Here is a 72,089-nt window from a genome sequence, read left to right on the forward strand (position 1 = left end):
CAACAAATTTAGGAATCATCAATTATAGTTACAATAATTAATTACATAGGTGATCTAACACACTCAAATTCCTTTAAAACTAAACAAACCACATGATTGTATATGGTTCTCATAGGTACACAAACCATTTAGTATGGTGAAGACTAGATAATGTACTAGGCTTAAAACCCATCTGACATCGAAAAGACTGGATAATTGAGTGCAATTTTGGAATATCATTTATAGTTGCAAACATCTATCCCTCGAATGATTTAGTTATAGTTACACCATCAAATGCACATAGAACCCAATAAACCACAAGGGTTTGTATGATTCTCACAAGTGTATAAACCATCCAGTGAACGATGAAGCTCTATTTCATTAATCGTTTGAAATAAGCAGCGTACGCCTTCACGAACTCATGAGGTGAAACATCATTCACTATTCTAGTAGTTTTCATAACTACAACAACATGTAGAGTTGTAAGGCAATGATGAACTTTTAGGGTTTTTACTCTCTAGGAAGTGTAGATGGCATTTTTCATTTTTGTAGGATATTTTACCCTTAAATAATTTACAAATCTAGCGAAAATCAAGCTCATTTTCCTTCTTCAAAATAAACCAATTTCATATTCAAGGCAATCACAACTCCAAATATTTGTGGTTGACTATGCAAATCCTATCTCCCTGTTGTAAAGAGCTCAAGCCATGTTTTCTACAAAGATAGAAGCCTCTAATTTCATTTCAACATACAAAAAAACTTACAAAAGAAAATTGAGAAATAAATGAATGTCTTAATAAAGTGAAAAGAGGGAGATATAGAGAAAGAGAGATAAACATGAAAGACAAAGACAATGGAAGAACAAAAGTAAAGTTATAATGCATGATGGTGGGATTTTAAAAAGGGCAATTTGGTAAAAATAATAGGCTTTTTGTACAGTTCACTGTTTTTGCAATTTTTTTTCAAAACGTATCGGATCTTTGTCAATGGTCGTAACTTTGTTATTTTTTATGTAAAAAGTAAAAAAAAAAAAAAACCGTGAACTGCATGTATTTCGATTTCGACCTTGAGGCTCAGTTTGGTAGTTGTATGCGGTCATTTTATGGTTTAATCGATTTCCAAATCTGATCAAAATTCGATGAATAAATCCGGTTCTGTTCATCTATAAAAAACCCGATTCGAATTAAAAATTAATATAATTGGATCCACATATAGGAAAATCCGGTCCAAATCCGACGGTTTACTGCCCTACGGGGTACAGGCCTTAATTGGACCATCGTTCTGTTTTGGGCAATTGGACAGTGGATAAGAAGCCCACGTTGTCCCTTGACAAAATCTTAAAACTCACTTGCGTGACGTGGCTTAATTTCCACCGTCCAAATGACAATTCCACCCCCAACGAGTCAACAGTCAAAATGAAGTGAGCGAATATGGAATTCATTTGGATTTGGTGCTCCCTTTCGGTCGGGTTGACAATCGATCGCCTGATGTTCGGACCGCTCTTGGGTCCATTCATTACCGATTCGCCCGAGGCCCGAGGCCCGAGGCCCGAGGACCGCTCTTGTTTGACCCATATCCTCTTCGTCTTAGGTCCTGCGTCTCTTGCTTCTTCTGCTCGTGCTGTGCCACACCTCAGTGCCTGTAATTGCTTTCTTTTCTCCTCGGGTGGGAAATGCTAATCTCGGAAAGTCATTTGCCTCTCTTCCGGTCAGATCGATCTTATTCTCTGCAGAAAATCTGAGAAAGGAGAAAGCAAAAAAAAAAGAATGCTAATCGGCTCTCGCATAGGTGCGGTCGTTTCGTCAATTGTTTCAGTGTATCCTCACGAGATCTCCGCATTACTCCACTCTTCCTCGTGTTTTTTCTTTGTAAGCAATCCATCTACCCTGATCAACAATACATGTTTATGGACTCTGAATTTTGCCATAAATTCGATCTCTTCACGCGATTTCTACTTGAGCAACTCGAGATTTTTATTTATTTATTTATTTTTTTAAATTTGCGTTCTTGCTTGATTGCTAAAATTAGATTTGGTTGTATGATTTAACAGTTTGTTTTTCCAACTATTAGTTTTCGTTTTATGGTTCATTAGTTTATCTTCTCACGAGGCAGTTGGGAGAATTTACATGTCTTGTTCTCATTTCTGAAATCGGCGTCCCTTCATTTTTTTGGATCTTCTCTTACAGATATAAGCATCTATAGACAGAAAATAGATGTTCTATTGGTCTTTGCACTACTTATGCTCCGATTTTTTGTTTCTTATATAGTTATAGCTTTATCTTTCACGTCATTTTTTTTGATTGCCTAAATCAATAGTTTAAAGTGTATGAGCTCTTTGTTCTTCCTTATTCTGCTTTTTTTGTATATTTATTTATTTATTCTCTTTTTCTTTTTTTGCAGATTTTGAGTGCATATTTTGTTGTTCTTCCATTACGTGATGAAGGTGCAATATCTTTAGGTCTAACAAAGCTCCCCGAGCTCTTTGTTGGATCATTAGCTCTTACATTGGTGGCTGCCCCTGTTTCTACAATTATCTTCTCATTGCAAAACCTTTCCAAAGGGAAAGTATGAAACATTTTCATTGCCTTTTTTTTTTCTTCTGTTTTTTAGAGTGTTGTGGGTTGGCTTGTTTTAGTCGAGTGATACCAAATTTGAACCATGACATTGACATTCGTATGGTTAATTACCTTTTCTGTTTGGGCATGATTTGCTGCAGGCGAACCAGTAATGTTAAAAAGAGTGAACTTTGTTTTGAAAAGGAAGACTGGATTTGATAGGACCTTCTTGAAGGTAATCATAATTGATTACATACAAATATTAGCTTACCCACTAACTATAAACTTTCAAAGATGGTGAGAGTCCATAGGGAAGAATATTTTTATGCTAAACATTTTGTTGGAAAATATTGAATACAATTGATGATCAGAATGTTGGAAAATGTTAAAAGTGGATTTGGAAAAAGCCTATGATCATGTAAATTGGGGCTTTTTGGACTACATGTTGGAGAGATTTAATTTTGGCAGAAAATGGAGGAACTGGATGAAAGTTTGCGTAACAACAGTGAGCTTTTCTTTTCTGCTAAGTGGGAAATCAATGGGGAGAATGTTCAGCTCGAGAGGTCCGAGACAGGGGGACCCCCTTTCCCCCCTGTTGTTCATTTTTGTAGTGGAGGCTTTGAGCAGGTTGGTGCAGAGGGCAGTTGATGGAGGTTTTATGGAGGGTTTCAGGGTGGGTGAGGAGGAAGGAGTGGCAGTATTACAATATGCAGATGCCACTCTATTCCTTGTTGATGCAGCTAAGGAGCAGATGGAAGCCATCTGTATGATACTCATTTGGTTTGAAGTTGTTTCAGGCCTCAAGATTAATCTTCATAAGAGTGAGCTCATGCCAGTTGGAAGGAGCAAATGTGGAGCAGTTGGCAGAGAGTGTGGGTTGCAATATGGGAAAGCTGCCCACTAGGTACTTGGGGATGCCTTTAGGAGAGAAATGTAATGCTAAGAAAATTTGGGAGCCTATAGTGGAAAGAGTGGAGAGGAGGTTGGCATCTTGGAAATTTAGATACTTGTCAAAGGGAGGAAAGGTGGTGCTGATTAAAAGTGTTCTCTCCTCTCTTCCTACCTACTTACTTTCTTTGTTCCTCATTCCAGCTTGCATGGCTAAGGTAACTGAAAAGAAAATGTGTGATTTTCCATGGGAAGGATGGAAGCAGAAATGTAAGCTGCACCTGGTAAAGTGGAACAAAGTGTGTAGCCCAAAGAAAGCGGGGGGATTGGGGGTAAGGAAGCTAAAAAGTTTAATATAGCCTGTCTTGCCAAGTGGCTGTGGAGGTGGAATGAACAGCCTGATGCATTATGGAGAAGGATTATTCTAGCTAAGTACGGAGCAGATGTGTCATCTTGGGAGCCAGCGGAGACTAGAATGTCTTATGGGTGTGCTGTATGGAGAGGAATTCAAAAAGCGTTGGAGGAATTCAGAAAAGGAATAGGATACAAGGTGGGAGACGACACAAGAATCAAATTCTGGACTGATATTTGGTGTGGGGATCACCCTCTTTATCAGAGCTTTCCCAATCTTTATGAGACTGCTCAAAACAAAGGCTGCATGGTTGCAGAGGCTTTTGCTTGTGTAGGAGATACTGCAGTTTGGTGTCCAGTGTTCAGATGGAACTTAAATGATTGGGAAGTTGTGAAGTGGATGGAGTTGATGCAACAGCTATCTGGTATAACTCCTGGCTCCACAGGCAGAGATAGGAGAATTTGGAAGTGGGATAAAGAAGGATTTTTCACAGTGAGATCCTTCTATAACAAACTCACAGAGGTGGAGGTGGTGGATTTCCCAGAAGCTGTTGTATGGAAATCTGCAGCCCCTCCAAAAGCTGCTTTTTTATTATGGGTGGCAGTGTCGGGTAAATGTTTGACAACTGAGGTTTGACCAGAAGAGGGATGAATGTGTTGCCTAGCAAGTGCATTATGTGTGGGGAAGCATCTGAGGACTTAGAACATTTACTAATCCATTGCAGAGTTGCTCGCCTCCTCTGGACAAGGTTTTTGGGGCTGTTTGAAGCTCAGTTTTGTTTCCCAGAAAATGTGCTAGCAGTTCTTCAGAGTTGGCATCTGAAGGGGCTTTCGAAAGAAGGAAGGTAATTTGGAGAGCAGGTCCAGCTTTAGTGATCTGGACATTATGGACAGAAAGAAACAAAAGAATGTTAGAAAATGTGTATGTTTCAGAGGATACTTTTTGTAATGGTTTTTGGGGTAGGATGTTTTCATGGGTAGGTCTCATAATCTGTTCAGGAATAGATCTTATAGGTCCTTTTGTAATCCTGAAGCCCTTTTTGTATCTATGCATACTGAGTAATCTTTTAGTCGGTGTACAGCGTTTGATTGCGCACTGCACAGCTCCTTTTTGTGCAGATTTGGTTCTTGTTTTTTGTCTAATATATTACTTTACCTTTTTCTCAAAAAAAAAAAAATCATGAGAACATCCTCAGGATTTTCTCTCCCTAGTCTCTACTCTCTCTTTTTTTAGCCTGTGATGCCTAGACATGGATACCAACATGAACATCGATGTGGGAAATGGGGATATGCTTATCCATTCCTAAAATCCCAGACATGGAATAAGGTATTGGTATCCCACATAATATGCTAATGCCATGTTTCTTTACCTAGAATTTTAATCTAAATGTCATTTCTGAAGAGTTTTGTCTTGCCAAAATTTATTAGATTTATAAAGCACAGTTTTTATAGTTTGGTTGTGCAAAAATGCCAAAGGTTAGGAGTGTATCTAGTCTCCCCCTCCTAAGACCCTAGATAGCTGCAAATGTTGGGTAATGGCCTTTTTATTCGTCAAAAATATATCATTTACGTATTTTAAAAGTGTTAATGCCATGAAATAACTTGTCTAGTAGAGACTGTGATCAGTCCAACTCTAGATGAGAATTCAACAAGGAAAACAGAGTATAGAAGAGGAAGAAGAGAGAGAGAGAGAGAGAGAGAGAGGAAGAAAGAAGAAAGAAGTCGAAGAGAAAAAAATTCAGAAAAGAGTGTGGGTTGACTTACACATTGCTGCCCCACTCAGCTATTTATATTAAAGATTTAAAAAATAGCTAACTTACAATATTGCCCTTACTAACATAACTTATCAGCAACTAAAGAAAAAAAACTGAAATAACTAACTTGCTGACACTACTAACATGCTAACAGCTAATAAATAGTATGCTAACAGCAACATAAATAACGACAATTGCCCTACAACTCTGCAAAATATTATCTAGAAGTGTCCACGTAGTGTTTGGTGTTGCCTTGGATATGTATTTTGTCGAACATTGACATGCTAGCCATGTAAAGGTATCTAGGCATCAAAACTTCTGCTTTAATAGAATGAAAATTTTGAAGGTAAAAGACAGGAGAATAAATGGAAAAGAAAATGGAGACAGTTCATTCATGAAGAAAGATAACAATCAAAGAATAATTACTTTTGGTCAAGATCCCAACAAATGATAAAACCACTAGGGGCCTTCCGCCAGAGTCCGGATCTGATCTCAATGCAAGGTCCCAACAGCCATTACAGCCATACATTGAGAACATCTTGCCATGAAGGACAAGGGAGACGTTCCCGATGTATGGTTGCAATGGATATCGGGACCATGTGTTGGGAGTTGGGATCAGATCTGAACTCCTTCCTCCAGCAAAGGCGGTTAAAGGCAAAGGTGTACCTAAGGTAGCAGGGCCTTCTTGTCTGAGGTGTGAAGTTCCAAAAAAGACACTCACCTCAGTTAAGCAAATAGAGTAGTTAATCTGGTTGTGAAAAAAGTAGCCTCTAATAGATGATTGGGACCCCCCCCCCAAAAAAAAAAAAAAAAAAAAAAAACTATTTTATGGATTTTTGTACACAGAAATCATAAAACAATGTAAAAGAAAATATTACTGCAGTAAGCCAAGTGTAGTCAGTGAATAGATGACAAAGGCACTAACCTCACTGAAGGTCCATAAGGTGAAGTGAGGTGCTATGGTAGTACTTTGGGTGCCTTTCACAATACAACTACTGGCTGATGCATTAAGTCTTGGTGGATTTTGGAACCTCAGGTCTTCAACCTAGAAGTTGAAGCCTCATTATTCGATAAAAACAAAAGATAAATCTCCTTGAACTCCACCTAGAAGATCTAAGCAGACAAATGATAATTCAATTCCCCTTCCATCTCCCCTCTCCCGGTCAATAGAGTGAAGATCCTTATGTTTTTTCCACCAGGATAGAGTGTTGGTTATAATTGAATCTTCCTCCCTTTGCAGACCTGAAAGGCATCAGAAAAAGGTACTGGTTCCACAATTCTCCTATTGTGTCAATACTAGGGAAAGAATTAATAACATGCGGTCAATCCCTCAGAATGTATCCAACAAAGTTCTTCTAGAAAACTTGTCTATGGATACCTAATAACAGTTCTGATTGAGTGGGTATCATCATGGGCATGGTAAGATTGGACCTAATCCTTTTACCTTCCTCCCAGATGTCCCTTAGAGTTGCTAAAGAGTGTTCTGATTTGTGCTAGCTTCACTTTGCTTATGTATGGTTATAGTTACCTTATTTTTGCTTGTACATTTTACGGCATAAGTGCTCTCTCTTCCTATCTCTCTCTAACGTATATTGTTGATGTAATTCATTATAAACCAAATGCCTGTGTTTGTAGACTGTTCTTTAGGTGACCAAAGCCAGTTAGAAATGCTAAATTTTGCTTGATTGCACTATAGGAGCATCCCATCTTGATCTCCTTAAGGTTATTCATTTGTATTTCTTTTTTTATGCTTAGCATATTAATTATTTTTTGTTAGAATGATAAGCAGTTAGAGTAATGAGATTATCATTCCAGCATAAAAAAGAAAGCATAGATCAAATTCTTATTTTCTTCACAAGGTGCCAACCGGCTGGTGGGTAAGGTCTCCTGCTGGTTGTAGTGGAGATTTGGGATCGAATCCCGCCTGCACCTGGAATGGGGGGTTTATGGGTTTGGGGGATGGGCTACCTCCATTGTGTAGCCCCTGGGAGCAAAAAAAAAAAAAAGAAACTTATTTTCTTTTCTTTTTTTTTTTGATCAATAAGAAACTTATTTTCTTCATGGTTTGATTTTCAAAGTCAATCTAGGCTTTGGGCTGTTTATATTTCATTTCAAGAGTGTTCTGGATATTGCTGGTCTTTCCTCTGTTTTCAATCACTGATATCAGTTGGTTTTAACAATATATATTTGATAATTGTTTTAAGGTGTTTATTTTCTGACTATATGCAAAATAGAAGGGATAACACTGATTTTCCAACCCAAATCTAAGGGAGAATGGGGCCTCTCTGCCGTTTGAGGAATAAGCCAAAAAGGTTCATCATTTGCTGCTCTTTTTTTTTTTGAGAAAAGTTAACCAAGATTCATTAATAAAAAAGAGGTACATGGGGAGATGTACAAATCAGGGGAAGAACCCCTGTAAATTACAAAGGAGGAATAAGCCAAAAAGGTTGATAATTTTCTGCTCTTAAGAGTAGAAACATGTAACGTTTTATGGATGGGGTCAAGAACCTTCTCTATATAAACGCCAATGGACCATATATATGTTGAGTTCTTTTTATGTTTTAGAGTTCTTTTTTGATAAGTGAAAATTCATTGGTTTCGAAAAGATAAACAACGTTACAAGCATCGCAAGGAGAGTTGCGAGGTGCAGCCTCACCCTAATAAAAAATTACACCAAACTATTACAATCGAGCCCAGTACAACTGATCCCTTTGTACCCCTGCTTAGCTAGAAAATCAGCCAATGCATTGGCTTCTCTCCCCACCCATTGTATAAACAGAATCATATTTCTTGGTAATCACTTGAATTTATTTATCTCAGCACTATAACACCATATTGTTGAATCCAGTTCCTTCAGCCAGTCCACTACTACCTTTGAATTCCCTTCAATCACCAAATTCCCCAGATTCAACTCTTTTGCAATCTGAGCTCCTTGTAAAACAGCATATAGTTCAGCCCTTATAGAGCCTCCAATTCCCACCGGTCCTGAGTATAGTGCCACTACATTTTCTACCTTATCTTTTATGACCCCTCAATTCCAGAATGGCTTGGGTTAGCTTGGCTACTTCCATCAAAGTTTTTGGGAGACCCATGGGTCTATGTAAATGGTCATAGCTTAGAGGGCTGGGTGGCTGAGCCTGTGACACAGTTCTGGACATATGGGCCCATGACAGGATTTAACCATTCTGTGTCATATGTAGTCGTTGGAGGTTTGGACATACTTGTGGAGGTACCATACATAAGTGCGGTGCTGGTGCACACTGCAGAAAAAGATATACCATATTTGTTTTAGTGATCAGTATTGGTCCATTTCCAGATGAATATGATTGATACCTTAAAAAGAAATGAGCTTATTTAGTTGCATTTAATATGAATAGATCAACTACTAGTTCATCCACTAAGTTATACAGAGCAAATCTCCACCACAAATGAGTAAACATTAGAACCATTTTTAAAATTTCCTTTGTTTTAATCGTGGAATTGTGGGTAGCCATTTTGGCTTCTGATGTAGAAGTTTTGGACAACATTTGGTTTCACCGTTTCAGCTGTGGCTCTACTACATTTTGCATGACCATGATTGTCATTTTAAATAATGTAAACCAATATCATCAGACCTTGATCGGATGTAAAACGGAAATCTTATTGGATCACTAGTTTACCATTTAAGTGGTGATTTAATCATTCAGTTAATGAAAATTGGTAAAAAACTGGGATCTTTTTTCAAGAGAACCTTTTTGCTCCAAGTTGGGTAGATTCTTGTTTTCAGTGGATCAGGAAGAATATTGGGGAGGTTTTTCTGGTTGCATGTTCTCCAGATTAATTTCTTATCATTGCCCTATCATTTTTTGTCTATAACAGGTAGGTGGTCTCTCCCCTGTTAGATTGAGAATATGTGGTTTAAGACACCCTTCTTTTCTTTGGAACATGAGAGTTTGGTAGGAAGAGGAGGTGGGTATGAAGTGGCAAGATTATAAATTGAGATAGAAATTGCAGGAGATAAATAGAAAATTTGAGCTTCTTTTTTCACAAATTAATAGAGTTTGTGGTTACCAATAACAAAAGAAAAAAAATGCATCTCTTTGTATAATTCTTTATTTGTCTTACTAAGTTATCTTGGTGCTTCACATTTGATTTCCCTTTTTATTTCAGTGTGTGATATTTCTTTTTTCAGGCTTTGTTTTTGATACACAGGTTTTTTAGTGTCTCTCTTGTTGTGTTCTTCATTCTCTGGCATTCTTCCTCTGCTGCTGCTTCACCTTTTGGTATTAAGGTATAACAGAGATGCAGGATATTTATATGAGCTGAGTTTGAATTCTTATTCATGATCCTTTGATTCCTTTATCATGTAGTGAACTGGTGTCTCCTTTTAGGTTTCTGCTTCTCAGCCCTCCAATTTTAAGGATGATCCAAAGCTCGATGTTAATCAAGAACGTCCTACAGATTCTGGAGGTTGGAGTAACCATGGATGGTTTTACAGTTCAGTCAGAATTGGCTTGTTCCTATGGGTATGATTATAGCAGTTTTTGTGTTGCCAGGGATTAAGTATTTTTTTCACTCTCAAGATGTTGTTGAGAAATCTTCATTGTATTTAATTTTCTTCTTGGAATTTTGTCTGTTTTTCTGTAGGTTGCACTGCTTAATCTTATTACTATTTCTTCAACTTGGGCTAGAATAATTGATGTTATGGACAGTGAGGTTTGTTTGCTACCAGATATCATGGATGTGACTTTTTTTTTTTATGCAAGTCTAATTTTTCCATGTATGCAGTCAGGTTCAAGATTGTTTGGGTTCATTGGTGCTGGTGCTACACTTGGACAGCTTTTTGGTTCATTGTTTGCTGCAGCAATGGCTTGGTTGGGACCTTGTATGTATCCCTCATTTTCTTCCTCAACAAGAAGTTGTGGTTTTGAAATGACATTTACCAACTGCTTCTATTTAACCATTGTCCAATGACTGCTTTCTAATGAGTGATTCCTCTCAGTTTTACTCCTCTTTGCTGCTCTTCTGATGGAGCTTGCAGCACAGGCATCGAAAGGCATCAACCAGGATCTACCCCATGACTCTGAAGAACTATGTTCCATGAGGTTTACTTTAGTTCTTATATTTAAGTCCAATTCATTTTATTTATATGATAGAAGTTCTTGGGGGAAGGTTGAGAAAACATATATCTCAGAAGCAAGAAACCATTGATTGAGAAATTTGTTCTCCACAAGGAAATGACATCAATCTAGTTCTTGAACAGTTTGCAATTATTGCTTATCTTGTGATCTTTAACCATCTAAAATGCGATACACCTTGCTATTTGGGTGATGTTCTTGTTTTAATGCTTCACAGGTGCAAATACTTTTCAGTCTGTAACCACCTTCTTGCTACTGCTTGGGGGTCCTATTTGTAATAATCATGATTAGAATTTGGTAATAGGATTAGTTTTTTTACCCTTTGCCAATTGAAAGAGATTTGTTTATTCAACCCTACATTATTGAATTCAATAGGAACTTCAAACCTTATCAGGTTATTGTTTATTGCAACTAAAATACTAATTGAAATGCCTCAGGAGGCAGGCAGGATTATATCTTCACAAATGAGAAGGTTCTATTGTAAGTTAAGCATTTATAAGGGCAATTACAACAATAAGAATGTAGAGATCAGAAAAAACTATTATGACCACCATCAATACTAGAATGGTTGAAATGCTTCAGGCAAGATTATAATCTCATATAAGCATGGAAGATAAAGATAAATGCACGGTGAGAGCATTCATCCTTAATGTAAAATCTACATGGATGATTAAAGCAAAATCCTTATAAACCAAAAAGAATGGTATATAGAAAAGTACTTTGGTTGCCATCATAGTGTATGTTTCTTTGAGGGTTGAGGATTTGTAATGGAAGAGTCTCTTAATTTTTATTTTTTTCTTTGTTTTCCCCCTTGTTAGGAGGCAAAGCAGAAAACTATGTGAATGTATGTAGATGACTGAATGGCCAATGATCTTCCACAAAGAAAGTAGGTTTGCAGACATATTCCTCCCATCAATCTCTATTAGTGGGTCAACTTTGAGCCTAGGTCCTTACCATGCCTTAAAAATAACCCATTCTTTTTACATTAAAATATTGAAACTTTTAATGATCAATGGTACTGGAGGAAAACACTAAGACAAGGTGTGGTATATGATTGATGTGGACAGCAGGATTGAACAGGTGGCCAATCCAGAGGATCCCCCGCCAGATGGTTCAGATTGGCTACATCATCCGTCCATGTGGCAGATATAGGGTATATTGTGTGGAAAGCTCCCTAGCTTACCTGATTAGAAAAAACTTTTTCCTCTCTCTCTCTCTCTCTCTCTCTAGGCATGTCTCTTATAAAAGGAATATAGATTTTTATTCTTAGGTAAAAAATCCAAAGAAAACAGAAAGGCCCTTAGGAATATAGAGGAGCATACTATTTTGTTTTATTTAATAAAACAAATAAAACACTTTAGATAGAGGGTGCAACTCAGGTGGGTTGGGTTGGTTTGAAGCAAAGTTTATTAACCTAGGCCCTACCTGAGCTTAACCCAGTAAACTCTGGTTGGGCTTGAGCTGGGTTGGTCCAGTTTGAAAGAATTTATGTATATATTTTTATATAGCCATCTTTTATTGAGCTTTCTAGCCCAGTTTAAGAGTAGTATTAATTGAAAAAAATTACAAATTTCGTTTGCAAATGTACATATATAGGGACATTGCATACTTTTTGCTAATTAATATATTTCTTGATACTTCAATTATCAAAAAAAAAAACATTTCTTGATACTTTATCTTTTTCAAAAAAATATAGGGTCCAATATGAGTCCATTATAGATGAACCAGGTCCAATCCAAATCTGATAAATACTTTGGACCATTAAGTCTGGACTGGTCCAATTCAATATGTCTAATTGGACCGTCCAACCAGTTCAAATTGGTTTTAATTCAGATTGGGTCCAAGCCATACCTGGTCCATTGACATCCCTACTCTTATCTTCTGTCAGTGGACCGGATATTGGTTCAACCTGACTAGGTCCAATCCAATCCAATCCAATAAATACTTTGGACCATTAAATCTGGACTGATCCAATTCAATATGTCTCAGATTGTCCAGCTTGTTCAAATTGATTTTGATTTGGATGGGGTCCAACACAAACCCGGTCTGTTGACACCCCTATACATATACATATTTTTATACATGTAAATATAGTTAGAAAAAAAAGATATTTTTATATAAATATAATACACATGTATGTATTTGTTAGGGCGAGCTTGGGTTGGGTTGGACCTGAATTGGATTTTGCTGGGTTCATGCTACCCGAGGCCTCAACCCAAGCCCAACCCAAGTTTAGGTCCGGCCCAGGCCCAGCCCACAGCCCTAAAACTGATGCCCAATCTGTGCAAAAACTTGGGCTCGGTCAGCTCAGGCTTGGGTTGGGCCCACCCAAGTTGCGCCCCTAACTTTAGAAATCAAAATGTTCTGAGTTCTTCCTCATCTATATTATATAGCATTCTGTCAATTTATTTCCTAATAATGTCATGCACCTCACCCCAAAATAGCATCAGTGTTCATGATCTGAGACCTAATTTGCTGGCTATCATGTTCACTAACTTGCCTCATCCAAGATAGCTGAGAGCAAACAGATGTGATGACAGAGGAGGTTAGGCTGCAGGTTAGTCGGTTACAACAATTCTTTTGGTAATCCTGACCTTTCTGGGATTGGAGTCATCTCTTAGATAGAGAAGGTAATATTTTCTGGCCTGATAATTTATCCAATTGGAGAAGATAACCTATGGATTACAATAGTTTTATTTATTATGAGAAAAAAAGATTTCCTTGTATAGCTTTATGGCTAGACAAAGATTTCCAGTATGCTTTAACTTTCAATTGATAGTTAGCATGGTGTCATGTCATCAAGGTGGGATTGTATACTGAGTCACATGATCTTTGTAAAGCTTGTATAATTTTATAGCTTCTACAACTTGGACATTTGTCTGATGCATTCGTTGTGTAGATCATTTTATCTTCTGTCTGATATCTTACTTTAGAACAGTATTTCCATTGTTGCTTAAAGAGAAAAAGAAAGAAAATTTTTAGTATCCGAATGCATTTACTTGAAAATTTGAATGCCTCTCTCTATGGCATTCTCATTTCCTTGCGTGAACATACAAGTGTAGATACTGACGTGCATCTAAATTTTCTGGAACTTTTAGATATACTGTTTGATATCTTTGACCCAAACTGCATTAAATACTTGTAGTCATGGTGTGTAATATTGATATCAATGAACATCTCGCCATGTAGAGTTAGAGAAAATTCGTAGATATTTCACATATTTGTTAAGATATTTGGAAAATCTAAAAGATCAGGAAAGTTTTCTAGAAACATTAAAGTAGTTAATAAACCTTCAAGACATCAGTAGGAGAAATATAATTGCATATTTAAAGCTCAGAAAACCATAAAAAGAACTATATAAATCAAATAGGAAAAAATTAAGCAATTGTAATAGGTATGTTTCTCTTTGTTTCCCTTTTGGTCTTTAGCCATCCTCACTAATTCCTTGTTGTTTCTTTTAGGGGAATATTTTTAACAAATTACGATAAATTTAATGAAATACCGCTGATATATATAGCTGATCAAAACAAAAAAAAATTGCCGATATATAGGCAACATATCAGAGATGTTTGGAAAAAAGGTTCCCGGAAGATTTCATATCACCACTTAGAAAATGGGGATGTTTCGCCAACTATAATTGATATTGCGAACCATGCTGGTAGTAAGTTGGTTTTGCAACTCTTTTTTGTTTCTTGACATGGGTAGTTTTTGGTTGTAGAGAAACTGATTCTAATCAATATAGTGTGACTGATGAAAAAACAAAACCTGCTTTGGAAAGATCTTCCCCCAAGTCATCTACTTCTGCCATCAAGCCTAAGTTTTGGGTCATGCTAGATGGACTACAGCTGATAATGTCATCAAGCTACCTCCTCCATGTTTCTTTATTCCTATGGCTGGGTGCGGTCGTCTCTTCCTTCTTCTATTTTCAAGTATATTTCATCTCTTTGTTCCATGTACTGATGATATTTCTCTTTTGTTTTTGTTTCTTCCCATCAACCACTCAAAAAATACTGCACTTATGCATACAATAGACCCCACATTCATATACAGTCTAGAAGGCCAATAATCATATACTATCACATTATTGCTGTTCCTGATTTATTTGTTTTTTTTTTTTCTTCTCAAAATGCTATGGTGTTAACTGATTCTTTAAGAAACCACAGAGATTATATCTTTTCTTTTTTCTTTTTTACCTCATATAATCTTTAGACATGGACATGACTGTTACAGTTAACATTGCTTAGGTTATTACACATGGAAATGTTGTACACTTCACGAGAAATATATTAAAATAAAACAGAGACATCAAGATGTGTCCAACTTCATACCTGACATGGGACAAGATTTTTGTGTTGATCTTCCTGACACACGAGAAATCTAAAGAAGTGTTCCATGTTTCATAAGTTTTTTATATATGTAGATATGTTTTCCTTTTGCAACTGGTACCCCTGATAGCAGGGGTCATCTTTGGGTAATGATCTGCTTGCCTTTTGCAACTGGTGGAAAGAAAAAGTAGGTCCTGAGTTTCTTTGTGAGAAATTGTTACTCCTATTTTTCAGTAGCTTCTTTTGCATAGGGTTTGTGACGTTTGTCTCTTCTTGGATTTCTTATTTATTAATGCAAATTATTATGACCTATCTAAAGAAAACATTTTTTACTAGTTTAGCTTTGATCTCACAATGGAATGCCGACGCAAATGTATAGCTATTGGTTCCAAAACATTCGAACTGGTCACAAATCGATATCTTGGGGATAGTGAGTTGGTGATCACAGAGCGAGGAAATGGGGCTTGGACTAGAATTTCTCTGAAAAAGGAAGAGGCTCTTTGGACAGTGGGTGGGTTGGAGAAAATCCTAGAAAATCGTTTCAGAACCTCTGAACCATTAAGGCGAGCGGACAGGGGAAGAATAACCACTATCCTAGTTGCAGAAAATAGATGGGGAAGATTCGTCAGACTGAGCCATTGGGAGGGAGCAAGTAGAATGCGAAGTATCTGCATTCCTGAAGAAGCCAATTCATTCGGATGGGAGACAATGACAAGTACTTTAAAATCTGTTCTCACCAGTAAGGGAAGGACAAACTTGGGCATCCCGTCAATAGAGGAGTTCCCGAATTTAGAGCAAGGCAGATGGTCCACCAATCTGGTCCGTTTGGGAGTTGGAAGACTGCTTTCATCTGCACCAAACCAGAGGAGTTATCTTGGAGAGATGTGGAGTTAGGTCTCTCAGAAAATCTGCATTCCTCAAAGTTGTTAACTCTGAAACCCTTTGAGTTGAACAAGGCAGTGGGGTTTGCCCCATCAGAGGAATTAGTTAGCAGGTGGGCAAGACTGGGATCGGTATTTGTCTATGGAAAGAAGGTGTTGGTGGAGCGGTGGTGGTCGAAAGTGAATACAAACCCTGTATCTCTAAGCTTTGATGGCTGGTTAGTGATACACGGACTGCCCTTTCATCTTTGGACAGCGGAGGTTTTCAATCTCTTAGGAAGCCTTTGCGGCGGCCTAGAAACGATCGATGAAAAAACAAGTGGCTTCCTGGAACTTCGATTTGCCAGGATCAGGGTGAGAGGTAGAGGAGTTTACAAAGTGCCTCGTGTAGTTCCCATCCTCGATAGAGATGTATGGCTCTATTGCTCACTCGAGGTGGAGAAGATGAACGAGTCAGTACAGAGCTTAGCCGAGTTAACTCACTAGACTGGTGTCAGTACACGTGGCGCGGAAAGGGAAATTGATGCGCCATCTGCCTCTAAGGTGAGGTTGAGTGTGATTCGAGACCAACAAGCTACAGAAGAGATTTCTTCATACAGAAGCAAAGAAAAGAGCAGGAACCATAAAAGGAAATCTAGCGGGACTGGGGAGGGAGCTCGGGAAAGAAAAGGAAACTTTACTCAAATTTTAAATTTTAAGAAGAAAGAAACCCAGGGGGAGAAGGACAGTAGATGTTGGGCAGGCGTCCCTTCCAAAGCCCGACCCAACCTAGAGACCTGAACCCCTTCCTTAATCCATGTCTGGCCTGAGCTAGTGGGCTGAATAAAGACAAAAGCCCAGACTGAATGTTCTCACGAGGAAAATGTTTATGACAGCCCTGTCGTTACTCCTCTGTTCTTTGGCAAAGACCTTCCAGATACCCCACTTTCAGTTGGAGGGGAAGCAAGAGATGCTAATTGCCCTCCAATGCCATTGCATACAGGGAGTTTGAGTTCGGATAGAGAAGATGTGGAAGAGGAGTTTGATTCAGAGTTGAGTTTGTATGAATCTGAGGAAGACATTGATGGCCGGGAGGTGGCTCTCAAAAGAGCACAATCATTATTTGAGAATAGGGAACACTGGGGCAGTGTGGAAATTCTGGAGCCGATGCAGCTTGTGAACCCAAATTATGGTTTCTCTGATCCTAGACACCTTGAGAAAGGAGGAAAGACTGAATTTGCAACAAACTCCAAACCAGGCCTTTCGTCTAACCTCTTTACTTGCTCTCCCTGTATTACTTATTCTTCCTTCTCCTTTGTACCTGAGCCTCACTGTGTTTCTTTTGTTTCTCTTGATTCAGGTGATGGTGGGCTTCTATCCCAACCCTCGACAAGTCCCCACGAACAAGCTCTGACATTGAAGACTCGCTTGAATATTGCCGATCAAGAGAACAATGGGGAAGGCACTAAGCAGCGGATAGGAACAAAAGGAAGCAGCAAGGGGAAGAAGTTGGTACTTGGGGTAAAGAATGGGAAAAATAGAGAGCTCAAGAGACTTCAATGGGGCTTTGTTGACCAAGGAATTGGGCCTGTAAACAGCACCGATAGAAGGTTGGTTAAAGGAAAGGAAGGTGTAGGCAAATCATGAAGATTTTAAGTTGGAATGTAAGGGGGCTTGGAGGGAATTTGAAGAGAAGTTTGGTGAAAGATACTCTAAGGAGAGAAGACCCAGACGTAGTGATCTTACAAGAAACAAAGAAAGAAGTAATAAACAGAAATTTGATTAAAGCAATTTGAGGAATCAGAGGAAGGAAATGGGTAGATCTCCCTATGACGGGAACAACGGGAGGAATCCTAATTATGTGGAAAGAGGAGGTGGTTACTGGAATAGAAGTGGACACAGGAGAGTTTACCTGTCTCAGTCCTTTTCACAAATACTTCTGATGGATTCAACTGGATCATGACTAGAGTGTACGGGCCAACTTCTCCTTCTCAGAGAGGGAGGTTATGGGAGGAATTGGATTCCCTGCATGAGTTCGATGACTTTTCCTGGTGTGTTGATGGTGATTTCAATGTCACAAGATTCTGCAGTGAGAGCTCAAATAGTAGGAGAGTAACAAGAAGTATGAAGGACTTCTCTGAGTTCATTGCTAGACACAACCTTAGAGATCCCCCCTCAACAATAGGTCCTTTACTTGGTCAAACATGAGGGAATGCGCGATAAGTAGCAGACTGGATAGATTCCTCATGACCAATGACTGGGAGGAACACTTTCCCAATTGTTTGCAATCAATTAAGCCTCGTTGCATCTCTGACCATTGGCCGGTGGTGCTCCAGAATGCAGTCTTTAGGAAGGGAAGGGTGCCTTTTAGGTTGGAGAAGGTATGGACTGCGCATAAGGACTTTCAGCAAAGAGTAGCTTCTTGGTGGGAGGAGTGCAGAGTGGAGGGTTGGGCAGGGTTCCGCTTTCAACAGAGGCTAAAACACCTGAAGGGGAAACTAAAAGCTTGGGGTAAAGAGGAGTTTAAAAGTTTTGTGGAAGATAAGAATAAGCTAATTCAAGAGATTGATGATCTGGACCAAAGAGAGCAAACAGGGAATTTGGATGCCAGAGGGTAGAAGCCAAAGAGAAGTTATTAGAAGGGAGTGAGAGAAAATTATACTAAGGAAGGAAATCTATTGGAGACAAAGGTCTCGAGTGAGATGGCTGAAGGAGGGAGATAATAACTCAAAATTCTTTCATAGTTACGCTTCAGGGAGAAGAAAGAAGAACTACATCTCAAAACTGAGGGTGGGGCAAAGAGAGGTGGAAGACAAGGGAGAAATTTCAGAAGTCATCATGCAATTTTTCAAAGGGCTCTACTCAAAGGATGGTACTAGCAAAATTCCTCTGAATAGATGGGAGGGCCCAAGTTTGTTTGAAGACAAAAGGGTGTGGCTAGAAAGAACTTTTGAAGAGCAATAGATTAAAGAAGCAATATTTAAGATGGACGGTGATAGAGCTCCTGGGCCGGATGGGTTCCCTATTCTCTTCTACCAACTTTGTTGGGACACAATCAAGTCTGATCTAGTGGAGGTGTTTGCAGAATTTTACCTATCAGCCATTGTGGACAAAGGAAACAATTCAACATTCATCACCCTAGTGCCAAAGAAAGAGGGATCCTTAGAAGTTAAGGATTTCAGACCTATCATTTTGGTGGGAAGCTTATATAAAATAGTAGCGTAAGTGTTGATGACAAGGCTAAAGGAGGTGCTGAATGACCAAATTTCAAACAACCAATTCGCTTTTGTGCAAGGAAGACAAATTAATGACAGCATTCTAGTGGCCAATGAATGTGTAGAAGAAAGAAGACAAAGTGGCAAGCCAGGGGTGGTAATCAAGTTGGACTTTGAAAAGGCCTATGACAAAGTGGATTGGGATTGCTTGTTAGAGATTCTAAGCCTGAGAGGTTTCGGTAGAAGGTGGATGAGATGGATAAAAGGGTGCATAAGCTTTGCTTGGTTTTCAGTCTTGATTAATGGTGAACCTACTGGATACTATAATGCAAACAGGGGCTTGAGACAAGGGTGCCCTCTCTCCCCATTACTCTTCACTATGGTGGCAGATGTACTCAGTTACTTGATACAAGAAGCAAGGGAGTTAAATTTGCTGAAAGTGTTGAAGTTCGGCCTGCCCTAGAAGTCTGTTTTGTTTGTTCGCTGAAAAGTAAAGTAAACAACAAGAAGGAAGAGAGGAAAGAAGAAGGAAGAAAGAGGAAGGAGAAGAGAAAAGGTCTGGTTCGAAAAATAGGAAAAAGTCAACCCTAGTTTCGGCCACCAGTCTCTATCACTCCAACACCACGAATAGATGATGTGGAGCCATTAGCAAGGATAACAAATTGTGATGTTGAGCAATGAGTGAGAGATGAAAACACACCTAGAGTTCTAGTCATGTGATCGGAGGCTCCAGAGTCAATAATCCAAGGGTTGGGTGTGGATGCCAAACAAGCCATACCTGAGTGTGCAAAGGTAGCTGTGTTTTGCTGCGACGTGGATTGAACAAACCTTTCATACTCATCACGAGGAACACTCACCATCTCCTTGCCTAGACCATCTGAAGAGGTAGAAGGCATCTGGTCAGCCGACCGATTCTCCTATCTAAAGCTGGAACTGGTGTCACTAGTCATGGCATGGTTGGCCCACGTCGAGGGTGGACCATGTAAGTCATAGCAGTAGTTAATAGTATGTCCATCCAAACCACAATGAGTACACCTCCGTGGACCCGAGCCACATCCTCTACCACGAGCTCCCCCTGAATCTCTACCTCCAGTATGACCACCACCACGGATATGTATAGATCCACCACTACCACTCCAGCCATACACTGGACCACTACTGCCACCATGGCCAGGTTGGGCTCCTCGAGCCCCACTTCTGCCACCTCGTCCTCTCGACACTGTGTTAGAATGCTCGAGTCAGGGGTATTTTGGTCATTCTGGATTATCTGCTTGAGAGTGAAAGGTCTATTGTATCTGAGTTTAAGTTATGTGTCCCATCTTCTATGAGGGACAAAATGGTCTTTCCTGTAACTCTATGTTTTTGAATAAATACAAGTGGGTCAGCTAGAGGAGAGTGATTTTGACTCTCTTCTAGTCTGGCCGAACCTTTCTTCTTCTTCTTCTTCTTCTTCTTCTTCTCTACTTCAACCTAGAACCTGCTAGGGTTTACTAACATGGTATCAGAGCTGTAAGGTCGTATCCTCATTTCTTTCTTGCTGCTGTTCTCTTTCTGGGTTCGCCGCCAACTTTCACAGTCATCTTCTTCCTTTTTGACTGACCTGAGTGGAGGTTCGATAAGGGGCTGAAAAGGAGCGGTCGTTTTGTGGGCCTGGAGGTGAGGATGCCTCCGGTCGTTGCTGTGGTGGTCGTTGGAGTGGTATACTAAACCCTCTATTCAGTATCGAAGAGGGCTGAATGTGGACAGGTATGAACACTACTGCTGTTTGTCCAAGGGACTGTCAATGTTTCTTTTTGTTTCAAAAGTTGGTTGTGGTGGTGGTGCTCAGTGTGACTGATATGCATCTCAGTCGTGTTCCTCTGCATTTCTCTTAGTATGTATGTTGAAAGAAGAGTTGTCGACTGCTGAAGTTCACAATAGCAGTAGATTGGTGGTGGTTGTGTCATGGTGATTGGTGTATCTATGTTTCAAAATATTTAAAAGTGATCTCCTATACCTTGTGTGTAATCAGTTCTGCAGTGTGCAGCCCAAGTGTTTGATGTGAGGACTGAGTGATTTCAGTCTTAGTGTGTTGATGGTGAATGGTTCTGCAGTGTGCAGCCCAGGTATTTGATGTGAAGACTGAGTGATTTCAGCCTTAGTGTGTGGTGTGTAATGTGTATTTAAAGAAGCTGGAATTGGTGGTGTTATAAGTGAGATAAGTCTTGTGAAAGAGTGTGAGGTTGTGTTGTATATTTGAAGGTGAAATAATTAAGATGGCTTCATTTGAAAATGGGAATGATAACAAAACAGGTGTCATGCTTTCCCCAGACTATCTAAGTGTTCAAATGACATCCATCAAGTTGAATGGTGAGAATTATGTACCATGGGCAAAATCTGTGGAGGTGTTCTTGAAGGCCAAGAGAAAGGTAAAACATGTAAGAGAGGAGAAACCTCCCTCTGATTCCCCTGGGTTTAGTGACTGGGACAGATAATGACATGGCTCTGGAACAGCATGGAACCAAAGATTAGTGTGAACTTTATGTTCCTAAATACAGCCAAGGAAATCTGGGATCATGCTAAGAAGTTGTACTCTGGACAAGACAATACAACTAGGGTGTATCAGTTGTACCAAGAGTATTTCAATTTGAAGCAAGGGAGTCAAAGCTTAGAAGAGTACTATGCAAGTTTGAGGAACATTCGTAATGAGCTTAATGTGTATCATCCTCTAACATTAGATGTTCAGATCCAACAACAGCAACGTGAGCAGCTTGATGTGACAAGGTTTCTTGTGGGGTTGAAGGCTGAGTATGAGCCTGTCAGAGCACAAATATTGGGAGGATCTGCTCTTCCCTCACTTGAAGAAGTTTTTGCTCGTCTTAAGAGGACATCCATTGAGTCGGTAGAACATTCTTCTCTCTCTGACAGATCTGGTTTGGTAGTGACTAAAGGGGGTGGTCGTGGAAATAGAAGTGGTGGTGTCAGGAGTGGACTCCCAAGCAACCGTGGTGGTCACATGTTAGCAGGGCTAGTGGTCGGACTGGAGGTCGAGACTCAGGGGGAGGTCGGGGAAGAGGAAGGAGTTATACTCAGAGAAAGTGTACACATTGTGGTTTAGAGGGGCATACAGTTAATTTCTGCTATGATTTGCGTGGTGCACCCAACACTTGGGCTAACCATGCTAGGACTAAGGGTAGTGACACAATTACTGAAAGTCAACAAACTGACCCAATCCCCTCCACATCTACTTGTGCTTCTGAGAAGGAAATGGTGAGTGTACCACGTGCAATATATGAGCAGTTCATTCAAACATCTCAGCAGAACACCGCTACACTTGCCCAGTCAGGTATGGCTTGCTTAGCTTCCAAAGACTCACACTGGATCATTGACTCCGGGGCCTCGGACCATATGTCTGGGACTCATGATGTATTTTCTTCCCTTTTCCACTCCTCCACACCTCAAACAATTACACTTGCTAATGGTTCTACATCTCCTATCTGTGGTGTTGGTGATGTTAATCTCTCCTCCTTGCCTTTATCATCTGTTTTATATGTTCCTAAGTTTCCTTTTAACCTTATGTCTGTCAGCAGATTAACCAAGTCTCTTAATTGTTCTGTAACCTTCTACCCTTCTTCTTGTGTGTTTCAGGATCTCAAGATGGGGAGGAAGATTGGTGGAGGGCATGAAGCAGGTGGATTATATTACCATGATGGTGGTGGTCCTCCAGTAGCTTTTCAGTCCATCTCTTACTCCTCTTCAATGGCACTGCAGACTTGGTCATCCTTCTCTCAAGGCCTTGAAGTTATTGGTTCCTTCCTTGAGTCATCTTTCATCATTAGATTGTGAGTCATGTCAATTGGGTAAACATCATAGAGTCTCATTTAGTCCAAGAGTTGACAGTCGTGTCTCAAGTCCTTTCTCTTTAGTTCATTCCGATGTATGGGGTCCAATTAAAGTGGTGTCATACAATGGGTATAAGTATTTTGTAATCTTTGTTGATGACTTTTCAAGGATGACATGGATTTATCTTATGAAAGATCGTAGTGAGTTGTTCCCTATTTTTCAAAAATTTTATGCTGAAATACGCACTCAATTTGGTGTTCATATTAAAATTCTTCGCTCTGATAATGCCAAAGAATACAACTCCTCACCATTTCAGCAATACCTAGAACATCATGGGATCATTCATCAAACTTCTTGTGCCTACTCCCTACAACAGAACGGTGTAGCTGAACGAAAAAATTGACATCTTCTTGAAACTGCTCGATCCTTGATGATTAATATGAATGTCCCAAAACATTTTTGGAGTGATGCTGTTCTTACATCCTGTTTTCTGATCAATCGGATGCCCATGTCAATCCTTGGAAGTCAATCCCCTTTCTCCGTGTTGTTTCCCACTTTATCTCCATTTCCTCTTACCCCAAGAATCTTTGGCTGTGTTTGTTTTGTTCAACACTTGGGGCCTGGGCTAGACAAGCTAGATGCTCGAGCTACTAAGTGTATCTTTCTTGGCTACTCAAGGACTCAGAAAGGGTATAAGTGTTATAACCCCAAATCCCATAAATCGTTTGTGTGCTCTGATGTCACCTTCTTTGAGTCAGATTCGTTCTTCTCAGATGCTGGGATCTCTTCTTCTCCCTCTGTGGTTCCCCTTCCTGTACCTGTTGTGGACATCCTTCCAGTAGCTCCTGTTTCTACTGCAGATGCACATCCTATGCCTGTTACTACTGAGAAGCCGCCAATCACTCAAGTGTATACCCGTAGAAGTGCATCGGGCCCTCCTCCACTTCAGCCCCTGTCGACAGATCCTGCTAGTGCTCCTTCTCCTTCAGATCCTGATCTTCCTATTGCTCTGCGAAAAGGTAAACGTACTTGTACTCACCCCATTTCATACTATGTTTCTACTGCTCACCTTTCTGCTTCTCATTGCAAATTTATATCATTACTCTCATTTGTTCCTATTCCCAAGATTGTCCAGGAAGCTCTTGCCTCCCCAGGGTGGCGGCAAGCCATGGAAGAAGAACTCTCTGCTCTACAACATAATCACACATGGGAACTCACCGCTCTTCCTTCTGGTAAGCACACAGTTGGGTGTAAATGGGTCTACACAGTGAAGTATCTTCCTGATGGCAGTGTGGAGCGATTGAAAGCGAGGTTGGTGGCTAAGGGTTATTCTCAGATGTATGGTGTGGACTATATGGAGACATTTTCTCCTGTGGCTAAGATTGGTTCAGTTCGGGTGTTGATTTCATTAGCTGCTATGTATGATTGGCCTCTTGTACAACTTGACATAAAAAATGCCTTCCTGCATGGTGATCTAGTTGAGGAGGTGTATATGGAGCAACCACCAGGGTTTGTTGCTCAGGGGGAGTCTGGCAAAGTGTGTAGGCTCAAAAAGGCAATTTATGGACTGAAACAATCTCCACGTGCTTGGTTTGGCAGGTTCAGTGAAGTGATGAAAGCCTTTGGGATGAAACAATGTCAGGTTGATCATTCTGTGTTCAGCTATAACTCAAAAGGATGGGAAAATCTTGCTAGTCGTGTACGTGGATGATATTGTCATAGCTGGGAGTGATAGCAATGGAATCAACAGGTTGAAGAAATTCTTACAGGATCACTTCAATACAAAAGATCTGGGGAAGCTGAAATATTTCCTGGGAATAGAGGTTGCGAGGTCAAAACATGGGATCAACCTATGTCAGAGAAAATATGTTCTTGATCTACTTGAAGAAACAGGGTTGTTAGGTGCTAAACCAACAGAGACTCCTATGGAACTCAATGCCAAGCTGAGTGTTGATGCGGGTGAAGAGTTTGATCCTGGAAGATACAGAAGGTTGGTGGGCAAATTGAACTACCTGACCATTACCCGACCAGATATATCATTTGCTGTGAGTGTGGTGAGCCAGTTTATGCAACATCCTCGGGTTCCTCACTGGGAAGCTGTTTTGAGAATTGTTAGGTACCTAAAAGGTGCTCCAAGTCGTGGTTTGTTATACCAAAGTGGAGGAACTCTTGAGATAGTAGGGTACACAGATGCTGACTGGGCTGGTTCTATATTAGACAGGAGATCAACTACAGGGTATTGTACCTTCCTCGGTGGCAATCTTGTAACTTGGAAGAGCAAGAAACAAACAGTGGTGGCATGAAGTAGTGCAGAAGCAGAGTACAGGGCTATGGCCCATACCACGTGTGAGCTAGTATGGCTGAAGAACTTGCTTCAAGAGATGGGATTCTCAATTGACAAACCCATGAAATTATACTATGATAACCAAGTTGTTGTTCACATCTCTTCCAATCCCGTCTTTCATGAGAGAACTAAGCATATCGAGGTTGATTGTCACTTTGTAAGAGATAAAGTAATAAGTGGGGTGATAACCACATCTCATGTGAGCTCAGGAAATCAGTGGGCAGATCTTCTCACAAAGGGATTGTCTCGGGGAAGAATAGATTACATTTGTAACAAGCTGGGACTATATGATATATACTCTCCAGCTTGAGGGGGAGTGTTAGAATGCTCGAGTCAGGGGTATTTTGGTCATTTTGGATTATCTGCTTGAGAGTGAAAGGTCTATTGTATCTGAGTTTAAGTTATGTGTCCCATCTTCTATGAGGGACAAAATGGTCTTTCCTGTAACTCTATGTTTTTGAATAAATACAAGTGGGTCAGCTAGGGGAGAGTGATTTTGACTCTCTTCTACTCTGGCCGAACCTTTCTTTCTTCTTCTTCTTCTTCTTCTTCTTTCTCTTTTCTTTTTTCTTCTCTACTTCAACCTAGAATCTGCTAGGGTTTACTAACACACTGCAAATGCTGATTTATCTGAGATATTAGAGTTTTCCATAGATCCAATGGAAGTCCTCCGAAGACGAGCAAACACCTCCTCTAAAGATGGAAGGGTAGATCCTCCTAGTATCTGGGCTCGTACTAGTTCATACTCAGACTTCAGCCCCACCAGAAACCGAGTCACATCAAGCTGCTCTCTCTGTTGCTGTTGAACCTTGACATCAGAAGTGAGAGGGTGATAGACATTTAACTCATTACGGATATTGTTATCCTCAGTGGTTGTTCCTAAGGATGTCCAAGAAGCCCTTGCCTCTCCAGAGTGGTGCCGTGCTATGGAAGAAGAGCTCTCTACCCTCCATCATAATCGTACTTGGGGCCTCACCGCTCTTCCTCCTGGGAAGCAGGCTGTCGGTTGTAAGTGGGTGTATACCGTTAAGTACTTGCCAGATGGCCGTGTTGAGCGCTTGAAGGCGCGGTTGGTTGCAAAATGGTACTCCCAAACCTATGGCATTGACTACACAGAGACATTCTCCCCGGTTGCTAAGATAGGGTCAGTTCGTGTTGTCATCTCCCTTGCAGCTATGTATGATTGGCCTCTACATCAACTAGATATCAAAAATGCCTTTTTGCATGGTGATTTGCTCGAGGAGGTCTACATGGAGCAACCACCAGGGTTTGTTGCTCAGGGGGAGGATGGTAAGGTATGCAGACTTAAGAAGGCTATATATGGACTTAAACAGTCCCCTCGAGCATGGTTTGGTAGGTTCAGTGAGGTGGTCAAGAAGTTTGGTATGAAACAGTGCCAAGTTGATCACTTTATCTTCAGTCATGTCTCTCCGGCAGGCAAAATACTACTGGTGGTGTATGTAGATGATATCGTTGTGACTGGGAATGATAAAATGGGCATTGACAGATTGAAGGCATTCCTACAGGAACACTTTCAGACAAAGGACCTTGGCAAATTGAAATACTTTTTGGGCATAGAGGTAGCAAGATCTAAGCATGGCATTAATTTGTGTCAAAGGAAATATGTGCTTGATTTACTGGAAGAAACAAGTTTGTTGGGTACTAAACCGACTGAGATACCTATGGAAACAAATACGAGGCTGAGTAGTGATATAGGTGAAGTATTTGAAGACCCTAGCAAATACCGACATCTTGTAGGCAAACTAAACTACCTAACCATTACTCGGCCAGATATCTCATTTGCAGTTAGTGTGGTGAGTCAGTTCATGCAGGAACCTTTGGTCCCACATTGGAATGCAGTGCTAAGGATTGTAAGGTACTTGAAAGGAGCTCCTGGCCTTGGTTTGCTGTACAAAAGTGGCGGAAAGCTAGAAGTAGAAGGATACACCGATGCTGATTGGGCAGGTTCTATGTTTGATAGACGGTCTACCACAGGCTATTGCACCTTTCTGGGGGGTAACCTGGTAACGTGGAAAAGTAAGAAGCAAACCGTTGTGGCAAGAAGCAGAATATAGGGCCATGGCACATACTGCTTGTGAATTAGTGTGGCTAAGGAACCTTCTACAGGAGATAGGATATGACATCAGTATTCCAATGAAGCTCTATTGTGACAATCAGGCAGCGGTTCATATTTCTTCCAATCCGGTGTTTCATGAAAGAACCAAGCACATCGAAGTTGACTGTCATTTTGTGAGAGAGAAGGTGCTGAATGGAGTGATAGAGACTGCATATGTTAATACGGGAAATCAGTGGGCAGACTTGTTTACAAAAGGTTTGAGTCGGGGGAGAGTGGACTACATATGTAACAAGCTGGGATTATATGATATATACTCACCAGCTTGAGGGGGAGTGTTAGTGAAGGGGTATTTCGGTCTTTGTACCTGTTGAGAGTGCTGATGTGTACTATTATGTTAGTTCGAGTGCCTCTTACTTAAATAAGGGAACTTATGTCTTTTCCAATTACACTAATAATATAATAACAGGTCTGATTTGTTTAATGTTGCCCTGATACTACGTTGAAGTTCGGCCTGCCCTAGAAGTCTGTTTTGTTTGTTAGCTGAAAAGTAAAGTAAACAACAAGAAGGAAGAGAGGAAAGAAGAAGGAAGAAAGAGGAAGGAGAAGAGAAAAGGTCTGGTTCGAAAAATAGGAAAAAGTCAACCCTAGTTTTGGCCAGACCTGTTATTATATTATTAATGTAATTGGAAAAGACATAAGTGCCCTTATTTAAGTAAGAGGCACTTGAACTAACATAATAGTACACATCAGCACTCTCAACAGGTACAAAGACCGAAATACCCCTTCACTAACAGAAAGGATTTGAGATAGGTAGGGAGGCAGTCCCGGTTTCTCACTTGATGTTTGCAGATGACATTATACTTTTCCTAGAGGCGGATTGGGAGAACATTTCCATCTTAAAAAGAGTGCTAAATAGTTTTGAGATGGTGACTGGACTCAGAATTAATTACTCTAAAAGCAGCATTGTGGGCCTGAATGTGGATGGCCCTCTCTTGGAGAGGTTTAGGGAGCTATTGGGGTGTAAGTTGGAGAGGCTCCCCATTACCTATTTGGGAATGCCTCTTGGTGGGAACCCGAGAAGTCAAAGTTTTTGGGACCCGATAGTGGAAAAATGTGAGAAAAGATTGGCCACGTGGAAGAAAAGCTTTCTTTCAAAAGGTGGAAGACTTACACTAATTAAGGCTTCCCTTGCCAACCTGCCAACCTACTTTTTGTCGGTTTTTCGAATCCTAGGCAAAGTAAAAAAACAAGATTGTAAAACTACAATGGGATTTCCTATGGGAAGGGGGTGGTGAAAACAAGTGCCATCTAGTAGGCTGGAATCAGGTTTTTAAGCCAAAGGAAGTTGGTGGTTTGGGACTAGGACATATCAAAGAAAGGAACTTGGCCCTTCTTGGAAAATGACTTTGGAGATATCCCTTGGAGATGGAAGCGTTGTGGACAAAAACCATCAAGAGCAAGTACGGGAGACATGCCAACGGTTGGGATAGCAAGGTCCACTTGAACCGGGTCAAAGCCTCTAACCCTTGGAAAGGTATTACTTCTACCTATGACCTCTTTTTTGATTCTGTTAGATATCAGGTGCGGAATGGAAATAGAATCAAAATTTGGACTGATTTGTGGTGGGGAGAGGACACCCTTGCTAACTCCTATCCTAGAATCTTTAACCTATCCCAATCCAAAGAAGCCACGGTAGCCTCTAGCCTCAACCCCTCACCCTTGGGAACAACTTGGAACCTAAACCTCAGAAGGCCTTTAAGAGAAATAGAAATTGCTGATATAGCTAGTTTGCTAAAATCTCTTAATGAGGTTTACATCTCTCTTGCTACCCCTGACCAAAGAATCTGGAAACCTAATCCTGCTGGCAAGTTCTCCTCTAACTCCTTTTCAAGGCTCTAGTATCAGAAGATCAGAGGCCTCCTTTTTCGGCTAATAAAATCTGGAGATCACACATCCCCCGTAGAGTCTCTTTCTTTGTGAGGGAAGCTTGTTTAAAGAGAATAAACACCTGTGAGTTGCTTCAGAAAAAGTTTAAAGGCAGATTATGCATCTCCCCTCATGTCTGTCCTCTTTGTCTTGGTGACAGGGAGACAACTGATCACATCCTTCTCCACTGCCCAGTCACTAGAAAGATTTGGCACTTCTTCCTAAACCTAGTTGGTTACAGCTGGGTGTTCCTGGAGAGGGTGGTGGACATCTTGTGGCAATGGCAAGGTAGAGGGCTAGGAAAAAGAGGAAGATTTTACTGGAACACAGTGACCTGTGCAGTTTTGTGGGGCATTTGGGAAGAAAGGAACAATAGAACCTTTGAAAATAAAGCTAGAAATGTTGAAGATCTAACTTCCTACATCACACATCTCTACAACCTTTGGGTAATCAATCCTGAAGTGTTCAAAGGTCTCTCCCTAAATGATTTCCAGAGAAACCTTCCAGAAATCCTATACTCCTCTCCAAGATCTGAGTGGACTATGAGACAGGCTCTTAGAGAAGAAGGAGAAATGACTCTAAACTTTGATGGTAGTGCCCAAGGATCCAAAGGTCAAGCAGGAATTGGGGGTGTAATCTGAGGGGAAAGGGGGAATATTTGCTGGGCTTACAGTGGTCCGATTGGGAGGGATGATGCCACAAAGGCAGAGGTTTTGGCTGCACTCACAGGAATTCGCCTTGCCAAACGGCTAGGTTTATCCTCCTTAACCATTAAAGGGGATTCTGCAAATACTATAGCTTGGTTACAGGATAAGGGAGGGGCCTGGAGACTAGCCCACTTCTTAGCTGAAGCCAGGGATATCTTAGGTTCTATGAATGTGAAGTTGGTCTGGAATCCTAGGGAGCAAAATTCTGTTGCTGATATCCTAGAAAAATCAAGGGTCTCTAGAGATTTCTTGTTTAGTGACAGTTGTTTGCCTTTGTAATCCTGCCAATCCTTTCTTGGCTTCATTACCATCCTCTCATGTACTTCTGTTTGTTTCTTCTTCAATAAAAAAGTCATCTTTGCTTCAAAAAAAAAAAAAAAAAAGATAAGTGCATGCATATGTACAATTTCAAATTCCATAAAATAACTTTGCAACCAACCATGAAGGGAGTGGTGTGGAAGGAGGATAAAAAGAGGGGGATAATGGTAAATCCCAAATTCCAATCTTTGGGTGCTTGAAAGGAGGATAAGAAAACAAATAAGTTTTGCTTTCTTATATGCTTCTTGCATGTCTGAATGCTCCTTTTCTTCTATTAGTATTAGTATTAGTATTACTATTACTCTTTTTATCTGATCCCTAATCTAAGAAGAATTGCAAACAATTTCTAGCTTGCATACTGTGCATGGTACATCTTTCTAAGAAAAATTACAGAGCAGACTAAAAAACATAGAACCATCTAAGGAATCTATCTTTCCCACCCTCAAAATCTAATTGCAGATTCAACTCCCAGATCATACTTGCAATCTTCTAGTTAAAAATTCTTCTTAAAGTAACATCTTCCTTCTTTTTATTTGGTAAAGTACATTTTCCTACCTTTGGTAGTATGTAGTTATAATTATCGAGTTTTTGTATTAAATATTCTCTTTCTATGGTTTTTAGACTGATCCTGTTTGATTCTTCTGGATTTTTAATTAGTTATTTCATTTTATGAAGGAAAAAATTGTACAATTTACTCTGATAACCCCTTTTTGACAATTTTTCATGGCAGAAAGTAACTGTCATTGCCATGACTGTTGCTAGTTCCGTTGGTCGAAGAAAGTTGTTTGCACAGATCAATAGCTTTATTGCTGTTTTTATACTTACTGGACAACTTACTCTAACAGTATGCTTTCTTCCCCTCCTCCTTTTGTTGTTATTTCTTGTGAGCAACTTGCTTTGTTGGGGTTAGTTTTTTATAGGATGGTTGTCCTGCTTATAGTTGCAAAGAGACCCCTTTATGGGATTTTTCCCCTGAAGCGTGCTTTTATTCTTTGTTTTTTGGTAGCTGAAGTGAGCTTTTATTCAAGCTAGAAGTATTATGCATATATGACCCTTGTACCATAAGAAGCTATACGGAAGGAATGCTAAAATTTCCAACAAAAGAAAATAATATATTTGATAATACCAACAGCTTTGCACAACAAACAGTGGATCTGGAGCTGATCCAGCCAGATCCAAATACCTCTACTGGGTTTAGGTCCAAGTCAAATCTAATCAAGGCAATCCATACTCAACTCATTTTATGTATTCCGACCAGATGTCAGGTACTCAGGTTGGATCCTAAGGTCAGTTTGGGGAGAGTGCAAATACAACGTTTAGAAATACCGGTTACAAAGTTTTACATTGTACATATTTCTATTTGCACTCTTCCAAAACTGAACCTAAAGGAAAATGCATGGGCAGTGGTATCATATTTATCCTTTAGTTATTGGGTCTAATTTTATACTTTTTTAATATAAAGATCCTTTATGATGATCTAAACCTGCTAAATGTGATTATGTAGAAGACATCTGATCCGATCCTCCCCATTTCATGCCCTAAATATAAGAAAACACTTTAAGGATGATTGATACATGAATAAATTGGGAAGTAATTTGTAAATGGTGTAAAAACACAGACATAAAGAGAGTTTAGTTTTTCCTGGAGGTGCCTAGTACTTTCTGTTTTAGGATAAAAAGTTGCCTAGAATTGAATTTAAGTTGATGGAAATCAGCCCCTTAAAGTTCATTTGCATGGGAATGACTGGTAACTAATTGATGCAGTGTGCAAAACTGCCAGTACTTATTTAGCATTGATGTCATTCAGTTAACTTTTATGCACATGGGGCTAAATGGTAATTCCAAGACTTGTGTCATGTGATCTGTGATATGAAATGTCGTGTCACTTGCATATGACTTTTGGGGCTTTAAAATTTTCACACTTTGGATTGAGCCTCCTGAGTAGGGGGGGAAGAGAAATAGAAAAGAAGCTTAAATAAGAGAAGAGATTTTGAGGGAATAGGGAGAATAGCCTCAATCGTGTTACTATTCCCTAATCTATCAACACTTATTTCTTTTAGGAAGTGGATGATTGGTAGATGCCAAAGGAGACATCTTGTTATCTCTTATAATAGAGATGTGATTCTCTTCTGACAATGAAGAGATAAGTTTCTAATTATAAGGTGTTGATTCCTTGCTCCAATTTTGGGATACCATTATCGACTGAGATTCTAGCCCTTGTGTACAATAATTATATTCTCTCTACATATTTTCCTTTCCCTTTATTTTTCTTTTTTCAACCTTTAATCTCCACTTTCTTCTCTATCTTCTTTTTTGATCTTAAAATCCCAAGTCACAATAACATTATTGTTTGTCCCTTCTTCCTACTTTGTCTGTGTGTTGTATTTCTTTCTTCTCGAAACTGTCTTTACATCCCTTTGGATCCCTATTTTGTACTTTTGGTGTAGGCAACCTCTCCTTGAGCATTTTCCTTTATCAGGATTAGGGACCTTATCTCGGGGCATAAACATACAATGCACTCACTGACATTGGTAGGAGGATGATGAAAAGATCTTCTACCTCCACAAAATTCTAGGACATGTTCCGCAATCCTAGTGAGCTGCCAGAGGTTACTGGTGTTACGTGAACCCTAAGACATCAGAACAGTTGCTTTGTGGCCCATTGCTCAAAGACCTAAGTCATGTCAAAAACCTTTACTCTTTCCATGACTTTATATTTTACATGTGTCTTTTCTTTTTCTATAGTGTATAGTATTTTGTTGATGTAAAGGGACAACCCTACTACTAAGTCATAGAAAGAGTACAATCATAAATGATAGATCTCTTAATTCCAGCCAAATATTATGCCGACATATCTAATCTCTTGAAATCCTTTAAAGTTGAGAACCTATTGAACATGAGGTCTTCCCTTATTATTTGGGTAAGCTTTGATGTTTAATGCTTGAAGGTGCCAACAGGCTCAGTTGGTAAGTTCTCTGGCTGGTCGCAGTGGAGACTCCAGATTGAATCCCGCCTTCACCAGGGTTGGGTGGTTATGGGTTTATGGGATAGATGATTAGATGGGTTACCCTGTTGTGTAGCCTCATGGAACCCAAAAAGAAAAAATGCTGAAATTTGAAAAAAAAAATACTTGCATTCATCTCCTTCTAGAAGCTCTACACTTTGCATAAAGAAGCAGCTATTTTAGAGTTCTATATGCTGTAAACCTTCAAAATTATGCTTTCTGAAGATCTCTTCATTGCATTTTCCATCATAAGTTATCTTTACTGATTACCTTTTGAAAAGGCATGCAAGGGATCATTCACCATCTGGTAAATGTTTATATAGTAGAACATTCTCACAAAATTAGTGATGCAGCAGCACATACATGGCTTGATCCTTATGATCCACTTTGGAATCCAAATGAAGGCCAGAAGATCTTAAAACAAAGATAAGGCCTATTCTTCCCTTTGTACCCCAAAAAATAAAAGAACAAAAAGATAAAGCCTTATACAACTTCTGGCCTCATTACCCCATCTCATGATAGGGTCCTGGGAGAAAAAAACTGGCAAGAACGAGAAGTGGGGCCTGCACCCTCTGTTGGGGCTAGCTACTGCAGCTCCCCCCTAGGGCTTTCTTAGACATGGGTGTGGTGCATTCAGATCAGAATATCTGCCACCTATCCAAGGACTATTACCCAATGACGGTCCTGGTTATCTGGGGTTTTGGGAGGGCTGGATTGCATAATGTGGATGAGTAAAATTGTTGCTTTTCCTTGGAAGAATGGTGCTCTTGATTTTTTTCCCCCAATCTAACCTTGCTCTTTTAATTCTTACATTTATATCTAGTTTTTCTTCATTTGTTCTTGAATCTTGGGTTATTCTTGATTCCTCATATTCGTATTTCTTACTTGATTCATTGCATGTTCTTGATTCATTGCATGTTTCTTGTGATCAGTCTTATTTGTATTTCTTACTTGATTCTTCTTTCTGAGTTCTTGCCGAAATCTGTTTTTCTTCCTGATTATTCCTTAATTCTGGTCTCATTTTGGCCTTCAAGATTTGCCCTAAAAGGAGGATAGAGAGATTATCCCTAGGATAAATCTCCCATATGCAAAGATAGCTACTTCTGAGCCCCATGTGTAAAAATCTCTATACATCATAGGATATTATTTCTTCATGCTTGGGTAGGAATTAACTATCAAGATTCCTTTTATGGTCCCACTTCTCTAAACTAAGTGATATTATGTTTGTCAACTCAACTTGCTACAGGGGCGTATTCTTACAATTGCTGGGGTTACTATAGCTCTTTGCTCAGCTCCATTTGTTGCTTTATCAAATATGTTAGCAATTGTCATCTGGCCAACTTGGACTGCTGTTGCTATTTCTGAGACTATGAGGAAGGTTAGTGTCACAGAATTGCTTAAGTGGAAATGCAACTGGGTTCATATTTGGGTGGATCTGTTAAGTTTGCTTTTTGTTCCTTTGCAGGTTGTTACATACGTTGTAACCAGACCTGGAAGGGAACTCTTATTCACTGTTGTATCACAGGAAGAGAAGTACAAAGCCAAGGCAAGATTCCTTAATAAAATATGCTTCCAGAAGAATAACATCTCTGCCCAGTGTAGCTATTTCTTATATAGGCACAGATGAGGATGTCTTGCTTCCCAAGTTGAAATTTTTTATGTTCGAATTCCATTATTCAATTAGAGCTTGTAAATAGCAAAATCAGGTGCAAACTCATTTAAACAAGCTTATGTTATAGCAGGTATGTATAGATGTAATCGTTCAAAGGCTTGGAGATGCTACAGCTGCAGGAGTGTACAAGCTGCTTTTTGGCACTTTTAATAGGAGCACATCAATTGTTTCTCTCTATGGTTTGCCTGTATGTGAACAGACTTCTCCTTGATTTTGTGTTCAGACAAGATGTCTTGTTGAAAACTTGTACAGGTGACCTGTACTTGTGGCTTCAACCCTGCCCAATCATGTTAGAGCTGTGGTTTTGGTGCACTATGTTTTTGATAAATAGGACTAACCTTATTTGAAACAAGAATCGAGTTAGATTCTTTCTAGAAGTTTCCCAGTTCAATTTTCCTTTTTATTGTGGTACGCTGTCTTTGCAGAAACAGGCAATGCCTAGATCACTGCTCTCAAACTAACATTGCTTAATTGTTGTATATCCATTTTTTGCTATAATGATCATGTCAAGGTAAGTTTAATAATGGCCCACCATTAACCAAAACGAAATAATACTGAAGTCTCTAATTAAGCCATCTGTATGTGATCAACAACTGCGCTTCTCTTATCATTCTACCAGTCGAACATGAACCAGTGAATCAAGTCATTAGCTTGAATGCCAGGCTTTTTTTTTTTCTTTTTGCATTGCTATTTTTAGAATTTAACTTTGCTGCCTCGTTGATATTTCAGGTCTGTTTCTTGTGGATTATTATAGCATTCCATTTGGGACGTCGCCAAGAGCAACTGTCCAGGCTCCAGATTGTATCCACAACGTAATATTTTCTAAGAGGATGAGAAAAACTGAGGCAGACTATTTTTCATGTATAGGGAGATTGCGGAGCTCTTAAAAGTATCTCATTATCGATGATATTAATTTTAGAAGGGTGCTACTTCCAGCACGATGGTCCTGTCAGTGCAGGAGCGTAAAACCATAAAACACGGGTCTTTTAATAATAATAACACCCTTATTGCGCTTTGTCATTTTGTATTTTATAGTCCATAACAGCCGGTCAGCTATAATGCAAGGGTTAGAGGTTTGTTAGTTCATAGCACCCTTATTGCGCTTTGTCATTTTTATTTGCCCATTTATGCCTTTTGTTTTTAATAAATAAACTAGCGGGCCCCTGTGCTATGCACGGAAAAATGATGTTAAGGTTTGTTAGGCTTAAAAACTTGTTGCTCCATGGAGCAATACCACCCGAGGGTAAGGATGGGAATTTTTCCTATCTCCATTTGAGTATCCGGTTTCCCCAACCAGGCGGGGATGGGATGGATACTGCCTTAGTGGGGATTAGACCTGTTCATGGGCCGGGTAGCCCGACGGCCCGGCCCGGCCAACACCCCGGCCGGGCTTGGTCATATAATTAGGCCCGCGGGCCTGACCTCGGGCTTAACACAGTAAGCCCGATTGTGTTTCGGGCCAGGCTCGGGATTTGTCAAAAAAGCCCGGCCCGAGCCCGGCCCGACTCAGTATTATATATTTTATAAAATATATAAATAATATAATATTTATAATTTAATATATATATATATATATTATTCTTTTCTTTATAATTTCAATCTCTCTCTCTCTCTATTCAGTCGCTTCAACATTAATAATAGTAATAGTATAGGCTAAATTTTGGGCTCGGGCCCGGGCCCAGGCTCGGGCTTCGGGCTTTTTATTCGGGCCGGGCTCAGGCCCAAGTTATAGGCCCGATGGTCGGGCCGGGCTCGGGCTTGGGCCTTAAAAAAATTTGTTAATACACAGTAAAAGCCCGGCCTGAGCCCGGCCCGGCCCGGCTCATGAACAGGTCTAGTGGGGATAGGGTGGAGGGATTAACAGGAATATCCGATTGGGGACTGGGATGGGGACGGAGAGTGAAGTCCACATCTCGCCTTGACCTCGATTATATATATTAAATATATAATATTATTTATAAATAATATACTATTTATATTATATATCAAAATAGATTTAAAACATTATTTGCATTTTAATTTTCCTTTCTTTTAAATAAATATCTTTCTGAAAACAAAGTTTTAATTAAAAATTTTGGGGATTTAGGTCCACGATGGGGAACCTGTCTCCATCGGGGATCAGGGGTGCATGCTAAATTTTTACCTGATGGGGATTATTTTAAAACTCGGGATTTGGACACGGAGTATGACTCGCTTAAAACCTGCCCATTGTCATTCCTACCTAGGGGGTCATCCCACGAACCCATAACACTCCCCAAACCGATATGTATATAATTCCAATAATTATGGTAATTATAAATGTAATATGGAAATTATTAACATTTTTCAATTATTTATTTGAATAATTGAAAGTTTTAGAATTTGACTTTCACTAAATTAAATTACCAAAATCAGTAATTTTTAGTAATTAAATTACCAAAATCACTAATTATTGCTCAACAATTATAGTAGATATCAAAATTACTGAAAATATAAAAATATATTTTTATTTATTGAAATTAATTTTTCACTAAAAAATAAATTACTGAATATTTTTAATTACTATCTTATAATATCATTAAATATTAATAAATTGACGAATAATATTGAAAGTATCAATAACTACTTATTGCTAAAAAGGTACTGATAATATCAAAATTACTGAGAATGTAAAAAAATTATAGTTATTGAAATAAACTTTTCAATAAAAATTACTAATAGTTTTTAATTGATAAATTTGTATTTATTAATATTTTAATTAATTATCAAATTTTCAGTAATTAAAGTACCAAAGTCGGTAAATTTTCAGCATGTAAGTTTTAGTAATTAAAATTTCCAATCTAGCGAAGTGATGAAAAATTATAGTTTAGGTGTTGATATTATTGAATAATATTCAACAGTATCAGTAATTATTGAAAATATCAAAAATAATTCACAGATTAAATTTAACTACGTTTTTTGGTTTTTTGATGGTTTATTGGGCATGTAATATAGATTAAGAGGTGTTTTAGGATTAGTTTAAGAGAAATTTTAGGATGGGTTGGCTAAGTGTTTGGGAACATATGAGAGAGAGAGAGAGAGAGACTCTAATGAAGAAGAGAAGGATGCCACGTGACTGCATACTTCGACTAGGTTTTAGGCAAGTTTCCATTCGTGTGGATTGGGAGGGATCACAAGAAAAGATGAGAGAGAGAGAGAGAGAGAGAGAGAGAGATTATAGGAAAATATTTCCTAAGTTAATGTTTTTTTTCCTAAAATAAAGTTGGTGGGGTTTCTTCTTAAATTAATGGGGCAAAAAAGGAGAAATTTTCATGACAGGTGGCAACTTCATGGGCTTCTAGAAGGAATCTTGCACCGCCTTTAGAATTACTCGGTTTGGGTAATGGCGCAAAGAGAGAGCATCTGACCTGCCAAATTCTTTTTTAGTATATGTATAGATGACATTCATGCTTGACACTAGAAAAATGTTATGCCCGAGCCTGAGCCTGGCCCGACCAACGGGCCTACAACTTGGGCCCGAGCCCGGCCCTAATAAAAAGCCCGAAGCCCGACCTAATAAATGAAATTCAAATTTTTCCCTATTCAAATGGACATTATCTATTTTAATTTAGATGTTTTTTTCCCCTATATGGGCCTACAAGTGAATCAACAACCTTCTTAAATAAAAAAATTTATTCAAATGGACATCACATAGGGTTTTTACTTAGGTTTAACTATAGGTCGGGCCGGGTCGGGCTCGGACCGGGCTATTTTAGCAAAGCCCGAGCCCGATTCAAATTTTATGCGGGCCGGACTTTTTGGCCCGAAGTTAAGCCCGCAGGCCAAAAAGCTTGTTCAAACCCGTCCGGGGGCCGGGCCGGGCCACCCAGCCCATGAACAGGTCTACTTAACACGTACAATTCGAGAATATTGGTGGCATATTGAAAGTTGAAACATAGCTGTTCTAGGAGCTGTTGTTATGCCTTCACCAAACCATGGCACCATTAAAAGGCCACGGCAAATTTCACCTGAACTTTATATGTCATTACCAGAGTCGATGGCCTAGGTGGGCTCCTAGGATCTCCTTATCGATCAGGACTTTGGTTTATTTCTCAGCCAAATAATAAGGCTCTGAATTCTGCAGAAGTGGAGAGTCTCGGACGGTCGGACGTAGTTCACATTGACCCCTTTTTTAACCCTGGAGGTGGGCAAATTATTTAATTTTATCCATGGAGGAGAGGGGGAAATTGGTCAAATTGTGTAGGATTAAAATGTTCTTATTTAAAAAAAAAAATTCTTTTAGTAAATTTGTGTAGTAAATTTGTTCACTTAATCACTTACCCATCTAGCAAAAAAAAAAAGAAAAGGTATTTATCCGGATAACATTCTTTCAGGTAACATTTATTCTGATAAATGCATTTGTTCATATAAATAACTTATTACCAAACAAATGGGGCCAAAATTTAAACTATAACATACTTGGATCTGGTTCTAGACCTTATAGTTTGTCAACATAATCGATGCATCAATCATTATACCATACTTGAATTACCTTATAATTAGAGTTTCTTAATTGCTTTAGTAATAGGGTCGGCATTTATTTTAGTTGTTATTTCAACGAGGGAGTTACCCTCAAATTGAATGGTACCTGATGTAGGCGCACATGGCAAGGCCCCAGATTGCGCCATATGGTATCGGCTGAATGAGATCTTGGCCATTCATCTCTAATTGCCTTCAACCACTTCATGGCAAGGTCAAGTATAAAAGGGAGTGCCCAGCTCAAGGTAAATCCATCTTATTCACTCTTGTTCTCTAGAGGCTTCGTATGAGCACTCGTTTCAAGTTTGGTTTGACCCCTCTTTAAGCACATGACTAACTTGATGGTCGGAGTTTCTGCCCCTGGGATAACACCTGGGGCCGTTGACGTGTGCTCTTCTCCTACTCTTAGGTTGGACTCATTGGCCTTGGCCAAAAGTGAAATTACTTTGTTGCCCTCGGCTCCATCCTTGGCAACAACAGCCCGGTGCGGCAAACCTAGCTCAGGAACATTTCTATAAGCTAAGGTATTGTTCGAGCTAGGGTGGCCTAAATTCTAAATCAAACTGGTAGTACTAATTTTCTAAAAACCGGTAATTGAAACCAAACTAAAGCCAATCAATTAACCAGTTGATCGGTTTGATTTTTATAAAATATATAATAAATGACCCTGGACTTGCACCCCTAGGTAGAACCAACCCATTGACAGTCCCAAAGTTATCTAGAACAGGACCTTGAGTACTTGAAATATTCTGAGTGATATTTTGGTATTCAACAAGAATATATCAAAGAAGGTTTGATTCATACTTCACTTAAACTGTTTGTTAATTTCTATAACTGGTGTGGTCATTTTTATGGGTTGACAGTTCAATGATTTGACCACTCGGGTCAGCGGATCACTGACCAAATTAATGGTTTTTGGCTGAAAACAGTTTTAGGGTGAAATGGAACTGGTTCTTGGGTCAACTGGTCTGTCCATCCGATTTGGTCCAGTTTTCAAAACATGCTATAATCAATAGAAAGAAATCTTGTTTATCATATTTATTTCTCCTTGATATGATTAATATAAAATACTAGTGTTTTTTTTTGTATTTTTCATATTTTTATCTTTTTTTTTAATTTTTATTATTTAATTCTGACATCTATGGTTGAACATTTGACCCAAAAGGTTAAACAGTTGACCTACCACCAAATGGGGAAATAATTTCATTTTTGGGTTGGTTTTACAATTTTGTTATTTTGTGTATTTTTTTGTATTTGTTTATATGTTAAAGTTTTATTATTTAACTATGACATCCAAGGTTCAAAATATTGATATGCCCGATATGCCGATAGGGGCGTATCGGGCGTTTCAATACTTGTTTTTTTACTTATTTTTTCAAAATTGGTTTAGGAGAGCCGGTCTAGGACCCCTCCATCCCCTGAACCGGTCAGACCCCCGATACACCCACTGTAGGGGCGTATTGGAAGGGCCCTGGAACGATACATATCGGTCGATATGTAACGAAACTTTGACATCATAAGTTAGGCCATTTGACACCAATGGTTGAATTTTTTAGGATGGAAAACAGTTCCATTTTTCAGTTAGTTTTAAAAAAATGGGTTTTATATTATTTAAGTGTATTGAAATAGAATTTATTAATGATAGAATAATTGAATATATATATATATATATATATATATATTCACGATATTCGAATCTTAATTAGTTCTAGCTAGCGATAAGAAAGAAATCAAAAAGATTTAAGAGAAGGCCATTAAGAGGGTTGAGAGTGCAACCCCAGCCTTATATATTTAGCCCAAAAAAAAAAAAAAAGAAAAGAATTTGTTCGCCAGTAGAATTGCTGTATTATAGGTATAGGATGCAATTATTGATCAGTAATAATAGAGCCAATAATGCACATGTACAGACAGCGATATAAATCTACTATAACTAAATATAATTCATGAGACAGTGAGCAATAATATTAATATGATATACACAGCCACTCAGCCACATATACATGCACATGTTTGGTAGAAAGGCTCATCAGAATGGTAGCTATCGTGCTATTTATTTTTAATTTTTTTTGGGTAATTAAGACAAACAGAGAGCGGACAACCAGGAAAAAAAAGCAGAAAAACAACCACAGACAGAATCAAAGCAGCGAAAAAAGAGAAAATTAACCTAGAAAAGCAAAAAACAAGGTTTTAAAAACCGATTCAGAGAATAAATTGGTCAGAGGTCCGGTTCCCGGGTCGAACAGTCTAACCGTTTGAACCGAATGGTCAGCCTGTTCTGACAAAATAATTAAAAAAATAAAAAACTAAAAACGGTTCGAACGGTTCAACTGCCTAGGTCAGCAATTTATTAACCAAGTCAATACTTTTTTGCAAATATCCAGTTTTGGAAAAAAAAACAGAACCGGTCACCTGACTGATTCCCGGATTTTCCAGTCTAACCGTCCGATCTAGTCCGATTTTAAAAGCCATGCAAAAAACAAAACACAGAAAAACTAAGTTACCAGACAGAAAAACTTCTTCAGGGGGGAAGTAAAGGATCGTCATCCTTTTCACTATTTTGAGGAGGCAGCCTGGGGCAGAAGAGGCAGCATTCACACAATCTGGAATTCTGGATCAGGTAGGCAATGTTATTGAGCACTTGGAATTTTTTTTTTGACACCGGTCCCTTAAAATACCTTCAAACTAGCTTAAAAAAGATTTTAAACTTACTTATTAGAGTGCGCCTACTAGATCCACAAGGCATGGAGAACCAGAAAACTTCAGACCCGAAATTTTCTTTAAGGGCCAGCTAGCTTGTGAACAGAAGCAACAGAGGCTCGATCCACACAATAAAAACTAAACTTCACATCTGAAAAAGTATATAAATATTGCCAGGCTTCAGGTTCACAATAAAAGGATTTCTAGGAGAGCACTTCAACCACATTAATCGAGTCACAAAAAAATTACAAATTAAGTTCCTGTAAACCAAGCCTTTTAGCAGCCAAGCAGCATTCATAAACCGCTGAAACTTCAGCAAAGAAAGCAGAAACCACTTTACAGGGACCACAATTTGCAGAAACAAAGTATCCAGAAGGATTTGCAAGCCAAAAACCAAAATCACTGCTCCCAGAAGAGACGAAACTGCCATCAGTTAGAGCTTTAAAACCAGAGCAGCTCCCAGCATTTCAAAAAATCATCTCCTTTCAATTGTTTAGAACTGGAACAGCTGGTTGCTCATGGAGGGTAAGCTTTCTTCACTTCCATTATTCATCTGCGAATTTGAAATAAGGAGACAAGAGGATTAGGCAAAGATTCCCCAAATACATAACCACCCATAATATTCTTACTGATAATTCGAGCACAAAACCTTCTGGATCAGTTAAGGAAAGCACTTTGTCTAGCCACCAAGCCCACCAATCTTTAAAAGACTCGAAACCGAAAGCCTCTACAGAGTCAACTGAGAAACTAATACTGCTCTCAAACCAAGCGGCCCGGGCGGGCATGATCACACTGAAATCGAGCATGAGCAATATTCTCAAAGGCTTTTCCAATTAACAACCTACGTACATTGATCATCTACAATAATGTTTCTTTTTACCGGGTTATGCTATTTTGACAGCATCTCCAAACAAAGTGCTTTAATTTTGGGGACTTTTAGGGTCAAATGGCTAGTTTCAGCATTTTAGGGGGTTTTTACAAAAATACCCCTCAATCAACAACTATCAACCTATAAATAGTTATATAGGGGGTATTTATGTATTTTGGTTTTGAGGGAGAAAATAACAATAATGCCCCCCAACATCTATATCCTATAATATAACAGCTAGTTTTGATGCTTTGGAGGCATTTGGGTAAAGTGATAAATGACTTTATAATAACCAAAATATCCCTCCCAACAATTAAAAATGGCTAGTTTTAATGGTACTTTGGGTAATCGAATTATTTTCAATTTTTATAAATAACCTTATCCTCCACCATTCTCATCATACAAATTTAGCAATTTTGAACTCTCTTCTCAATTCTTAATTCTCATTATCTCATATTCTCTTAGTCTCTCTTCTCATATTGTCATAGTGTCATACACAACAATTTAAGAGGCTTTGACTTTTGAGACTTCAATTGTTGAAATCAAATTGAGATTATGAACCGTTAATCCAGCCACAACCATCTAGGTAAGTACAATTAAATTAATCTTTATTTTTTAGAATTAAAAAAAATGACCGATTCCTCCTCCCTAAACCAATTTCCCAATAGTAAGTTTACTAGCTCGGTTTGGAAAGTATTTTAAATAGAGGGGGTTGAGGGGAAGGGAAAAAGAGTTGTTTTCCAAAAATGTAGGATTGACTTTAACTTCAGTAGCAAGGGTGTTACTGTCCACCTGGGTAGATATTTGCTCTTCCATGAAAAATATGATAAAAAGATATCTACTTTATGTTGAGGATAAATTACAAGACAAAGAAGGGCATGAGACTACTACACCTGATGAAGCAGATGATTGAAGTCAAGGAGATGGAGTAGTTTTTCAATTTTATTTAAATTATTTATTATTTTTTCAACAATGTAATTTTTTAATTTCAATTTGTAATTTTTTTATATTTTAAATGAAATAAAATTTCTATTGTTTTTTCCAATTTGTTTCATTTTGTATTTTGGTAAGTATTTTTTTTTCATTTCTTTGTTAGATCTTTTTTTTTTCAATTTGTTTCCAAAAAAAATTAAATATTTTAGTTTTATTTAGAAAAAAAATAAAAAAATAAAACAATTTATTATGCAAGACCGAACCACACACAAGGACCCGTTTTACAGCTCTACATCCACGTTACAAACTACTGATGGGTTGAACAATTCTGATTTTTGAATATAGGAATTGCCAAAAGTATAAAAAGAGAGGAAGAGACTCTTTAACATAGTAAAAAAAAACCAAGACTACGTACGTTTAACTTGTTAGTTGAGTGATGTTATTTTTCTGATAAAATGTGCATGGTAATATAATACAATTTCATTCATCTCTGGACAATATATTTGGATACAGCATGGCTTAAGAAATCCGGATACAATCAGGTCCATATAAAAGATCGAGACTAGCTACCAATTGACCACAAAATATATAACCATATGGATGTGGAAGCGTGGAACAATCAAATCGACCCTGCTTGGGAACGATCCATTGCCTTGTATCAAGTCTGAAATAAACCAATTCACATGGGCGCCCCTTGGAGTGTGCCCAACAGGCACCCCACAGCCCATCCTAACAGGAACATTTCCCAATTAAACATTTTCAATGGGGTGTAAATGTGAACTCGAAATAAACAGGGTGAGCCCAAGAAGTAAAGTATAACACATGTCATGTATAAATAAAATTAGAAAGAAAACAAGTGTGCGTTGGAATAGGATGTTAAGAAATAGAAATTGGCAACGGACCAACCTAACCACGACAAGTTATGTAACGTCATGTACCGTATATATAATAATGATGACGAATTGATGATGAAAATTGATAAGGAAAAAAAAATATAAAAAATAATTATAGGTAATATCTATAAGCCATCAATTTCTGATACTTCTTCATTTTCTTTGAGCGTTCCTTCTGTCTTTTTCTCTCAGTTCTGGTGGGTGGAAGGAGTTGCATTGAAATGCTATTTCTTTTGTTAGTGGTTCTTAATTCACCATTTGTCAATTGCAGAAATTCTTTTCTTTTATTTTATTCTTTTTAAGAAATTGTTTATGCGCTTTCTTGATTGAATGAAAATATGTTTTATGTAAGGTGTATGCCTATATAAAAAGTAGTTAGGGGAAGGTTAAGATAGTTTTCTTGTTATCAATCTTCTTTTTAATTGTTTAGTAACGAATTCTTTTTCGTAAACTTCAACTTCTACTCTTTTCTTTGAAGTTTTTCTCATATATTTTGTTTCCGTTTTATGTCAAAATTTTTTTTCATTAAATAAAATGCATAAATACAAAAGTATTCCCAATGCAAGACTGTAAAAGCTATTCCAATGGGCTTTGCACTGATGGCTGAATGCTTGCCGCATCATCATTTTATACAGAATTTGAACGAAACACGTATACACATAATTAGGAGGGTGGAGAAGGTGAGGTTGAAAGTTGGTTGAGCTGGGCTTATGATTAGGGTTTTCACACATTAATTAGCTTTATGACTTAGGTTTCGCCTCAATTCAACTCAACCTGCCGCTGAGTAGCCCCATTAATTAAGTCTCAATTATGGGAAGGAAAGAAAGTTTATCTGCAACATCAGTTATTCAAATACGTTCCTCCTATTAGCTATTACTAGCTGCTGCGCAGAGGATCTAGAGCAAAATTAAGGCATTTCCAAACACTATTATATAATTGGGAATGAAACATCCTTTGGATGTCCTAACACACACAAGTCCAACTGGATGCCCTCATATGACTCTTCCAAATTTTTTATAAATCTTTCCCAGAACGCCTTTCTATTACAAAATTAATTAGATGATGGAAAATGCCACCTCTCTTCTCCATTTTTTTAAAGGTTTCCTCTTTGATCACTTTGATGAATAAGATTTTTCTTGTGGTAAATTAGCCATCTCCAATGTAGTATATAGGGTGTATTGATGTTTGGCAGGGTATTTTTGTCATTTCATGGTTTTTATTTGTATTTGAAATGATAATTATTTCATGGGGATAGATGCATAAACCTATATTGTAGAATGACAATAAAGAAGGAAAACTAACAAGAACAATGTTATGTTATGTGTAGTGTTGGCGGAAGCACTCCAATAATATTAAATGGTTTTAGGTCAGTAGATGATTTTTTCTAAATCTGAAGTTTTTTTCACTTGTACTTCTTATCTGCACCTGAGAGAGTGGTTCCATCCAACTTACATATTAATTAAACAAGTTGCTAAATACACCAAAAATGCCAGCTCCTGGTATGTTTTGTTATTGCCCCATGCGGGAAAAAGAGATTATGCTTAAATCTGTTATCATAGCCATTTTTGCATATATAATGCCTTGATTTCTCCTCTCAAGTCTATTTGCAATAAAATTGTCACATTGCTATGTGAGCAAAGTTTTTGCTTGAATTGAAGGAGATCCAGATTCCATTGTAAGAGGGAATTCTAGTCGAGCAAGAACTCCAATTGGGATGGAAAGATTCATTGGTTGAATTACGAGCGGATTTGTAGAAATAAACTGGATGATGGTCTAGGGTTCTGTGATCCTCACTCATTTAATTTGGGCCTCCTTGTGAAATTAACTTGGAGATTAAATAGAAATGAAGAGAAACTTTGGGCTTAAGTGGTTTCAACAAAATACATTTAAATAACAATGACTTTTTTTTTTTTTTTTTGAGACGTCTTCAATAATAAAGACTTTTCAGTGAGGTCAACCTTTTCTTTGGCAAGATTTTTTTCATTAATAGATGCCCTTGCAGGTGGGAAGAAAGAATTCTTAAAAAATATTGGAAGTTAGCTTTGGAAAGTTGTTCATGAGGGTATTTCCATGGGTTCAGACCTTGCAAAGAGGTCCCTTCTTCCTTCTAATACCTGTCAGCTATGCAATAAAGAGTCTAAAACTGTCCTCCATGCACTTTGAAGTTTTCAATGCTAGGACCGAATCACAAAGGAACGATTTGATTTTTTTCTAAATGGTTTTTCTCATGACTGGAGAACCATTCAAAAAGAAAAAAAAAAAAAATCTGACCTTTAAATTCATCTAGCTTTTACCATTTGGCATATTTGGAAATCCAGAAAGTATTTATTGTTGGATGACTCTAACTCTTCTTGTTTGTTGGATATGAACTCAATTCACAAAGATGTGATGATGGAATTGACTATTTGGAATTTGACGTCATGAATGAAAGGTTCACCCCAAGTGAAGGACCCCGCGTTAGCTCCCCTTTTTTTGCAGCCTGACTTGGGAGTATTCAGATGGTAGGTTTGCTTTTTCAAATTTCTTTTTTTTCTTTCTTTTTTTTTCTTTTTTTTGAAAATAAACAGAGCCTCACGAGCCAGCCAGTCAGCCGCCTTATTTGCTTCTTTGAAAACATGTTGATAATGAAAATCTCCTACGAGCGTATCTCTTCTCTATAAGCAGCTTGAGATAATACCTTTCAATTTCTAGGGAATATCCATCTTTCTTTTAAGGCAGGAGATGACAAGAGATGAATCTCCCTCTATGATGATAAGAAACTCTTTGTAATTTGTAGCTTGGACATGGGCTTCCAATGCAGCCCAAGCTTTAGCTAGGTTGGTGGAACAAGTATCAAGTTTATATGCTTTGACCGCTAGAACCTTATGAAGATGGTCTACGATTATACAGGCCACTGAACATTTTTCATTACTATTGTAAGAGGCATCAAAGTTTATTTTAATATAACCATATTTTGGAGCATTCCAACTAATTTGTTTCAACAACTTGTGAGATGTGGTATAGGTACTGAATTTATTCCCATCAAAAGTTTCTATAAACATATTTAGAGCTATATCTAACAATATTGGAATGAGAGTAGTACCATCATTAAAAGTTTTGGAGTTCCTATTTTTCCAGACCACACATAAAACAAATAAAGCTAGTTTTTCCTTTATTAATAGAGTTTTGCTTTCTTTTTTAGTGTACATTCTTATCCACCAATCACTTAGATTTTCATTTTCATTTGGACCCTCCAAGGGTGTGTTTAAAGTTGACCAAACTTGCTTTGTGTGATCACAAATTTTAAAAATATGTGCAGTATCTTCCTCAAGCCCACAAAAACTGCAAGAGCCATCAATATTAAGTCCTCTTTTCCTCAAGTGGCTTTTAGTAGATAGTCTATTATTAAACAGAAAAAATAGAAATAATTTGATCTTTGGAGGGTATTTCAAGTTCCAAATGCTACTCAACCAATTAAAGTTGCTAAGAGGGATTGAAGTAGAGGAACATTTAAGTAAATAAGCTGATTTGATAGAGAATGTCCCCTTAGGATTGCACCTCCAAACCTTTTTATCCTCCATGTAATTAGGGGCAATATGAATAGTCTTAATGTCTTACCAAACATTTTCAGTGACCTCATTTTTAATTTTTGTCCTCCCTACTTTTTCAAATTTCAACAGAAAAGAAAGCTAGTTTTGGCACAGTAATTAGAGACTAGAATGGGAATTGCTTTGCTGTTTGGTTTGGTCGGTGTTCAACTTTTTCGGCTAGCTCTATCCCTCATCTTAGCTCATGCAGCAGTGTGGCCTCAATAAACTAATTTTGGAATCGAATTGGCAGAGTGATTAATTGTGCAAAGAAGAGAGTTTCCGACTGTAAGGTGCCAACTCTCCTCACTCTTGTTGGTCATAGTGGAGATTTGGGATTTGGGGATGGAAAGAGAGACCAATAAGCTCGAATGCAGAGGGTGTATTCAGGGTATAAAATGATGAAATGTGTTGTATTGATTAATGGTTTCCTTCCCCTCGCTCCCAAACATCTAAAAAGGTAATGCATGGCATGGTGCTCAATTAACGTGAATTTTGTTATTGGCATGCATGTTATCTATTGGGAATTTGGGATCCATAACAATAATGGACTTTAAAAAATTGAATAAAGAATTAATAGAAGAAAATAATAATAATAATAATAATTCAATGACCGTTAGACCCCGACCCTATATATATCTGATATTTAATGAAACAAAATCAACTTAAAATAGAAGACTTTTTTTACTGATATAACAATATCAAAAGCAAATGAAAACAGAAACATTGATGTTGAACACTCCCTCTAGCAAAAACGTGACCATGGGAGATGATGAGAAAATGAGGGGGAAATGGCACAACCATATCAAAATGCTAAGGTTATAATATAAAACCTCGTTATCCATGTGGGCAATACATAGCTAAGTATTCTACTTTTAATTTTTGTATCTATTCCATTCTATAATCTACTCTTATCCCTCTCTCTCGTTAATTTATAATAAATGTCCAAGCGTAACCCAACTACCAGCTACCGCTGCCACCGGCCAATACCCATACTGCCATAGTGTCATATATAGAATATGTGGTGGTTGGTTTCTTAGGTTTGGAGATGTGTGCAGCCTTGGTTTAATTTTTTTTTTTTAAGGATGGCTGAAAATATAACGTTGTATTTACCTTATCCGAACTCGCCTTGGCTTGTGCCTTTGCTCATTCGTCGAAACATATGCGTGTGTGTGAGAGAGGCCCATTCGGCGTAACCAAACGTGGCTGGGTTCTGGGCCTTCTAGTCCTGGATTGGGTTGAGACTTGAGACACAAAACAAATAGCCAGCCGAGCCGAGTCCAGCTCTGCTAGTTGCACCCACTTTCATTATATCAACTTTTCCTTGCAAGTTGCAACGCTTTACAATTGCGGAATTAAATCAATCAACCTCAAAAAATAAAAAGGAGTTAAAGCTAGGCTCTAGTGGGTGGTAGGGGTGATTATGGGCCGGACTTTGCACTGATATGGGTTATAGTTTATGCATGGGCCCAGTCCGGCCTGGGATTTTGGGCCTAAAATATAAGCCTTAGCCTAGGTCTATACGGGCCTAAGTCGGGTCGAATTCTGATCCAGTGTCTTTTATATATAAAAATAATATATATCATTTTATATTAAATGATATAACATGTATATAGACCTGTTCATGGCCCGGGCCGGGCTTTTACTCTTCATTAACAAAAATATGTTAGGCCCGAGCCCGAACCCGGCCCGATCAATGGACCTACAACTTGGGCCCGAGCCCGAAGCTCGAAGCCCAACCTAATAAAAAAAATTAGAAAATTTCCCTATTCAATAATCAATATAAATCAGAATTTATTTACATTAAAAAAATATATAAATTCAAAATTTATTTATATTAAAAAAATATATAAAGAAGGGAAAGAGGATGTGGAGAAGAAGAATTCGGTTGGAAAAAGAAGGGAAAGAGGTGAAAAAAAGAGGGGTATTCAACTAGGGTTTTTAGGTTTATTTATAGGTCGGGCCAGACTATTTTGGCAAATCCCGAACCTGGCTTGAATTTATTGCGGGTCGGGCTTTTTGGCCCGAGGTTAAGCCCACGGGCCTATATACCTGTTCAAGCCCGTCTGAGGGCCGGGCTGGCCCGTCAGGCCACCCGGCCCATGAACAAGTCTACATGTATATAAACTTATTTTATACATTTATAATATAAAATATTACATAAAATATAAATTATACATGTCATGTTATAATATTTATATATAAAATATATAATATAATATAAAATAATATGTATACATATGTAATTATACACAAAATATGTAAGTTTAAATATATATTGGCCGACCCGAGCCTAAACTGGACTTGAAATATTAAGCCTAAATCCGATCCTAAAATTTACGGGTCTAATATAAACCCAGGCCCGAAACGGACCTGAATACAAAAATCTAGACACAACCCCGAAATTTCCAGGCTAGACTGAAATGATCACCCCTAGTGGGTGAATGTCCAATTGTTCCACACTCCACACTCCATCCTTAATAGCCCCCGTATTATTGTAAATTTCATCAAATTAAATTGCACTGGCGACCGGCCCCATCTAAACATCTTCTTATAAGAAGGACCAGATCCCTGACCATGGCTAGGACCGAGTGAAGCCAAGCTGAATATCACGAAATACCAGAGAGGAAGAGAAACCGAGTGGGGCACGTCACCCTCTCACCGTGTTTTTTACTTTTCAAGTTCTTGAATTTTAAAACCGCGTCGCTGTTCGAATAATACACGTGGATGTCTACGATTTGTAAGAAAACACACCCTGCAATACGACGCCTTGTTATTTAAAACTCATCATCATTTTCTTTTTCTTTCTTGAATCTACTATTACTTTTTTAAAATTTTGAGCATTATGCCAACGAATTTTATCGTCTAAAATTCTCCTGCTATTAATATTTAATATTTCCGTCACATGAACATTTAAGGTCTATTTGATCCACAATCAAAATCTCTCCGAATAGAAATTGAATAGTCTAGTCTTGGTTAAAACAAGAACCAGAATGGGAATTACAATGAGCTGAATGGGATTTTTATTCCCAATGGGAGGGGAAGGGAATGTAATCAAATAAGAGAATGCCATTCCACCAAAGAATTAGGATTGTGATTTCGACTTTGTTCAATCAAACCAAACATTCCATTCCAATTCGATTCTAAACCCTTATTCCTGTAAACCAAATAGGCCTCTTAAGAGCCTTAAATGATCAATCAATGCAACTTTATTAAATATTTTTATGATAAAATTATTCTGGATTATTATGAGCAGCCCTAACTCGGGTTAAGAAGAGTAATTTTGTTGTAAAAAATTTAATAAGTTTGTTGGTTATTGGAGGAGTAATTTGGTAATGGTTCAAATGCTTATTTGAACAACTTGTGTATTAATAACAATGATTTAACTAATTAGAAAAATTAAATGGAAAGTGGGTTTTAGACAGTAAAACTCATTTAATAAATTGCGTTGATTTTTAGAAAACATCCCGATTCCCGGATATTATTATAACAATTAATTATTATTATTATTTAAAAGTGTAAAATATAGATATTTATTACATCAGCATCATCCTGTTCACGGAATCTGTTGAAGACCCAAATAAAAATAGAAGTGGTAAGTCGTAACTCGTAACCAAAAGAAAAGGCAAAAACCGAGAGTGGTGGCAGAAGTTTCCTCCTTTGTCCTTTGAGAGAGATGAAGTCCAGAGTCCTTTCCAATTTCCATAGATAGATAAATACCCCTCCGGCAGTCCAGCTCCCCGGCCCCGAGATAGATTCGGGACCGTCCATTATCCAATACCAATAGTAATATACTAACAAACGACCATTTCAGAGCTGCGACTTCTCTGGAGACGCACAACCCTCTCCTACTATTATTTTTAAGGGTTCCCCTCCTTTCCCTCCCTCTTTTACTCTCTTCTTTCCCATTTATATATCCAATTCCAATTCCCAGACTCTCGCTCCGTGTCCCATCTCTTCCACCCAAACACCGACCACGGCTCGATCTCTGGTTTTCCATGCCAGAGATCGAAGAGACGGCCGGCAAAGTCATGCCGGAAGCCTTGTTCGGAAAATATGAACTCGGAAAGCTGCTCGGCTGTGGCGCCTTTGCTAGGGTCTACCATGCGAGGAACATTCGAACGGGACAAAGCGTAGCCATCAAGTCCATTAGCAAGCACAAGATCATCAAAGGTGGCCTTGTCTCACACATCAAGCGTGAGATATCCATCATGCGCACGCTGCGCCACTCCAACATCGTCAAGCTCTACGAAGTCCTCGCCACCAAAACCAAGATCTACTTCGTAATGGAGTTTGTCAAAGGCGGTGAGCTTTTCTCCAAGGTTGCCAAGGGTCGTCTCACCGAAGATCTCAGCCGTCGTTACTTCCAGCAATTGATATCCGCCGTCGCTTACTGCCATTCCCACGGTGTTTTTCACCGCGATCTGAAACCTGAGAATCTCCTCCTCGACGAGAACGGTGACCTCAAGGTATCGGACTTCGGACTTAGCGCCGTAACGGAACAGATTCGAAACGATGGGCTGTTGCACACACTCTGCGGTACGCCCGCATACGTGGCACCCGAAATTCTATCTAAGAAAGGTTACGACGGGGCCAAGGTGGATATCTGGTCCTGCGGCATCATCCTCTACGTCTTGACTGCCGGCTATCTCCCCTTCAACGACCCCAATCTCATGGTAATGTATCGGAAGATTTACAAAGGAGAGTTTCGGTGCCCAAAATGGATGTCTCCGGACCTCAAACGACTCCTTTCCCGCCTTCTCGATACCAATCCAAACACGAGGATCACCGTTGATGAGATCCTCCAAGATCGGTGGTTCAGGAAGGGCTACAAAGAGGTTAAATTTCAGGAGGAGGATTTGTTCTGGGAGCTTAAACTAGACAAAGACGAGTACCGAAGCGACATGTTCCTCAACGCTTTCGATTTAATCTCCTTCTCTTCGGGTTTCGACCTGTCCGGTCTGTTTAACAAGTCGGATGAGCGGGAGGAGGACCAGAGATTCGTATCGGCTGAGTCACCGGAGAAAATAATAGAGAAGCTCGAGTTGATTTCCAGCAAGGAGAACCTAACAGTGACAAGAAAGAAAGACTGGCAGGCCGTGTTAGTGGGGCAGAATGATAATTTTATTGTCGCCGTCGAGGTGTATCGGTTGACTGATACTCTGGCTGTGGTTGAGATAAAGAACCGGAGCCGTAGCGTACAGTCATACGAGGAGATTTGGAGTAAGAAGATTGGACCTGAGCTGAGAAGTCTTATTTATCAGCCAGAAACGCTGGTTTCCGGTCAGTAATCGATACATCCGCGCTATTGACTACTTCCAGCGGGGTGGGTGGGCACTGGACACCGAGATGCCCTCCTTGTGATTCTTCGCCGGGAATCCTCTCCGGAGGGGGTTGCGGGCTGCCGGCAACCGTGTAAGAGGTTGATTTTAAGTATGTATATAGTTTATAACTTATATATAAAAAAGATGAATATATTTATGTTTTGGCGTTGATTGGGGATAAAAAGGAAGTATTTGGGAGAGCATTGGGCGAAACCAAACAACGAAAGGAAGAAAAGAATACCAAATTCACCGGGTAATGTAATTTTCATTTATTTTTACCCGGTTTTTTTGTTGTTAATTGTTTTCAATAAAGTTTGTACAGAGGAAGAGGAGTATTGTTATTTCATTTTTGGTGAAGGCTGTGTGTCACTGTGTTGATTGTTTTGTTATAAAAATTTAGATATTTCTTTGTCTCCGGCGAGTGAAGGGGTGCGTAGTGGGAACTCAAGACTGTATATGCATCATGCATGTGCTGACATTCTTCCCCAGACAGACTCCAGTCTCCAGACCTGCGTAGCATGCTGGAATGGTCAGTCATCGATAATGGCGCTTGATCTGATACCAACAACTGGTTCCGACATGCATGATGAATTGCAGTCGGGATGAACTGGGACGAGGTAGGGAGATGTTCCCGATGCACGGCTGAAATGGCTGTTGGGATCAGATCCCAATTCCTCAATTCCTCATGTTCAATGTATCTGGTCGGTTTCCCAAAAAAAGATGACGTTGGAGAGTCGGGATCTGCTAATCACAATTCACAAAACGAAATAGGGGAGATGCTTCCGGTGTGCAAGGCATATACGGATTGTGGCCAGCTTTTTTGTGGTCAGCAGATCCGCGCTCTACTATGATTATTTTATTTACTTTTTTTTTTGATAAAAAACGAAATTTATTAAAGGGTAAAATACAAAAACGTCCCCTGAATTTTCTGAAAATCAAAAAAATCTCTCATTTAGTTTTACTTTAGCAAAAGCCTTCCTTAAATTTTTAAATAATTCAATAAAAACCTCCCTTCCATTATTAATTCAGACGATAAAGACATAAAATTACGAAATTGCCCCTGATTAATAGTCAAGGCATCATTAAAAACATTTTTAAAATGCCAAAATTACCCTTGTTCGATTAATCTCTTTTTTGCGTTTTATTAAGGTTAAATTGTTTTAGTATTTAACTAAAGCAATTGTAAAGGAAAAACCAAAACCGCAGCTTAAAATTAAAATTATACTTAGATTGTTTAAGTATTGAACTACACTCAAAACATAAAAGTTGTTTAATACACTAAGAAAATTCAACAAAAATTAAAAATATATATCTTTGAACCTCCTACCACAAAAGCCTTTTTGTTCATGGAAAAACTAATACTCAGTTTGGAAGGAGTATAAATACAAATTTGTAGAGTGCAAAACCTTATATTTTGTATTATTTTGTATATATTTGTACTAAAGGTTCAAAATATGGATACATTGATAGGGGTGTATCAGACTATATCAGTACCTTTTTTCACTTTTTTTTTATTTTTTCCAAAACTAGTCCAGGGGGGCGGTTTAAGGCTCCTCCACCCCCTAAATCGATCAGAACCCCAAAACACCCTCTATAGCAACTTTCCATTATTGTCATGATAGATGACACCTGAGAAATCCGATGGGTTGACACTTTTCCCCCATCAAGATTGTTTTTTGCCATAGCCCACCATCTCCGAATCCTTCGTCCTCTTCAGTGTCGATTTCGAATTAGTCGTGGGAAGCTGCTTTGGCATTGCTAACGACAACTTGAGCAGTATTCTTGGATTGTTAGTCTCCATTTTGAACTTCCTTGAAACCCGATTGGCCAGCTCGGCACAGAGAGTTGTTGTCATTAGAAAAGATTGTCGATGGAAAAGCAAAGCTTAGCAACAGACTTTGATGCAAAGACCACAGTGGATTCTCGTTAAGTAGCTTCCCGTTGCTGTCATAATAGATAACACCAAAGAATTCTGGTGGTTGACACTTTTTCCCCATCAAGATCGTCTTCTACCACAACCCACCATCTCCAAATCCTTTGTCCTTCTCTCCAACGCCTGTTTCGGATTCTTCATTGATTCTCTTGTGGTGCATTGCGATTGCCTTGTTGTTGAGAGTTGTGAGAACTGCTTTGGCGTTGTTAACAGTGATTTGGGCAGTGTTATTGGATTGTTAGTCTTTGTTCTAAACTTCCTGAAAACCTGTATGGCCTGCTTAGCGTAGAAAATTGTTGTCGTCAGATTGGGATTTAGACACAAAAGAATTTTCACCGGGCAAAGAACAATCATCAATGAAGAACAATTGCCAGAAAATGAAAGCTATTCTCTGGTGAATGGAATATTCTGAGCAATGGCACCGCCGCAAGTGGTCTTTGGGTTTTTTTGCTTTGAAAAAGAACTGAAACAAAGTGTAAAAGATAGATTAATCGAACAAGGGTAATTTTGACATTTTAAAATATTTTTAATGATACCTTGATGATTAATCACGGGCAATTTTGTAACTTTATGTATTTATCATTTGAATTAGTGACAGAAGGGAGGTTTTTGTTGAATTTTTTAAAAGTTCAAGGGAGGCTTTTGCCAAAGTGAGACGAAAAGGAAGGTTTTTATGATTGTCAGAAACTTTAAGGGAGATTTTTGTATTTTACCCTATATTAGCCCCCGGGCCCTCCCCTTATAAACTGCATCTTCCCCGTGAATTTAGCATGAATATATAGTTAGGATTCATGCTACCTGTACAATAAAACTAAAAATTCTGAAGTGGGCTGAACGGCTATTGTCCAAAGACAAAGGCCCTTGACACTTGACTGCAAGGGCATGGGACAGAAAACCTTTTAACAAAACGGAGAAATACACTGCAAAATTCTAAAATATAGCCCCCATAGGTATCCCTTTAACAAAAGACACACTAATGCTCTTTATCTTTCACATCATAGCCTTTTCCAGCACTTACAACATGATTTGTATGGGTACATCTCACCATAAGAGAGACTGGAACCCACTATAAGTCTGAGACACACCGACCATGCATGAAATGTGGGGTGGGGGACTCGCTATAGAAGAAGAAAGCGAGCAGAGTGGAACTATAAGGCCCTCCCTCCAAAATGCGATTTGTTTTCCTGTAGTCTGTACAAACTACAAAACACGTGCTTGTGCTAGTTTCCAAAATTGCTTCTATTAATTTGTTAAATTTTGGATGGTTGGCATTTTTTCATAGTTAGTAGACCAGCACATTGGGTCATGATTGAAAATAATAATTTCAAATTAAATTAATAAAAAATGTAGCCCACTAATTATTAGTGGAGACGACAACGTTTCTAGTGGGTCAAGCCACTTGCCAATGTTTCACGTGATTTCAAAGCAGCATACTCGAGTTACACGTATTTTTCTTCTTTTCTTGTTTTACAACCCAAGCGAAATATTGTCGACGCTACTCAATCCTACCTTGATCGGATTGGATGACATATGAATCATGTGATTGACAAGTTCCAACCTTACAGGCCTTTTGGATTATGAAAAATGGCCAACTATATCTCACGGACGTCCTAGAGAAAAAAGGGAAGGGAAATTGTCTAAAATTCCCGTGATTTTTCAGCATCTCCTAAATTTTCAAAACGTCCACAAGAGAACCCGTAATTTTATGGTTTTTAAAACCGGACCGGACCGAAAAAATCGAGAACCATTTTTCTTGAAAACCAAATTTTTACAAAAAAAAAAAAAAAACGTTGAATTGGTCAACCAACTGCTGACTTGAGCAGTTGAACCATTTGAATCATTCAATAGTTTTGACCATTTTTTATTTTTTATTTTTTATCAAAACGGGCTGATTGTTCGGTTCGAGCAGTTGGACTGTTCACTCAAGAACCGGACCCCTGATCGGTTCGTTGTCTGAGTCGATTTTAAAAACCTTGAGTAATTTAACCTTAAATAGACCAATGGGTGTAGTAGATTACCATTTTACCCTTTTATATTTAACCCATGTCAATAACATCATCATCTTCATCGGGGAGGAAGAAAAAAATGATGACTAACTGTTCGGTCACCAATGGTGAAGAAAATGGTTCTCTTAGCACAAGGCCTATGCCAGGGTTGGTCTCCTCAAAAACCCTAGCGGTGTCTACTATGACCGGATTATCTCTTTCGGCCTCGACAATTTTTGGGCTTCTGTTCGACTGGAGCTAGGGATGTCAATTGGACTGAATTTGGTCCAATCTGATCTAGTCCAATGTGAGTCCATTATAAATGGACCATGTCCAATCCAATCCAATGAATGTTTTGGACTAATTTGGACTGATCCAATTCAATGTATGAACCGTCCAATTTATTCAAATTCATTTAGATTTATATTGGTTTCAACCAAAACCCAGTCCATTGACACATATATTCTTATCTTATATCAATGGACCAAATATTGGCTTAATCCAACCTAATCCAATATAAATTTGTTATGGACGAAAAAGGTCCAATCCAACCTAATAAATATTTTGGACCAAATTGGTCCAATCAAATATGTCTTATTGGTCCGTCCAAATTGATTTTAGATTAGACAGGTCCAATCCAAAACCAGTCCATTGACACCTTTAATTGGAGCCGTCTGAATATCTTGTCATCCGTCCTTACCCTATTCATGATCTCATTTAGTTCAATCCAATTACTCATACGGTACCATCGAGGGGTGAGCTTGCTTATGGATGTTTGGAAAGTTTTTTACAATTAATTGCAAGGATAACAAGATTGATCTTAATGGTGGCAATTTTACGCTCTCATATGATACCAACATTGCTCGCCAGACAATGCTTTCTAATTCCATTGCCATTGTTTGTGCTGCTTTAAGTTGCTTACTTGATTTCTACAAAGTCAAACACCTTTGTGGTTGTATAACCAATAGTGGTAAAATAACCAAAACCCCCTCTTCTCCTCCGCCTATATCTCTCTTCCACCTACAGCTTCGTCATCCTCTTCTTCTTTAAAACCCTATCCTCCTCTCCTTTGCCCTATTATCCTCTTCCTCTTCAAAACCCCCTCTTATCCTCCGCCCCATCATCATCTTCCTCTTCGAAACCTCCTCCTCTCCTCTTGTTGGAAATAATCCCTATATTTTACTTTGTGCAAATCAGAGATATCTTAGCCAATAAATAACAAATATGCAGTAATAAAACAAATAAATAAAAATAGAGCAAGCAACAATAGTAAACACCAAGTTTTTACGTGTAAAATCCCTCAATATGAGGGTAAAAACCACAAAACCGAAATCCAAACCATTCACTATCAGCAATAGTAATGGGATAAATGTTTTTTTCTATCTAGTGACAACTAGATGATGAAGATCAAGAAAGCTATTGGATTCCAACAACAAAAACATCAATAAAATGAATAACAAATAAGAAATCTCTCACCAAAGGTGGAAGCACAGCAATGGAAGCAAGAAGAGATATTAAAAACGGATTTATCTTCTTCGTTTCAGCCCCTATAAATCTCCTTTTTCTTCCAAACTCTTATTTTCAAAACTCCTTTGCTCTCTGTTATTTTCTAGAGAGTTGTTGAAGTTTAGAGTGAAGAGTGAGCTCTCCCAATTCATTGGACACCAAAAAGACATATTGGCTTGCAAGACAAGCCAAATAATACAAAATGCCCTTTTCACTTGATTTCCCCTTTTGTCCTTTTTCACTTTTATTTCATTTGTCTTTATTTATTTGTGGGTCCCACCTCATGAGGAGGATAACCCAATAAATCTCCCCCTCCGGCTCATGAGAAGGTCTTCTTCATATTCAAACATGCCAAGCCTCTGCAGAAATCAAACTTGTTCTTGGGTAAACATTTAATCATCATATCTAAAACATTTCTATCCGTATGGATCTCTAACTTCAATTGCTTCTCCTCAAGAACATCTCTAATCCAATAATACCTAACATCAATGTGTTTGGACTTGAAATGAAAATTTGGATTCTTAGCTAAGTGTATAGCACACTAATTATCACAAAGAACAACATATTCGTCTTGTTGTATACCCAATTCTATGAAGAATCACTTCATCCATAAAATTTCCTTGCAAGCTTCGGTTACAACAATGTATTCAGCTTATGTAGTATATAAAGCAACACATCTTTGTAGTTTGGATTGCCATGATACTGCTCCCCCTGCAAAAGTAAGTAAAAAACCTGATATAGACTTCATAGAGTTAGTATCCCCAGCTATGTCTGCATCAGTATAGCATTCCAATACTATCTTACCACTACAAAAGCATAAACATAATTCAGAAGTGCCCCTGAGATACCTAAAAATCCACTTAACTATTTTTCAAGGCTCTTTGCCTGGATTGGCAAGAAATATACTAACCACACTGCATGTGCAATTCAGGCCTAATGCAAACCATAACATACATCAAATTTCCTACTGCTGAAGAGTATGGCACAATCATCATTTCTTCCTTTTCTTTTTCACTTGAAGGACTTTGTTCAAGACTCAACTTGAAGTGACTTGCAAATGGAGTGCTAATTGACTTGGCTTTGTCCATGTTGAATCTCTCTAATACTTTCTCAATGTACCTTTCTTGTGATAGCCATAGCTTTCCAACTTTCTTATCACGAGAGATTTGCATTCCCAAAATCTACAGTTGTTTTCTTGTACCCATTGTCCATCATGAAGGACTCAAATTTCTTGTACCACTGCCTAGGTGTTTGTTTTAATCCATACAAGCTCTTTCTTAGCTTACAAACCATGTGTTCTCTTCCCTTGACTTCAAACCCTTCTTGTTGCTCTATGTAGATGTCTTCTTCCAAATCACCATGAAGAAATGCAGTATTGACACCAAAACGCTCAACCTCTAAATTCATACTTGTTGTTAAGCCCAATACTACTCTGATTGATAACACCTTCACGACTGTAGAAAAATTTTCATCAAAATCAATGCCCTTTTTTTTGCCAAATCCTTTCACAACCAACCTTGCTTTGTACCTTGGTTGTGAACCTTTTTCTTCTGTTTTCAAATTAAATACCCATTTGTTCTTGAGTGCTTTTTTGCCTTTTGGTAAATCCACCAAGTCATAAGTACAGTTCTTATGCAATGAATCTAATTCTTCTTGCATTGCTTTCAACCATTTTTCTTTTTCTTTACTTTCTACAGCTTCCTCATAACATTGGGGTTCACCTACATTACTGAGCATAACATACCAATGAGGAGAGTATTTTTTTATGGCACTCATTCCCTAGTAGATCTTCTCAATTGTAGTTCTTCTTCTTGGGTTTGAGGTTGCTCTTATGGTACTTGAGGAGCTTTTATGGGTTGATCCCCCTTTGCATGATCAACTTCACCTAAGTTGTCACCTAAAGTACTATCATTATTAACCACATTATCTTGTAAATATTCTCTGTTTTCACCATGCACAACAGAGGAAGGAACTAGATCCAAATCAACAAAGCTTTCAAGCTTTGATTGTGACTTTGAATGTTTTCAAGCTCAACTATTTGATTTTCAAGAAATATCACATCTATGCTTCTTATTATCTTTTTGTCAACTAAATCCCATAACCTGTACCCAAATTTCTCATTTGCATAACCCAAGAAAATGTGTTGATTGGACTTTCCATAAAGTTTGAACCTTTCATCTTTGGGAATATGCACAAATGCCTTGCAACCAAACACCCGTAAGTGGTCATATGAGACATCTCTCCCTATCCATATCTTTTTTGGTAAATTTCTATCCAAAACAATTAAAGGAGATAAGTTAATTAAATAACAAGCAATACGCATTGCCTCTCCCCAAAAAGATTTTGGCAATCTAGCATGTGAAAGCATACACCTAATTCTTTCCTCAATGGTGTGGTTTATCCGTTCAACCACACCATTATGTTGTGGAGTCTTAGGAACTTACCGTTCATGTCGAAGACCATCGTTTTTGCAATATTCCTCAAATGGACCGATGTATTCACCTCTATTGAATGTACGGATGCATTTGAGGAGTTTTCTTGTTTCTCTTTCAACTCTAGCATGAAAATATTTAAATATCTCTAAAACCTTATTTAATGTTTCATGGTATATGCCAATATTTTTCTAGATGCATCATCAATGAATGTAACAAAGTAAGAAGCACCACCAAGAGACTTGGCTTTCATGTCACATACATCGGAATGAATCAATTCTAAAACATTTTGTTTTCTATGAAGATGATTTTTTTTAAAAGAAAATCTATTTTGTTTCTTGGTAAGAACTTGAAGTCTTTTCTCACTCATGTGACCAAGTCACTTATGCCATAGGTTGGAGGAGTCTTTTTCTGTAACATTCAGTTGCCCCTTGCATAAATGAGCTCTCATTCTGTAAAGAGTACAACATCTTCACCCCTTTGCCACTATAAAAAATCATTTTGGTGAGTTTCATTTTCCTTCACCAAAATTGTTATTGTAGCCTTCTTCATCTAAATTTCTTGCAGAAATTAGGTTGAAGCGAAGATCCAGTATGTGGCTCACATCCTTGAGAGCCAATTTACAACCAAAATTGGTCTCTATTTATACATCACCTAACCCCACAATTTTTTATGTGTAGTTGTTGCCCATTTTTAAATACCAAAATCACCTGATTTGTAAGTAGCAAAGAGTTCCTTGTGTGAAGTAGCATGGTATGATGCACCAGTGTCAATAACCCAATCAATGTCTTGGCAAGTAAGGCTAAAACAAGACTCTTCACATCCTGCAAAAACCATAACCTCACCATATGAAGCAACTTTAGTCGTCTCCTTTCCTTCTGCATTCTCTCTTGAAGTGCCCCGACTTATTGCAATAATGGCAAGTGATATCTTTTCTTGACTTAGATTTACCTCTAGACTTGTCACAGTTGTATGGACCTCGGTTTTGACTTTTACCCCGGTTTTCTGTAATATGTGCACCTGATTTACTAGTGTCCAATGATTTCCTTCTAATTTCTTCATTGAGCAAACTATTTCTTACCATACTCATTGTGACTTTTCCTTCGGGTGTAGAATTACTAAGAGACATCACAAGCGTCTCCCAACTTTCTAACAATGAACCTAGTAATAGTAAGGTTTGGAGCTCATCATCCAACATCATTTTCATTGAAGCCAACTAATTTACAACATCTTGCATCTAGTTCAAGTGTTTGGTTATGGACGAACCCTCCATTTACTTCAAATTTACGAGCTTCCTTATTAAGAAAGCCTTATTGATGGCGATTTTCTTATCATACAACTCTTCCAACTTGTTCCAAAGAGGAATAGTTGAAGTTTCATTTGCCACAAGATGATAAATGCTATCATCCAACCTTTGTTGAATGCATGCAACGGCTTTCAAATCAAGAATTTCACATCGGTCACTTAACATATCCTTGGGCTTGCCTTGTTCACCTTTCAATGGTGCATACAAGTCTTTGGAGAGCAACATATCTTTCATCTTTGATTTTCAAAGAGACCAATTGCTTCCGTTCAATGAAATCATCCTAACCGAATTTCCTTCCATGATTTGCACAAGAACCAAGAGCTCTGATACCACTTTGTTGGGAAAATCCCTATATTTTTCCTTGTGCAAATCAAGGATATCTTAACCAATAAATAACAAGTATGTAGTAATAAAACAAATAACCAAAATAGAGCAAGCAACAGTAGTAGACACCAAGTTTTTACATGAAAAACCCCTCAATGTGAGGGTAAAAACCACGAGACCGAAATCTAAATCATCCACTATCAACAATAGAAATGGAATAAATGTTTTTTCTATCTAGTGACAACTAGATGATGAACATCAAGAAAGCTATTGGATTCCAACAATAAAAACATCAATAAAATGAACAACAAATAAGAAATCTCTCACCAAAGGTGGAAACACAACAATGGAAACAAGAAGAGATGTTGAAAACGGATTTGTATACTTCGTTTCAGCCCTTGTAAAACACCTTCTTCTTCCAAACCCTTCTTTTGAAAACTCCTTCTCTATTCTCTGTTATTTTCTAGAGAGCTGTTGAAATTTAGAGAATGGAGAGTGAGCTCTCCCAATTCATTGGACACCAAAAAGATGTATTGGCTTGCAAGACAAGCCAAAGAATACAAAAGGCGCTTTTTACTTGATTTACCCTTTTGTCCATTTTTATTTTTTGTCTTTATTTATTTGTGGGTCCCACCTCATGAGGAGGACATCCCAACACCTCTGCCCCACCATTCTCTTCCTCTTTGAAACCCCCACCTCTTCCCTTTTTGCCAAGGAACTCACCTTGAAATTTGGTCCAATGGTAGAGAGGAAGACGAGGAGTGCCATTAGAGCAATGACAGAGCCTCTAAAGGCTCAACAACACGGCAAGGAAGACGTCCATTGAAGAGACCTTTCCGACGAAGATTATGGTTTTCCAACACCACCCTATGCTAGTCTATTGGGTCACAGAGAATGGCCAGTGCTACTCAACAGAGGCAGCTTTTGTGTTCTTTGCAATTTTGAAATATTTTTATCAAAATCTCTTTTTTTTAATTTCATTTTTAGTTAAAAACTTGAAACCTGACAGAAATATATATTTTTGAATTTTTTATTTTTGTCATTCTTTGAAATTTCCACTTTTTTTTGAAATTGGTATGATTTTCTATAATTTCCGCAATTATTGTTTTTAGATTTTTTAGTTTTGAAATTGGTATGATTTTCTGCAATTATCGTTTGTAGATTTTTTTTTAGTTGAAACATATAATTTTTCAATTAGTTTTTTCTTATTTTATGTATTTTTTTGTAATTTCTATTTTTTAGCTGAAATATATATTTATTAATTTTTATTTTGTTGTAACTGTCTTCTGCAACTTTTGCTTTTTTTAGTTGAAACACATATATTTTTTATTTTTTATCATTTTATGCATTTTCTGTATTTTTTATTTTTGGCTGAAAATATATTTGTGATTTTTGTGCAACTTTTTAATGTCTTTTGCAGTTTCTCTTTTATACTTTTATTTAATTATTTCATTATTTTTCAAATTTTTTCTACAATTTCTGATGTTTTACACTAAATGTACAAGACAGTTGGGTGCATAAGGGCATTTTAGTCATAAAGATATATTTAATAAGGTTGAATCATCATTCAAGGGCAATATCATCATAAAAATTGTATTTATGCTCGCATCGACAATTTCTATCAATGAATACTAATGGTGCTCTAACGGATGGTGAGTTTTGAAAAACAAAAGCTCATTTACATGGGGTTTCATAGAGGTTTCGAAAAGTTATGATAAGTTTAAAAGAAATGTTGAAAAACCATAATGAGTATTATACAATTTCTCAAAGGGGAAAATACTAATATCTTTACCATTATATCCAATGAAAAAGTTACAAAGAATATTATACCCTGACGAACAAATTCGCTTTCTTCTCGCTTCTTCTTTCCAACTTTCAATTCAACTGCTGACTCCGACCCCCATAACCCAGAAAGGATGAGTAAATCAGCCTACCCATAACCAGAAGATGAAAACTAGAGCAATGTTGATTGTTGCGGCACAAGTTATCTAGTTAAGTTGTACAATAGAACTAATCCAACTAGTTACGTGAGCAGCTTGGACTGATCTGAGTTGGACGTGAGCACATTATCCTCAACATCCCTTGGCAAGCTGAAGGTAGGTGAAACAACACGAAGCTTGGATTGGAGGAAGGAAAACCTAGGACCGCCAAGAGGTTTTGTGAAGATGTTTGCAATTTGATCTTGAGAGGAGATGTAACGAACATGCAGAGATTTGGTGGCAACCTTCTCACGCACAAAGTGAAAGTCTAACTCTATGTGTTCAGTGCGTGCATGAAAAACTAGGTTAGCCGCTAGGTACGTGGCGCCAATATTGTCACACCATAGAGTGGGAGCCTGGGAAGGTGTCACACCCAGCTCATTTAATAAGGAGCACAGCCAAATGGTCTCAGATGTTGCGAGGACGAGGCTGCAATACTCAGCCTCCGTGCTAGAGCATGAAATAGTTGTGTGCTTCTTGGAAGACCATGAGACAATATTGTCACCAATGTAGATGCAAAAACCACCGTGTGATCGCCTATCATCGGGGCAGCCAACCCAATCAGAGTTAGAAAATATTTGGACATCAAAAGAAGCACACGGTTGAATGCAAAGGCCTGCATCAATAGTATACTTGACATAATGGAAGATACGCTTAACAAAGGCCCAATGAGTAGTAGTAGGAGCATGCATAAATTGACACGCCTTGTTGACTACATAAGCCAAGTCAGGGCGGGTGAATAGCAGATATTGAAGAGCACCAACAACACGCCTATAAGTGGTGGGATCCGGAAGGGGATCACCATCATTGCAAGAGAGCTGAGTGGAGGACGCCATAGGTGTTTTAATGGGCTTGATGCCATCCATAGAGAGAGTTTGTAATAGATCTTGCATATATTTTCTTTGAGAGAGAAAGAGCCCAGATTTGGTGTGTATGGCTTCAATACCCAAAAAATAATGAAGTGGGCCGAGATCCTTGAGTGCAAAGCAAGAGCCCATTTGCTGAAGTAAAGTGGAGATGGCATTCGAGTTAGGCCCAGTGACAATGATGTCATCAACATAGACCAATACATACAGAGGTGTAGTATCATGAGCAGAGATGAATAGTGATGCATCAGATTTAGACATGACAAATCCCTCATCAGTGAGAAATTAACTGAGCTTTGAATACCAGGCCCAAGGGGACTGTTTGAGCCCATAGAGGGACTTGCGTAAGCGACCCACATAATTTGGATGATCATGATCAATAAAGTCGGGTGGCTATTGCATAAACCTCTTCAGATAATTCTCCATGTAAAAAGGCATTTTGTATGTCTAGCTGGTGCAGGGGCCAGTGTTGAGAAACAGCAAGACTGAGAATAACCCTAAGGGTTGTGGACTTAATAACTGGGCTGAACATTTCACTGTAGTCTAGGCCTTCACGCTGATTGTACCCCTTGGCAACCAGTCGTGCCTTGTAGCAGTCTATAGTGCCATAAGGTTTTCATTTGATACAATAAACCCACTTACAACCCACAACATTAGCATTGGGCTTGGGCTTGACCAAATCCCATATACCACTCCGTAGTAGTGCATCGAGCTCATCCTGCATAACAGCTCTCCAATGGGCATGGCGATTGGCAGATGAGAAGCATGTGGGTTTCACCTCAGATAAAGGATACCAAGTAGAGACCAACGAGTATTTCTTGGAGGGGCGAAAAATGCCAGCCTTGGCTCGTATAGTCATAGGGTGAATATTTTGGGCTTGCAGAGGTTGTAGAGACGCAGCAGGTGATATGCATGGGCCCATGGAGGAGGGCAAATCCAAGTTGGATGAAGATGAACCTAGGTTGAGTACATGCCCATTGTCAGAATTAGTGGGTGGTTCACTAGACGACAAATCTGGGAGAAGCATGGACGCATTATTAGAAGCAACATACCCATTTGATGATGAAGTCAGTAAAACCGGCGACACTAAGGGTGTTGTGGACCTCTCAGAATTTGAAATGGATGGGCTTGAGTCGTTGAAAGGAAAGGAAGTTTCATTAAATTGAGCATGCACAATGATGAAGTAGCACCCAGTTGCAAGATCCAAGCATCTATAGCCACGATGAAAGGGGTTGTAGCACATAAAAACACATGGCTTTGATCAATAGTCCAACTTATGAGTCATATAAGGGCGAATATATGGAAAACATAAACAGCCAAAGGTTTTTAGAAATTTGTAATCTGCAGTCTTACTGAAAATAGTTTTATAGGGAGTTTTGCCATGGAAAGCACGAGTGGGCAGTCAATTGAGTAGATACACCGCAGTCTCAAAAGCTTCAACCCAATGAGTGCGCGGAACAGAAGCATGATTCAGCAAGGTAAGGCCTGTTTCAACAATTTGTCTGTGCTTGCGTTCGATTTTTCCATTTTGTGATTGCACATGGGGACAAGAGAAGCGATGGGATATACCTTCCTTTTCCAGATAGGAACGAAAAGTACAAAATTCACCTCCCCCATCAGACTGAAACAGTCGGATAGGATGGCCAAGCAAGTGTTCAACATGTTGTTTGAATTTAATAAATACACTAAGAGCATCTGATTTTTGAAAAAAGAGGGAAAATCCACAAATATCGAATTGGTTTGTGGAAGATGCAATCGGTGACTTTTCCCTTGTGGACATGCTGAGCAGAAGGAAGAAGACATGCTAGATACTAGAAGCTTAAAACGACTCACAACATGCTTAACTACTGCTAATGATGGATGCCTGAGACGAGAGTGCCAAGTATCTACTAAAGTCCGAACACCGAGAAATGCAGCTTTATTTGATTCATCAGCTTTATTCATATGCAAAGGTAGACTGTAAAGACCATGCTTAGTTGTCCCTTGAAGTAGAGGTGTTCCTGATCACCGATCCTTAACAATACAAGTGTGAGGGTGAAATTCAAAGTAAACGTCATTATCAGAAGAAAACTGAGCCACAAAGAGTAGGTTCTTTTGTATATTAGGCACATGTAAGATGTTTTTCAAAAGTAAAGAACGAGAGGCAGATGATATAGTACTGGAACCAGTATGAGATATTGCCAAACCTTCACCATTGCCAACAGTGACCTGATCAAGACCAGTGTATTTTGAATGCAGTTGTAGTTTGCTTAAGTCTGAGGTTATGTGATTAGTTGCCCCGAAGTCTGGGTACCAACAGTCATCCTCATCTGAAGCATTCAGAGACGTGTTATATTCTGCCAGTGCAGAGTCATTGGGTGCAGCGGTCTTCTTGGACTTAGGTTTAAAGTGTTGATTGTACCGATGACAACACCAGAAAGTCAAATGATTGCAACCCCCACAGATCTGACATGGGTTATTGGCATATTTAGACTTACCAGTGTTGCTGGAGTCCTTGGAATCTTTCTCAAACTGTCGAGGCTTTGGGCTGGAATTTGTGGACAAGTAATTAGCAGAGGGAAACGAAGATAGAGACTGCATAGGAGATTCAATTCGAATCTCCTGATTAATCAGAAGAGCCTGGAGTTCATCAAAGCTGAGATCATTAGATCGAGTCTAAATGGATGTGACAAAGGCACGAATTCAGCCCCGAGCCCATTTAAAACATGGTGAGTAATATCCGAGTCTGAAAGAGGTGATCCAGCAGCTGCCAAACTGTTATTGACGTTTTTGATTTTTTGAAGGTAAGCATGCATGGAATCACCATCCTTTTTGACAAGTAGAAGCAGGTTCCGAAGTTGGGTAATTTGAGCCTTTGATTTAAACGCATATAAGTTCTCTAACACGCACCAAACATCTCGACTTGTAGAGCATCCAACCAGCTGTGCAATCACTGGTTCAGTGAGAGTAGCAAGGAGCCAGCTGAGCAAGATTTGGTCTTGTTTGACCCACGACGAATGAGCTAGGTTGGGGGTAGTGTTATCCGAAAGGTACCGAGAGGGACATGTGAGAGAACCATCTACATACCCCGTTAGTTCTGCTCCGACCAATGCTGGAAGTATTTGAAATTTCCAGAGTAGATAGTTACGACCATCCATCTTTACCTAGATGGTGTTTGGGAAACTGTTGTTTCCAAAAATAACAGGTGTAGAGGGCGACGAAGATGGATGAGCATTGGTTGATGCAACTACACCGGATTGAGTGAACATGGTCTCAAACTAATGAGGCTCTGATACCATGAAAGACAATAGGAGTTTGAAGAGAAAACCGATCACAGATATTGGGTGATTCGGTTGTTCTATTTAAAATGATAAATAAGAAGATAAGTTACAATAGAACTGAACTCAGAGTTTTACTCTGATTGATCAGTGGATATACAAGTTGTCTAGTTAGGTTGTACAACAGAACTAATCCAACTTGTTACGTGAGCAGCTTGGATTGATCTGAGTTGGACGTGAGCACATTATCTTCAACAAATTATATATCATAACTTTTCAGAGAAACCCATGTCAATGAACTTTGATTTTTCAAAACTCATCATCCGTTAAACCACCATTAGTGTAAATGCAATTTTCAAGAATAAACTATCCTTGAATGGTTAATCAGCTTTTTTATGACTAAAATGTCCTTAACCGCCAACTATCTTCTATGTTTAGTGTAAAACATCAGAAATTGCAAAAAAAACATAGGAAATAATAAAAAAATTAAATAAAATATACAAGAGGTTGTAAAAAACATAAAAATATAGGAAAATTGCAAGAATTTTCAAGAAAATGCAAAACAAATTGTAAAAAATTCAAAAAATAAAGAAAAACATAATTGCATAAGAAACAAGAAAAATATAGAAGTTTTAGAAAATACATTAAATGATAAAAATTGGAGAAAACACAAAATTATAAAAAGTTAAAGATATATATTTCAACCAAAATCAGAAATTGCATAAAATAGTAAAAACAAAAATTATATATTTCAGCTAATGCCAAAAAAATACAAAAAATAGTAAAAATATAATAGTGATGCTGCTCGAAATCACCTGCTTCCTTGTTGGAGGATAGCTTGGATGACTAGTGCTGAGGTAAGCGGATCAATCTGCAAGATAGACAAGATCAAAGTGTCCAGGGGTTTAGACCCAGGGAGAGCACTCTGGTGCTTAAGTTAGCTAAGCTAAAGTGTGCAAGAGAGTAAGAGAGTATTGAGAGATCTAAAAGAGAGACAATGCACTTAATTGCACATACCTTGTGAAGGAGTGTTGAGGTCCTTTTATAGGTGTGGGGTCTGAGTTTCGTGTTCGGGATGTCTAGGCACAGCGAGCGTTTTTAGTCTGCTATCTTTGAGGCGCATTCATCCTATGTGGATGGTAATCCTTATCTAGTCTCTCCGAGTCATGAGGGAGCTGAGGTCGTCCACACCAAGTAGGTAACATGTCGATAGCTGACTCGGGACCATATGTCACATTACCCCGGATAAGGGTGATCCGACACGTAGGTCGATAGCTCGATACTCGAAAAAGTTAGCTAATCAAGGCCTCAACTAACTCAAGTCAGAGTCAAGCCGGCCTCTCTAGCTCTCCCAAGGTGGTGTGTGCTGCCATATCGAGGGGCGTTCTATTGTCCTCTCCAGGTCGAGGTCTAAGCTGGGCAAGTCGGTTTAGGTCATCTCTGATCTAGCCGACTTGCTCTACATGGCACTGAGGTGTCATCAAACATTTCGGGCTTGCCACGCTTCTAGGGGTGGCCATGAACCGAGTTGTTCACGAGCTGTTCAAGCTCGACTTGACTCAATCTAAACAAAGCTTCGAGCCTAATATATATGTTTGTTTACTAATTGAACTGAGCTCAAGCTTATAAAGCTCGGCTCATGAGGCTCGCGAGCCTAATCGAGTATATATGTACGTAGGGTGTCACCTTGGCTACTACGGGAGACCTCAGCTCGACACTTCAGCAACTGAGAGAGACCTCAGCTTGGCACCTCAATAGTTGAAGGAGACCTCAGATCGACACCTCGGCAACTGAAGGAGACCTCAACTCGACACCTCGACAACTAAGGGAGACCTCGACTCGGTACTTCAGTGGTTGAGGGAGACCTAGGCTTGACACTTCAACAACTAAGGGAGACCTCGGCTCGGCACTTCAGCAACTAAGGGAGACCTACAATTAGAGACAGTTGAGCTCGAACTTTCAAGCTTTTGACTCGAGTCGAGTTCGAATAGCCAGATATTCAGCTCGAATCCATCCTTGCATGTGTCTCTTCTGGTTGGTCAGCTGAATCACCCTCATTGATGTATAACCAAAATAGTTACAATCGTAGAAAATACATTCAATGATAAAAAAAATGCATAAAACACATCAAATGATAAAAATATTTTCAAAGAATGTATATTTCCTCAAAAATAAGAAAATCGAAAAATTGTAGAAAATTATAGAAAATGTAAAATATAATAGACTGCAAACAAAAATACAGAATATTTTGCAAAAGAAATTACAGAAAAAATGTAGAAAATGCAAAATTGGGAGACGTTCTTCGACTGTCTAACGCGAAATTCTACCGTTGTAAGACCTCGATTTACAGAGAATGTAGAAAATTTTGGAGCTTGAAGATGAGAAAGTTTTTCATCCCCAACAAATTCAGGATTTGACGCCGCTATAGCTATAAATTGAAAATTTTGGAGTTCGAATCTATTCAACACCATCAAATCTTTAACTTTTTCAAACGCATCAACACTAGAAAAATGTTTCCGTACTGATGCTCTAAAGTCTAAACTAGTGTTCTAGTACCTTACCAAGTACCAAGTTCTCGTTATCCCCCAACGGCATTATCTCCGGCGAGAATGAAAGCTGTCGTAATCATGACCGCCGGTGATCCGAAAGTTCTTCAAGTAACCCTAAAGTTGAAGACGACGAAGTACTGATAAAAGATTGAAACAACTATACTAAATAGATTCGATACGCTTCAAACAAAGCCAACCCCTGTCGTTATAAGTCATAACTCTGACAAAAGCACTACCAGAATCAAGCTTCCCTTTGGTGCAA

The 72,089-nt window shown here is 38.6% G+C and overlaps 2 protein-coding genes and 1 long non-coding RNA gene across 6 annotated transcripts; 2 read left to right on the forward strand and 1 right to left on the reverse strand.

Moving 5' to 3' along the window:
• Positions 1 to 1,580: 1,580 nt before the first annotated feature.
• On the forward strand, positions 1,581 to 35,937 carry LOC104594525 (TLC ATP/ADP transporter). Of its 4 annotated transcripts, XM_088897581.1 has the most exons (14): positions 1,581 to 1,847; positions 2,380 to 2,544; positions 2,696 to 2,769; positions 9,699 to 9,797; positions 9,898 to 10,032; positions 10,154 to 10,222; positions 10,295 to 10,391; positions 10,509 to 10,611; positions 14,363 to 14,573; positions 30,969 to 31,082; positions 34,487 to 34,618; positions 34,706 to 34,786; positions 34,983 to 35,099; positions 35,642 to 35,937. In XM_088897581.1, the coding sequence occupies exons 3-14, from the start codon at positions 2,707 to 2,709 to the stop codon at positions 35,726 to 35,728; spliced, it is 1,308 nt and encodes a 435-aa protein (XP_088753707.1). In that variant the 5' UTR covers positions 1,581 to 1,847; positions 2,380 to 2,544; positions 2,696 to 2,706; the 3' UTR covers positions 35,729 to 35,937. The 4 variants fall into 4 exon arrangements, with proteins under 4 accessions (XP_088753707.1, XP_010253141.1, XP_010253144.1 ...); XM_010254839.3 differs by lacking the exon at positions 2,696 to 2,769; XM_010254842.3 differs by lacking the exon at positions 2,696 to 2,769 and having other exon boundaries at positions 14,423 to 14,573.
• Positions 35,938 to 42,250: 6,313 nt separating this feature from the next.
• Positions 42,251 to 43,746, reverse strand: LOC104594526 (uncharacterized). Its single transcript, XR_734739.3, has 2 exons — positions 42,756 to 43,746; positions 42,251 to 42,659 (listed from the first exon to the last, which is right to left on the reverse strand). It is a non-coding gene; the product is annotated as an uncharacterized LOC104594526 (long non-coding RNA).
• An 8,618-nt stretch (positions 43,747 to 52,364) lies between these two features.
• On the forward strand, positions 52,365 to 53,657 carry SR1 (serine/threonine protein kinase 1). Its single transcript, NM_001319694.1, has one exon. The coding sequence runs from the start codon at positions 52,365 to 52,367 to the stop codon at positions 53,655 to 53,657; it is 1,293 nt and encodes a 430-aa protein (NP_001306623.1).
• The last annotated feature ends 18,432 nt before the right edge of the window (positions 53,658 to 72,089 follow it).

Source organism: Nelumbo nucifera, chromosome 2, assembly GCF_055504915.1.
Source record: "Nelumbo nucifera cultivar China Antique chromosome 2, China Antique-T2T, whole genome shotgun sequence".
NCBI lineage: Eukaryota > Viridiplantae > Streptophyta > Magnoliopsida > Proteales > Nelumbonaceae > Nelumbo > Nelumbo nucifera.

What these genes read in the sequence shown, in the direction of transcription:
- LOC104594525 (XM_010254839.3), top strand. Translation starts at nt 1,746, where the DNA reads ATGCTAATCGGCTCTCGCATAGGTGCGGTCGTTTCGTCAATTGTTTCA. An exon ending in CTTCCTTCTTCTATTTTCAA is followed by an intron (nt 14,574 to 30,968) that starts GTATATTTCATC and finishes TTTTCATGGCAG; the next exon opens with AAAGTAACTGTCATTGCCAT. An exon ending in TTTCTGAGACTATGAGGAAG is followed by an intron (nt 34,619 to 34,705) that starts GTTAGTGTCACA and finishes GTTCCTTTGCAG; the next exon opens with GTTGTTACATACGTTGTAAC.
- SR1 (NM_001319694.1), top strand. Translation starts at nt 52,365, where the DNA reads ATGCCAGAGATCGAAGAGACGGCCGGCAAAGTCATGCCGGAAGCCTTG.